At 35.9% G+C, this 72,089-nt stretch overlaps 4 protein-coding genes across 4 annotated transcripts; 3 read left to right on the plus strand and 1 right to left on the minus strand.

The window, feature by feature from the left end:
• The first annotated feature begins 6,509 nt into the window (after positions 1-6,509).
• Positions 6,510-6,962, plus strand: LOC110900883 (cell wall / vacuolar inhibitor of fructosidase 1). The gene has a single exon (XM_022147741.2). The coding sequence runs from the start codon at positions 6,510-6,512 to the stop codon at positions 6,960-6,962; it is 453 nt and encodes a 150-aa protein (XP_022003433.1).
• A 22,934-nt stretch (positions 6,963-29,896) lies between these two features.
• Positions 29,897-30,466, minus strand: LOC110900884 (extensin-like). Its single transcript, XM_022147742.1, has one exon. The coding sequence runs from the start codon at positions 30,464-30,466 to the stop codon at positions 29,897-29,899; it is 570 nt and encodes a 189-aa protein (XP_022003434.1).
• Positions 30,467-30,690: 224 nt separating this feature from the next.
• On the plus strand, positions 30,691-31,143 carry LOC110902704 (cell wall / vacuolar inhibitor of fructosidase 1). The gene has a single exon (XM_022149166.2). The coding sequence runs from the start codon at positions 30,691-30,693 to the stop codon at positions 31,141-31,143; it is 453 nt and encodes a 150-aa protein (XP_022004858.2).
• A 35,748-nt stretch (positions 31,144-66,891) lies between these two features.
• Positions 66,892-67,596, plus strand: LOC110897940 (cell wall / vacuolar inhibitor of fructosidase 1). The gene has a single exon (XM_022144672.2). It carries the CDS (start codon positions 66,895-66,897, stop codon positions 67,453-67,455), a length of 561 nt encoding a protein of 186 aa, XP_022000364.1. The 5' UTR covers positions 66,892-66,894; the 3' UTR covers positions 67,456-67,596.
• Positions 67,597-72,089: the final 4,493 nt, after the last annotated feature.

The raw sequence follows: 72,089 nt of genomic DNA on the forward strand, positions 1-72,089 counted from the left end.
TTGAACTTGGTAATCTAGGATGATTGGTATTATTTAGTGTGGTATTTATTGATAAAACAGGTACATACGAGGCTTAGAGTACTAAACACTAGTACTACTAAAGCCGGAACAGGAAAACCGGAGCTAGAAACCTGTTTTTCAACCTTGCAGACTGTCAACACGGGGTCGTGTCCGGCCGACACGCCCCCGTGGCCACCTCCCAGACCTACTGTTTGTTTACTTTCTGCAGATTTTTGCCAGACACGGAGTCGTGTCTAGCCAACACGCCCCCGTGTCCACCTTCTGTAAGTTTTCGTTACTGGCACCTGAACACAGGGTCGTGTCCATCCGACACGGGGCCGTGTCCAGAGTGCCAGTAACATAAAATTTTGCTTTTAACACCCTTTTACACATTCAATCAAACTAAAAACTTATTTTTGGGGACACATTGAGGACAATGTGCAATTTAAGTGTGGAGGGAGGGGATGCTAAAACTTTGAATCTTGCAAGTCCTAATTAACAAGCCTTACACAAAACTCTATTGGAACCGCTAATCATCCCAAATTTTTTTCAAAAAATTTTTCATTTTTTTTTACTTGTCTAAGTTTAAGTTGGGAATTTCAAGTTCTGACAAGGTTATATTTTTACAAGTTTACAACCGATAGCGTCGTGATAAAAAGAACCAACATAAGAAAATTATGAAACGGCATGACAAGCTTAGTTAAAATTTGATTATATATACTTGATCACATAAAAACCCATTCCCACAAAAGTGAGTTTTGAGCCTTTATTGGGCATACAAATACATATCTTTACACTAAATGCTCATTTTTCGTTTCTTGTGTGAATAGCCGCTTGGTTCGTAAGAATCTAGAACTTGCCACGACAATGCATTCCCGGTCCATACCAACTTAAACCCGAGTAAGTAAATGATGGAGGCATTAGGACTAACCCTTTTTTTTCTACACCATTATTTTTCATTTTTTTTACCACCTACCCAAAAATCTCCCTAGTTAAACCCTTTGAGCCTAAACCTTTTCATGTCTTAACCCAAAACAATCACCCTTTGTACCCACCTAAACCTTTTTATTTTAACCCTTTCTTTTAGTAACAAAACTCGGTTTTTCTTATGACTTTTCAAAAAAAAAAAAAAAAAAGAGAAGTTGATGAAACCAAATAAATAAACAAGTTCATAAAAAATTAACCTTTTTTGAAAAAAAAAATGGTTCATCAAAATAAAAAAAAATTTATTAAAATTGTTAAAAATAAAAAGTCTTTAAAAAACCGATGCTTTTACGCTTTTCGCCCTTTTACTAACCACTAACCCAACCACCCACCTTTAGCCCAAGCCTAACCCTTCACCCAAAAAGTCCTCTTGTTATTTACAAAGGTATATAGTTAAAAAGGAGGAGCATTGATTGCTTGGCAAGCCTATGGTAGGAGTAAGTTCCATGCCGCTCTCGAGTGATTCACTAAAAATACACCTTCGGCCGAGTGTTGAGTAATCTCCCGTGAGGTATGTGAACTTGTATATAAATGGAATTTTAAAAAGGCATGTTATGCCCTAATAAGTAATTTATCTTATGAAACATTATTAATAAATCATGACGAATAGGATTGTAAATAAATAAAAATAAAACTTAAATAAAGAATCTTGGAAATCCCGACACTCTATGACAAGTCCAAAAACCTTCTCTTCTACCTATTCCATTTGGGAGTGAAAAAGCCACATTATAAAGAGTTTTGCTTGAGGACAAGCAAAGATTCAAGTGTGGGGGTATTTGATGTGCATAAAATGCAACATATAAATTACATCAATTGTGGCATAAAACTAACCCTTTTTAAGTACTAATGTTGGAAAAAGTGTGCTTTTGTCTTCCTTTTGTATTTTCAGGATTAAATGAGCTCAAATGAATAAAAGAAGCAAAAAGACAGCTAAATCTAACATAAATACTAGAAAAGGAACAACGTGGCATACCCGACCCCCCGACAGCATCTTCCCAAAGCAAAACAAGAAGGCAGAAGACTGAACACACCCCATGCTCAGTGAGCACGGGGGCGTGCCCAGGTGTCAGCAGAAAAGACAAAGTAATAGAAGCTTCTACTGCCCACCACGGGGTAATACTTTTTATTTTTAATATTTTGCACTTTTTAATTGGTTTTGTATTAATGACTTTAATTACTAGTTTCTTATGTTGAAGGTGATTCTTCCTTATCGTTTGTCCGTGGTGTCTTGGCATTATTTTACTGTCTATATAAAATAAAAGATTTTCACCATTCATATCTCCACGGTCTATATGGAGGTATGTTGGCTACCTGGTCGGGGGTTAAGGGAACGGTTTGGTAAGAGTCTTGCCATTGTTCAGTGTATAGATCCTGCAAAGATCCTGGATCAAATTTAGTAGGACATCCTTCAATACCCAACGGTATTGGATGGCGGGGGTCCAAACTCTTTGATCCCCTCATAAGTTAAACTACTATTAAAACTTTAACCCGGCTACTTAGGATTGTATCCCTGCTGACTCAGACTACTTAGCCGAGGGTAACGTCGCCTTCAAAAGAGGGGCCTACCGCATTATGCATTAATAACTTAATTAATTATCTTTCAATAATCCGACCCTTTAGGATTGTATCCTTGCTGACTCAAACGACTGGGTTGAGAGTAACGTCGCCTTCAAAAGAGGGGCCTACTACAATAACTAAGATAATCTCTTAAACAAGTGCAAAAGTGCGAAAATAATCAAAGGTTATACTAACACACGAGTCGGATCCAAGTGATTCATCTTGTCTATCTGTTTTTACTTTTATTTTCTTTTTCAGCATTTTAGTTAGTTTTATTTTTCTAGTTTAAAAATCTTTTTCTAACATTTTGATTTGATTAGACGTTGAGGATAAACCGATACTAAAAGCTCTTGTGTCCTTGGACGACATCGGTATCTTACCAACACTATACTACGTCGACGATGGGTGCACTTGCCCATATGTGTGTTTAGTGTTAGTGAATATCGTGTTTATAAATTTAAAACTTGGCTAAAAAGTGTAAAAAGGGCTTAAAATATATACCTAAATTATATATACATTGACACGCATCAATACGCATACCTTTTCATTACATATTGTATCATTTATATAGACATAATGTAATACAATAGATCAAAGAAGACATTTCTCTTTTTTTTTTGAACGGCCAACAAACTCGATCCCGAGCACTCTCGGGGCACCCACCGGACAAACGGAGTACTCCGAGAGTAATCCGAGTCCACCACCAATTCCGGGGAAAGCCTGATAACCCACCCGCCCGTAGGCACGACAGTGAAATTACCGGTAAAACCCGTTTGGCTCAAGGATCCAACCCAGGTTTCCCTGGGTTTCCTATCATTGCCCACCAGTGCCTCACTCTGCACCAAGTGGGAGTCGAACCTGCATCTCTCAATAGAAATGCAAGCCCTCCACCACTTGATCTAGAGATCATTGGCAAGACATTTCTCTCTTGATGTATGTTTCGTAATGACAATAAATAAAATTTAAGGACAATTACTATCCAGATTTTGTTTGATTTAAAACTTCAAGGACATGGCTTTTCCTGTCACACCCCAACCGATGGCGGAAACATCGGGATGAGACGAACAAATTGCTCAAAACAACATAACACTATTGTGACAATAAATTATTAAATTCATTTCATAAATTGTAAAGTGGGGTACATAGTTCCAAATAAATAAACATAACATTCAACAATAATCAAAAATGCTAAGTGGGTTTCTAATGTCCATCCTAGCTTGATTCTTGTTTTCTTGATCATTCAACCTGCAATATGTATTAAAATAAAATCAACAAAAACATGTTGGCGAGTATACAAGTTTTCATACATAGCATAGTACGTGTTTAAAATGTTGCTCATATCCAAATGTGAAATACAATATCATATTGACAGTATATACTCGAAACGATGTTACTCTACGTGTCCAAACCAAAGTTTAACGCAATTAACGTGCCTACCCAAAAGAGTATGGGTGGTTTTAACATAGATTAACCTAACAATACCCGTTAATATAACGAGAGGGGCGTTTCTCAACCTATAGCGCTACCATTGTTAGGGGAGGCTTGCAAAGTTAATGAACACATAGTCATGAGTGTTTACAATAGCATAACATGTCTAACATGATTAAAATGTATCACATAGAGTAAGGATAGAGTGTGCATAAAATGTTTAACGTGTTGTGTGATGTTTGATATAGAATACATATTGCACCCAAAAGTGTAAAAGCGAAAATGGGTCATGTATACTCACCTTAGATTGCGTTGCGTTTCTTGGGAGAGAGATTAGAGTAATGATTATCCAAGAAGTTCCAAGTGATTACCCTAATTGATTGAGATATGTTAATATGGTTTGTTTTGGGTTAAGGACCCATAAGGTGATTTAAAGGAATTCAATAAGGTGACGTTGTAGGGAAATTCCAATTAATAAGGAAAATATTATTAATTATCATCACAAATCTTATTAAAATTAATAGTATCAATACCCATAATATTTGTAGTAGTATTAGTATAAAATTGGATAATATTAACAATATTTGTATTAATAAAATATATGAATGGTATTATGATAAAGTCTTGAATAATAAGATTATTTATAAATCCGATTAATATAGATATCAATAATAATAACTTTTAAAATTCTGACTAATATATATGTAGTAATATTATGCTGATTATAAATATAATAACATTATTAAAAATTCTGGTTTATAAATAGGATTATAATAATAGCAATTCTAAAAAAAATGGCCAATAGGCCGGCCCACACTGAGCCCAACAGTAGCCCGAAACAACAACATCAGCACACCAGCTACAGCCCGGGATCGAACCCGGGTCTGTGACTGGAAAATCGGAACGGATCACCACTGGGCTAGGCCCAGTTTGGTGTCTATGGTTTGGTTTCAATTCAGAACCCCTTGTTGTCGTCATAAGTCAACAGTAATTAACTTAATAAGTTTAGTAAATAAATATAGCATTTCTATTGATTAAATAAGTTATTAGAATATTTATCATATTTTGTGAAATAAATAAATATAACATATAATTAATTAGAATATTTATTTACTATTTAAAATAAGTAAATTTTATAATTATTTAATTTAACCTGAATTTTGCCCGGATTAGGGTAATCTCTTGATAATGCTCGATTTAGGAGTTGAGATTAGAACATCTTTCGATTATTTTTACGTGTTCGACATAGTTTGACGTGATTTATCGTGTAATAACACAACATAGTATCAAACAAGTATATGATCAAAATGATGCATTTTTCATTACGATTCAAGTCTCGAAATACAACTGGGATAGAATGAGAGTACAACTGACTGAAAGGAAAGTACAACCCACTATGCTATAAATAGAAAGTTCAAAAAAACGCGAGGCGTTACATTTCCATAACCAAAAGTATAGACGGACTTTAAGTGTTAAGACTGCTCGGTGTGGGGGTTCGTCCAGGCCCGGCCTGGTCTGGCGACGCCCCTCAACACCATTTCCCCTGGAACGGTGGCGTCGAGACCGACATGGCCAAGACATTGAGGATGGGCCAGATGAAGACAAAAAGTAGCCGTTACAATGGCTAGAATTTCTTTTTAAAAATTATTTTTTCTCACTTTATAAATATATACCCTTTACTCCCTCACTTTTAACCCAAATCATTCCAATCTCTCTCACTTTTTTATACACCACCATATTTTTATATAGTTTTAGGCATGTATTCTTCTTCTTCATCGTGATGTTCATCATCTTCGGGTGAGGGCGGTTTATTTTTTGCGAACTTCGTTATGCAGGCATCACAGATGATCATGGAGGAAGAAGAAGAAATGTCGTCACAACCGCAAACTAGGGCAGACGCCTTAAACCAAGACCGAGAAGGTTATCTTTATTTTTCAGGGAGGACACGCCGGATGAAGACTAGTATTTTTTTTATTTTTTTTAAGTTAAGGTTGTTTTTTTAATGTAATGTTGGAATTAATATTTATTTTAGAGTTTAAATTAATTTTACTTATATATAATATATATATATATATATTTGATTTCCAAAATTAAAAAGATAATTAAATAAATAAGTGCGGTAGGCCCATTAACCATTTCCCTTGTTCCATCCTTGGAGGGGCATCCTCTTTGTATGTTAACGTGGCGCTGAGGTGGAGGGGCATCCTCGAATGACTTGTCTCCTTCCACACCGAGTAGCCTAATTGTTGATAAAAGTGATAGTCAACAAAGTAAGACATTTAATGTTGTCTAAAAAGAATATTTTAGAGATTTGTAACTTGTATTGTATTAATAGATTTTTTTAACGGCAAATTAATTTTTAAATATAACATTAATTTATAATTTTTATTAATACATGTATAAAACCATCAACTCAGTCCTAAATAGTAACCAAACACACCAACTTATGGAATCTAGAAACACAAACAAGATGAAGATCTCATCTCCACTCACCATTCTCTTTCTTTTTTTTCCTTCTTCAACAAACCCTACTTTCAGCCATGGCAGATATACAACTCATAAAAAACACATGCAAGGGCACACCTTCCTCTAGTTTATGCCTCAAGATTCTATTAGCAGACCCCAAGAGCCAAAATGCTGATCTAACAGGGTTAGCACTCATCGGAGTTGATGCGGTCAACAACAAAGGTCTCGAAATCTTAAAGCAGATTGTTACTCTTAAAAAGTCTAGGCCAGAGTTGAGACCAACGTTGGATAACTGTGCGGAGGTGTATCATGCGGTGGTTAATGCGGATGTGCCGTCGTCTAGGGATGCGTTGAGAGGTGGCATGGCTAAGTTTGCCGAGGATGGAATGGCAGATAGCGCGGTGGAGGCGCAGGTGTGTGAGAGGAGTTTCGGTGAGCATGGTCACGCGTCTCCGATGACGGGCTCAAATAATGCTATGCATGATGCTGCTAATGTAGTTAGGGCCATTATTCGTATGTTGTTATAAGTGGTGTTATGTGTAAGTGAGATACTTATATATATATATATATATATATATATATATATATATATATATATATATTTGGTTGTCATTTAGGTGCTTTTGATGTATTAATACACAAAATAAATTACAATAAAATTTGAACAATACATGTAATATAACATGATATTTTATGCAAAATTGATTGAATAAAATGTGTACAATACATAGATAAGAGATCGTGTACAAGAGAGATTTATTATACGAAGTGTAGGAGACAAACTCAGTCACTGATCTCTCAAAATCAATACTCAAAACTAGGAGAGGGCATTTCTGTAAATTTCATATTCAAATAATTGAATAAACAAATAGAGAAAGGGTATTTTGTTTCCTTCTCAAACGGCTATATTTTTTATATACATTAATATTTAAAAAAAAAATACACTGTATTAACCAGGATTGAATTCTCTTTAATTCGAGCAGCCTATTGCTATAGTTTTTTTAAATATACATGATTTTGAATACATATTACGTGATTACATAATTTTAAATACCCAACACATGACTACATGATTTTGAATACTCATTATATGATTACATGATTTCATTATAGTATGTGAAACAATACTAAGTGATTACATAATTGCATAACAATGGTTGAGTATGTATTATTACATGAGTGCGTGATATTGAATATTTATTTCGTGACTATGTGACTTCTTTATAGTATATTTTATGTAAAATAGCATAATTGTAACAACATTATTTATAACAAATCATATTGAATGTGTAATGGTTTATGTTGAATGTGTAATCACGTAATGGTTATGTTGAATGTGTAATCACGTAATGGTTATTCAAAATCACGTGGTTATGTGCTGGGCAGAGACGTCTCTGAGAATTCACGTACCATGTGCGAGCTTGAAGAAATGTGTCATTCCGTAATGTTTTGTTATTATTATTTTATATATCAAATTAGTATCGGGCTCAAGAAACCTAATGCCAAGTGGGCTAAATTCTAAACCATAAAATTGTAAACGGGACTATATTGGAATTGTTATACGTGTACTATTTAAAAAAGAGTAAATTACGATTTTGGCCCTTGTTGTTATATCACTTTTACCCTTTTAGCCCAAAAAAATAATTTTTTAACATCTGAGCCCCCAACGTCTTTTTTTTCTAACCCTTTTGGCCCCTAACATCTTTTTTTCTAACCCTTTTGGCCCCTAACATTTAATGGATGGGGTTAGTGTTAGGGGCCAAAAGGGTTAGAAAAAAAGACGTTGAGGGCCCATATGTTAAAAAATTCTTTTTTGGGCTAAAAGGATAAAAGTGATATAACCACAGGTGCTAAAATCGTAATTTACTCTAAAAAAATTAACATATATATATCGGATATTTTTTACAAATCACGTGCCCCTTGAAATTACGGGCCTTGTGCGGAGGTCCTCCCCAGACACCATCAAAGTCGCCATTGGTGCTGGGTATTCAAAATCACGTAATCACATAATGAACTAATGGGTATTCAAAATCGCGTAATTAAAAAAAACTATAGTATTAGGCAACTCGAATTAAAGAGAATGAAATGTTCGTTAATATGGGGTAATTTTTTTTTAAATATTAACGTATGAAAAAGTTATAGCCGTTTGAAAATTAATTGGGGAAGTTGTTTAAGTGAGAAATGACTAAATATATCCTTAACCTTTTTATTTGTTTAAGTCATTATCTTATGCTTAAAAAATATTAACATATTAAAAAGTTATAGCCGTTTAAAAATTAAGGGGGGAAGTTGTTTAAGTGAGAAAGGACTAAATATGTACTTAACCTTTTTATTTGTTTCAGTCATTGTCTTATGCATTTATCAAAAACAATGTTTCTAAGAGGTGGAACAAAAAATTGGTTGTTAACGAAGTCTAAAATTAAGGGGGGAAGTTGTTTAAGTGAGAAAGGACTAAATATATAATTAACCTTTTTATTTGTTTCAGTCATTGTCTTATGCATTTATCAAAAACAATGTTTCTAAGAGGTGGAACAAAAAATTGGTTGTTAACGAAGTCTACTCGAAACAAGTGAAGATCACTAAAGCTGGGAAACATTATATAATTGCGGTCTTGGAGATGGATGGAAGCAAATAATAGATGATATTCCAATAAAATTTGTCTATCTTGTATGTCTATTTAACATTATGAATTGTAACATAATATGTAATTGTGTCCCTCTTTGTATTAACTTATTTATGTCAATTTGGTTTCTAAATGTGTCCATCTTTGGTTTGCATTTACAATATATATATACATACATACATATATATATATATAGGGTGAAGTTCGGCTACAAAGTCCATTTTTCCTAAAAAGTGTACAAAGTCATAAAACACCACAATTTCAGCCATAAAACACACTCAAAACCCACAAATAACATAATGAAGATCACTAAAACACAATATCCAAACCCTAACAATCCTTAAAAACTTCAAACACACCATCGTACAAATATGAATATAAAACACAACATGATAATCAACATAAAACACACTAATATTAGTCATTCGATAATTAAAGCCTTATCATCCAAAACACAACACAAAACCCACAAATATGGTGTTTTAGTAATCTTCACTATGTTATTTGTGGGTTTTTAAGTGTGTTTTATGGTTTACAATATGGTTTTTATGACTTTTTACACTTTGTAGGAAAAATAGACTTTGTAGCCAACTCCAACCCTATATATATATATATATATATATATATATATATATATATAGGTCAGGATTTAGGAAAAACGGTGAAAAGTGTGAGAATAGTGAGAACGCTTATGGATCGTCAAATCAAAACAATCTATGGACAAGATTGGCATGGTGGCGTTTTCGTAAATAACATCAACTTTATTGCTTGGAACGTGCTTCATTAAGGGTAAAAAGGGTAAACATCGTTTCTCCATAAAACGCCATTAAATATAAAATGCCAACTAAATACAAAACGCCAACAAATAAAAAATATTTTTCCTGCGTGGTTTTTTCTGGGGGTATTGGATTTTAATAATCCCAAGTTTCACTAATTGGCTGGTAATAATCCCAACTTTAAAAATTGCCTACAACAGTCCCAACTTGTAAGATTTTGGCCACCAATGATCCTTGTCTAACTGGGTTATAACCCAGTTAGTTTTTTACTGACTGGGCTGCTGATGTGGCACGATCACCACCTCCACCACCTCCTCCTCCTCCACTGCCACCACCATCTCCTCCAACCACCATCATCATCTTCGACCACCACCATCACCCACCACCATCACCTCCGACCACCTCCACCTCCACCTCCACCCACAGTCTTCCAGCACCGGAAAAACACTATCACCTCCGATTCACCATATCCACCGAACACCCCACCCTCCACTTCCACTTTTGAGCAGCGGAGAAGATTACAGGAGGTCGGAGATGATTGGTGATGGTCTCGTTTGGTGGTTTCAGGGGTAAAACGGGTCGTCAGAATAAGTTGCAGGTCACCGGAGTTGGGTAGATGATGGAGGTGGTCGGAGGTGATAGTGGTTTCCGGTGGCAGATGATGGAGGTGGTCGGAGATGATGGTGGTGACTGGAGAAGATGGTGGTGGCAGTGGAGGAGGAGGAGGTGGAGGTGGTGATGGTGCCACGTCAGCAGCCCAACATTTAAGTTTTTAAACACGTCAGCTGCCACGTTACCTGCCACGCCACATTTAACTAACCCAGTTAGACAAGGATCATTGGTGGCCAAAATCTTACAAGTTGGGACTGTTGTAGGCAATTTTTGAAGTTGGGATTATTACCGGCCAATTAGTGAAACTTGGGATTATTAAAATCCAATACCCTTTTTTTTCTATGTTTTAGTTGGTGTATTTTATGATCTTAGCCAATAAAAACGCCACTAAATATAAAACGCCAAAATTGAAAGATGGGACGTGTTACAAACTTAACAGATAAAAGTTGAACAAAACATGAAATACAAACTGTAACTGAAAACGACAGATATTTTATTAATTGCACTTATTAATAATATCCAGCCTAAACTACACGCCAAAAACATCATATAAACAGAAACGTCTGCACCTTCCGTTGATCACACAAAAAAAAAAAAAACAATGGCCATGGTTCCTAAATACCACTCACTGTAAAATGCCAAAAAGTTAAAAAAAGTCAAAGATGGCAAACATCGTTTCTTGGATATTCAATATTGTTCTGCGTGAAGTTTCATAGAACGGATTGTTAGCTGAAGGGGGTAACTCAATAACATTTTGCTGCATGAGATGGACAAATTTTCAAGAAAAAGAGACCGATGACAGACATATGTCATTTTGTGTGCTTTGTTCTTGATGAATATTTGAATGGCATGAAGAGACCGATTACACTGAAGAGTGGGATGAAGATAAAGATGGAGACCAAACAAAAAACACACGTCATTTTGTCTCCAACATCCACAAAAAGCCACTTCAACAACAAAAAACAATAAATCACACCTAAGTAAAAAAAAACGCCATATATTTGTGACAGTTCTTGTAGTTTTAAAAAAGAAAGAGACTTGTGACAGTGAAGATTTGGAAGAGAAATTCGATTAGGATTTTTAATTTATTTTTTTCGCTTCTATTTTTTCTTTCTGTGGCTTGTTTTCTAATTTTCCAATAAAAAATACATTATTTCTCTAAAAAAATGATTGTAATACGCCAAGATGCCACAAACGCTAAACTCTACAATTATAATAAAATGTGTGGCATCTTGGGGTTTTACACGCATTTTTTTAGAACAAAATTTATATAACAATGTGCAAGAGAAACAAAACAATGTGTCATCTTTGTCTAAACGCCACTAAAAATACAAAACGCCAAAATCTAAAAAAGATAGGACGTGTTATAGCAATAAAACAGATGAAGCTGAACGAACAGTAACTACAAACAGTAAACGGAAACGACAGAAACTTTATTACTAACTTGTTAATTAAAACCCACTACATCGGAACTTGAATTTATTTATCTTTTCAAAAACACCATAATTGCATGTCACGTTATAGGACTGCATCCTACATGGCGGCAAAATGAAAAGTCATTACATAAGTAGAACATGTAAACAAAACTTAACACTCCATATATTCTCTAACACGCCAGACCTTGACTAAAACGCCAGAAAAACTTAAAGAAAATGGTTTAAGTTATTGCATGGAGGTTTGATAGGTCGGAGAAACGTTTCGTCCTAAAGTTTTCTGACAGGAGAAGGGTGAAGGTCAAGACAATCAAGGCCATACTTAGTATGGATGAAGTCGTTTAGAGGGATATTCTGGCCCTTGGGGTTCCAATGGCCGACGATTATGAAAGAAATTGAAAGCTAATAAGAAGATTGAAGAGAAAATTTCCAGCAGATGATGATGATGATGACGACGATGATATTGACGATACTTGTCTACCAACAGTTAGCAGTTGGGGTTTGGATTAAAAAACAAGAACGGTTAAAGTGACCTATCAACACGGGGTGGAATATTCATTGCTGATGGAAGAAATGTTGAAAACAGAGAGACTACATCTTCTTGAACAACTCTGTGATTTAGCATATTCGAACGATGCAAGATCCAGGGTTGTTATGATATTTAAGTATAGGTTGCAGCAAAGACGAGACGACATAATGGCGTTATACGCCAATGCACAACATGATGATGATGAATCTGAAGAAAGTGATGAACAAAGCGATAGGTACATCTCTGATGTAATCCCAAACACAGAAGACTATTAGTTTGTTTTGATCTCGTCTTATTGTAATCTTTTGAATTATTAATTTATTATTAAGAACGCCATGAACGCCAAAAATATACCTTTATAATTTATTCAACTGGTAAAATCTACAAAATGCCAAAAAAATGTATAGTTTGAATTATTAAATGTCTATAATGATTTTGGTAACACTATGGACTCCAAGATGTTAGAATTATTAATTAATTTTATTGAATTTGGGAATGCCATAAACGCCAAACTGTTATCTATGTGACACAAAAACGATTAATTGAACGAGACAGATCTGCAAAAGAAAAGTAAAACGCCAGATAGTTATTGAATCTAACTAAACGCCAAACAAATCTTATACGTCAAAAATAAAGCAGTATTGTGACACACGTAAATTGGAAAAAGGGAAGATAAAAAGACAAAAAAAATCCCCTCCGTCCTGATAATATCACGCGCCACGTGTTCGACCAGGATCCGTTCTCACACTTTAGGGCGTTTTCTCCTGATCCGTTTCTATATATATATATATATATATATATATATATATATTTAGGGATTTATCAATTGCATAATTTAATTTATATAGTAAAACGTTTTCATTTGCACCCAAAATAGAAAACATTGCAATAAAAGTTCCATACATTTTCGGAGTGTCCTATAACGGTTTCAATTAGGGGTGTTCAAAAGTATCTGTATCCCAAAATCCGTTCCGAATTATCCGATATCCGAATCTGAAATATCTGGAATTCGGATATCCGATCTGAAATTTCGGATATTCAAATTTTCGTATGCGGATAGTTATTTTAAAATTTTCGGATATTTCGGATAACCGAAATATCCGAAAATATCCGAAGTATCCGAAAATATCCAAAAATATCTGAAAAATATCCGAAAACTTATATTCAGATATCCGAAACTATCCGAAATATCCGGTTCTGAATATAAAAAATAATAAAAATTAAAAATTAAATAAGAAATTGGATATTCGGATATCCGATCGGATATCCGAAATTTCGGATACGGATTCGGATAGTAAAATTTGGTATCCGAAAATTTCGGATGTCCGAAATTCGGATATCTGAATTTTCGGATATCCGGTTTTGAACACCCCTAATTTTGATCTTAGGATTTTATATGGTAAAACGTATTGATTACAAATCCAATTAATTTAGTTTCCGTGTAAAACGATATGTTACATTAAAAATATATATCTATTTTTTACACTTGAAATTCCATGTAAATCTATTTGTTACATTAAAAAAATATATATCTAATTTTTACATTTGAAATTAAATGCTTTTACTCTAAATTATTATGTTTTACATAATTTATATCCTTGTGTTTTATTTTGATGTTTTGAAAATTAATTGAACTAAGATAAGTAAATAATAAAGTATGTTTAAACATAAATTAAAGTTCTACATATTCTAAAAGAGTCGGTCTCGAGTAAGTTAATATATGAGTTTTTTCCTAAACTAGTGATGGTGAAAAAAGTATTTATCAAAATAGTATTCTTTGTAAAATATTTACTAAAATGGTGTTTTAGTCTCTCTCCTCATCTCATTGAACAAAAACTACATTATAAATTCATTATTTATTTCTATTAATACTTCATTATTTTTTAAACCAAACGTCATACGTCTTATTTATTATTATTTTTTTGTTATAATTTTTTTTATTCAGTCAATATAAAATATTTTGTTTTGCTCCAATCAATCTCCATTATAGTTTTTCTTTTTTTACCTTTTACCAATTCTTTATATTTTGTTTACCAACTTCTTATTTTTTTATATATATTAAACAATATGAAATAAGAAATATAAAAAAGTTAGACAAATATCATAACTTTACTCGCTATGGGTTTATAAAAAAATGATGTTTCTTAAAATTTTCAATTATTTAATAAAAAAATTATTTATCACTCTTATCTAGGCTAATATGTTTTTTTCTTTATTTTTAATGAAATAAGTAATATATCATGTATTTTTTTTATCGATTAAACTACTTTAAAGTGTTGTCAATTCATAGAAAACGATCTCCAAATTTTATTTTTATGGCCTACTTTTTTTTTTCTTTTTTGTAATCTTATATTAATATATATTAAACTATTTTAGTTTATGACCTTTTCTATAATCAACTAACTTAACAGTTTTATTATTACAACTAAAAAACAAAATATATGTTAAAGTGAATTTAAATATAATTATAAATTAAGTAAATTATGTGAATCGTATATAAATTATTAGATAAGACAATATTAGGTGATACAATGGGAACCTCAAGTCTTACGTTGAGTTTCAGAAAGAAAATAAAGTGTAAATATAAATAAATAATAAAATTACTAATTTAGTATTATTGGGTTTCAAAATAATAATAATAAATAAAGTGTTAATAGAAATAAATAATAGAGTTAGTAATTTAGTTTTTATTCAACGAGATGAGAAAAGACACAAAAACACCATTTTAGTAAATATTTTTCAAGGAACACCAATTTAGTAAATATTTTTTTCACCAACACTAGTTTGGAAAAAAAAAACTCGTTAATATATGGCTCAGGTGGTTTATAATCCTAGTCATAATTGACAAACAAATTTAAATAGGAAACTGAGAGAACTATATAACCACTTATATTTATCGTTTTAAATGTAATTCAAAAAGTGGAATTAAATCCCATCGATTTCTCTTTCTCAGTGCATGTAATTATGTTATATACACTACAAGCTTATAATTTATATATCATAGTTTATAAATCCATTTATTACACGTGTTGAATAAATAAATTTTATATACTAAATAATAAAGTAATATATCTTTAAAAACCTTCTTTATTGCATGGTTTGAATAAATGTAATCTAATATATTAAATAATAAAAAGTTATATCTATAAGAACCATTACGAGTTGAATAAAAGTAATTTTATATACCAAATAAAAAAAGTTATATCTTTAAAAGCACGTGTATTACATGGGTTGAATAAATGTAATATTTTTTTTACCAAATAATAAAAAAAGTTATATCTTTAAAAACCCTCGTTTATTACACAGGTTGAATAAATATTATTTTATATACCAAATAATAAGAAAATTATATTTAAAAAAACTAATAAATATAATCGGTACGCAATAGATATGGTGATTACGAAGATGATTATTGAAAAGAAGATACAGCAGTCAAACATGTTATTCAAGAAGCAAATAAGCAATTTGAATGATAAAATATAAATTATATTTAAAAAAACCTTAATAAAATCAATATAATATCTTTTAATAATGAAAATAAAAATAAATAAATAATATATTATCACAAAGTTTGGTTTTGGTGATAAACAATTTGGCTATTTAAAACTCTCTTAAATTAATAATTTAAATTTAAGGATAATATTTTATTAGAAAAGTAGAAGTATTTTATTCGACATTTAAAGTAGGATAAGATTTAATATTAAATTTTTTTATTTAGTTAATATAAGATAGAAAAAAAATATATGATTGAATAGTTGGGGTAAAAGAAAACTAAAAAATGTAGCTGTTGTACAACACGTTAGGTAATATAAACAATGAAGATAATATGATATAGAAAATCGAATAAATGATATTATCATGAGAAGTATACATTAAATTTAAGTTAAATAATAAGTATATATAGTTAAGTAGAAGGGATTAAACTAAATAATATTTAGTAGGAGAGTCATCTATAATTAATTAGAAAAGATTAAACTAAATAATAATTATCCATCAGAGATTAAATTAAATAATATTTAGTATGAGGGTTATCTATAATTAATTAGAAGAGATTAAACTAAATAATAATTATCGATAAGAGAGGTGACCTAATATGATGACAAGTGTCCCCAAAATGGTTTCTTTTATTATATAGTACTAGCGGTAAGACCCGTGTTTAGCAAACCATGCATAACACATATTGATAGAACATATAGATACATGTATAGATATTGTACCAAAAAGTGTTATCTATTATAGCTAAAAGACAACTATAAACATAGATTATCGGTTAATATATCAGTTACATACAATTATTTTCATTCTCTTATCCAAAAAAGCTCATATCCACCCATTGACAATTTGACTGTTTACCCAAAAAGACAATATAAACTGTTTATAGACATAGGTACATATAAAAGATGTCTAACAAAACTTAATAGAATTTGAATACAACTTAAGGTTCAACAAAAGTTAACTACAAAAACACAATCACCTGCCTCAACAACTTTCAGCAAAACAAAATCAAGGAATCAGCAGACTTTAGAAATCAGCAAATCTTTATTCTCTCATCAACCTTTCCCGGATTTTCCCTTTGAATTGGAGCTCAAAATCCAAGGAATCAGTATCATCTTCATCCCTATCAAGCTGAAGGTTAAAAAGATCTTGGAGGTCAACTGGATTCAGACCAAGTGCATTCTCCCTTGATATCTTTTCAACACTACCATCAGACTTGATCAAAGTCAATTCATGGGTCTATTTGTCAGACTTCTACTTTAGTATTTTTTGGTCTGATGGTTTTCTTGGGATAAGTTTTACTTGAGAGGAGTTTGGCGATTGAGGCCTGCTTGCCAATTTCTGAAGTGTTTGAGCAACTTGAGCTTGTAATTGCAATGGAGCATCATCTAATCCATATCGTAACTGATTTCTGATAGACTCTTTTCTGTACTCAGCTTATCTCTTTTCATCTTCCTCATCCATCAGTTGTTGTCTTTTTCTTTGGTTCAAGGCAGCGATAGATACATTTGCTGATGAGAACAGCTTTTTAGATATAATGGTCTGCCGACGTCTAACAGTGGTTTCATCTTTGTATACTGGCTTTTTAGGACGGGATGGATCTGTCTTTCTTCGCTCTTCTAGCTTATTATAAGCTCGATCAATATATTACCTAGACCATTTTCCAATTTGTCTAGCAATCCCAAACTTAGCTGCTACAAGTTCTGCCCTATTTCTCTTGTACTTCAACACTTCATCCACTTCAACCTTTTTGTATTGTTTCCAGTTGGGAGCAGATTTTTGCATTTGAGGATCTTTATTCATCTTTTCAATTCTATTAACTTCCTCATTAAGAGCTTCAAGGGGCCAGTCATTGAAATCAGACCTGTAGGCTTCGTAGGGCTTGGTATCCATGATAATGTTCAAGAAATCATTCCTTAATGTCTTTTGTAGCTCAGCATTTGGTGAAAAATTTGACATATTCTTACTCAGGTCTCTAGCAAAATCTTCCAACTTCTTGACTTGACCAAGCCAGTGTTGCATGCGACTTGATAACTTAGTGTCTCCTAGCCCTTTACACTCTTCTTTTGCTATATATTCTGCTTGCTTGCCCTTTAGCTTCAGATATTCATAAATATTCTTTGGAGTTTCGAATCCATGAAGAGATGGGAAGGTTCTTTTGGATGGATCATCCTCTGTGTAAAATTGAGTCATTTCATCTTGAACTGCAAGCAGTTCCAGAGGGAAACTTAGTGCCAATGGGTTGATTTTTTTTATGGAGGTGGGACGAATGGTTTGGGTGAAGTTTGAATGAATGGAGTAGCTGATAACGGAATTGGTGCGGGTATATCTTTTTCTTCCTTCTCTTCTTCATGTACCATGAATTTTCTCTTTCTTGTGTAAACAGATTTTGGAGAAGGAGGAGTTAGGGAAGAAAAACGTGCTATGAGTGTAAGGGTTGATTGTGATGGGAATTGAAATTGGGTAGAATCAGTGGATTGACTAACAACTGGTGTCTCAACCGCTGTTGTCTTAACATGTGTTGAAACATTTGTTGCATCAACAATTGTTTCAGTGGAGGTTGGCAGTGATGATGAGGATTTTGTATTCTGCTTTTTGATAGGTGGTTTTTCTGGGGAGAGTTTTGTTTTAGGTGTATCAGAATCTGGCTTCTTAGGTTCAGCAGTGGTTTTAAGTTTCGCAGCAGTGGTTGGTTTTTCTGGTGGTGATATTGGTTTAGGAAATATGACAATAGGAGATTTGTTGTGTTTGTGTGATTTTCTTCTATTTGAGGTTCCAATGTTAAGCACTTCATCTTCCTCTTTTGTATGCTTCCTCTTCTGCTTTCGTTCAATCATCTTATCTGTCTGTTTGTTAACGGTATCATCAATTCCCTTTTTCTTACCAATATCAGATTTTCCAGGAGATTTTGCAGAAGTTTGCTTGACAGGCTTTGGATTTTGTTTTGGCTGATTCCTTGGTGTTGGTTTGCCAAAGTTTTTCATGGAATCCTTTTCTCTCTTTTCAGCATCATCTTCATCGTCTTTTTCAAACACAGGTGCAGGGGTAGTACCAGTTAACTTTGCAATGCATTCTTTTATGCCCTTGATGTCAGCCTGTGTGTCTTTGTATCTTGCTTCAACCATAACTCTAATTAGCTTCATGTGGGAATTAAGTTGAATCTCAGCCAGTTCCCTTTGAGCTGCAAGAATGGGTTGTACCGAATTCCAAAGCTCTTGGCATAACTGCTGATGAGAAGGTCGACTTTTGCAAGCATCCACCAATTGCTTCAATTGATCTTTCATATCAGCAACAGTTGTTTCCAAGTTAGATATCCTCTCCATCAAATCCTGGTATTTTAATCCATCACCTAACTTAATAGGATCATCTGAATTCCCACCAGAGGTGGTTGTATCTACTTTTGAAAGAGGAGGTATCTCATAATTTTCATTAGCAGATGCCCCTTCTTCTTGGTTTTGGGAACTTCCCTTTGCATCAGTGGTTACCTTAGTGATCTCACCCGTGGTTAACTTGAACTCACCAGTGGATACCTTGATAGACACAGCACTGGTTGCCTTTAAGGGAGTCTGACTAATGAAACTACTGTCCAAATGTAAATCAGTGGATTTGACATTTGTAGTAGCTGCTCAACTTGAAATACCATCAAGAATTTGCTGAAATTCAAGAGGTGTAGCCTCCTCAACTATTTCTGGGTTAGCTAATTGAAAAGGTTCAGACATAGCTATTGTTGAAGTTAAACTCTCAGTAAAGTGTTCATGGGAGGGATTGCTATCAGTCTGAATGTCAATAGCTTGAAGCAGTGTTATAAACTTTGGTGGAATAGAAGATGAAGGGATTGTTGTCGAAAGAGACATTGCCCCGGGAGAAGGGCTTTTAAGTATACTCTCATATGAGGGTATGACATCATATTATGGTGTCCCTGTGAATACAACATGTTCCTTTTTTGAGGAATCATGAGGAGTTTGGTTTATGGGTTGAGTTCTTTCCACATGTTGTGAGGAAGTAGCAACAGTGGTTTGTAGTGACATCTGTGTTGTCACAGGGTTAACCTCTGAGATCTCATCTTCCAGAGGACCCATTTTGCTGGTTTCGGTGGGCTTTTTGGGTTTTGTTTTGGTCTTTTTGATTTTTGTTGGTGGGGGTTTCACAGCAGTGGTTGTAGTGCTGTGATCACCAAGAGCAGTGGGCTCAACAACAGAGGTTTGAGGAGCAGTTGTAGACTCATCTAAAATTTCCTCATTCCCCTCTGCTTCAGTTTTGGAAACATCTGACTCTTTAGCCATAAGGCGAGTAAAAGTTTCAGATGTTAGACTATTCATTTTAATAGCTTTACCTTTTTCAAAAGCTTTTTGAGAAACATGTTTTTGCAGGTAGTAATTTAATAGTCTAGGAAACATAAGAAAACCAGCAATTTTCCCCTTTTAGCAGCAGTTTTCCCCTTTTTAATGTTTTTAAATTTGCAACCAAATCAGCAAACAGTGCCTGGGAGTAGTTAAAATCAGTATTTGTCAAAATTGCATACCCCAATGACTGAATTTTCAAAGGTATTTCATTAAAAGAAGTAGGTTTATTTGAGAGACAGATTAAGAGAGTATGGAACAGGAATTTCATTGGTGGTGGAAAATTACCTTTAAACATAGTTGCCTGATTCAACTGTCTATCATATCCCCTCCCAATCAAGTATGTTTGAATCTCATTTTTCGGGAAAGATATCTTACCTGCCAAGTCGTTTACCTCAAATATTGTTAATATGGTAGTGGGGGTAATAGCAACAGATTCACCTCCGACTTTTGAAGTTATACTTACGGCCACATTGTTTTGTTCTTCAGTATTCGCATTTCGCGGAGCGTCTCTTGGTAAATGGGTCCGTTGGCGGTAAGAATGGCCTTATATTTTGATGATGTAAGAACATAAATCATTGAATGATAGAGAGTATTGTTCTCGGTTTTCTCAAAAATAGCCAGGTAGTTATGCGGATTTTTCATCATCAAAGCCATGATCGGAATTGAAAGTTGTGAGAGGTTGACGAAGAAGTGTTGAAGAAGAAGGTGAAAACCGCTCTGATGAATTTTAAACTCAAGACAAAAGTAAAACCTCTGTTTGGAGATGAAACAGGGGTTTATAAAGTGAAAATGTGAATGCTGACGTGTCAGAAGTTACAAAGATCTGATGGCTAACATCTGTCCACGTCAGAACCTCTGCTCTGATAATGGATGACAGTTGTTTGAAAACCACTGTTGGCCAACAACAGATGTTAGGCAACAATAGTAACTCAGCAGTCCTTAGATTAAACAGAACCTATGAGAACAGACAATACCCTTCAGTAGTGTTTGGAAACCACTGTTGGGTTTAATAGATCTTATGCAACAATAGTAAGTCAGCAGTCCTTAGTCAAACACAAGTTTGAAAACAGTTGTTTTCAACAGACTTTTAATATAAACAAATAAATTGATATTAAATATCAGCAGCCATTTAATGCAAAACAATTAAAAAATAAATTTTTATGAGAAAACTATAAAATTAAATATCAAGAAACTGACATGAAAAATTTTAAACCTCTGCCATAAGAAAATTAAAAAAAAAAACCTCTTCATTTAAACACCAACAATAATCTACATGGCAAACAGAGGCTACTACCACTTCATCGGACACAAATGTTGTAAACAGTGGTAAATCAACAGTCGCTAAGATAAACAACACTTATTAAAACAGACAATACCTTTTAGCAGTGGATGAATTTTTATCCAAAGAGAAGTTGATTCAAAACATTAACAAATACTATGAAAACACTGATAATCAGTTTTAAATTGATTTTATATATTAAGACTTATGATTATGATGCAATAATAACCTCAAAAAAAAATTGTCGGATAGTCTCTCTGCCTGCCACATCAGCTTTTCTTATGTCACCGCAATTTTTTGAGCAAAACAGAAGTTTGCCCAACAATTGTTTTCCACAAACTTTTAAGAGTTTTTTCCAATACTTAAAAAATAGCTATTTTTTAAGAATGGAGTTCATGTTCTGAAGACATTTTACAAAGATCTGTTGGGCAATAACAGATGTTCAGAACTTCTGTTGTGTTAATGGTTGACAATTCTTTGGAAACTGCTGTTGGGAATAACAGATGTTGGCAACAGTAGCAACTCAACAGTCGTTACATAAAATAGAAATTATGAGAACAGACAATACCTTTAAGCAGTGGATGAATCTTTTGCCAAACAGATGTTTTAAAAACAGCTGTTTTCAACAGACTTTTAAAGATTTTTGTCAATTTTTTTTAAAAAATACCTATTTTTTAAGAATGGACTTTTGATGCTCTGAAGACATTATAATGTTTTAATCATCAACAGACGATGATTCCAAATAGTTATTCTCTTTTGGTAAAATTTAATTTTAACAGACCTTTACAATAGCAGGTATCAACTTTAACAACTGTTGATGCTCAATTAGTAATAATAAATTGCTCTACAAAGGTTAATAGAATTAAAATTTATCTATCACATATGATGGTAGATCAAGAATTACATCGAGTACTCAATAACAAAATTTAATAATCTAAAGACACTGATTTCAAGCAGTAGTCAACGAAATTTAAAAATCTAAAAAACTAAGAAATTTTAGCTTCAACTTCATTGAGTACTGAACTTCTCTATGTATATCTGTGAACTTCGCCATGAACTCCAAGTCTCTCGTAAACAGACCAAGATACAGTCCATCAAAACACCTCTTCAGCTCTTGAAGAGTAGCCCTATCCTCATATACTTGATCCTCAGCTTGCTTGATAAAGCGATACTTTAAATCATAAGAACCTACAGCCATGATGACATTTTTAACTTGTATATTTCTTCAAGTCTGATGTAAAAGAAGGATATAATGGAAAGCCTTTCAAAAATAAGTTTTCATAGGAAAACTAAAAAGGTAAATATCAAGAAATAGAAAGAACAAAAAAAAACAAAAAAAAAACAGACTATCATAATTACCATTAACTTCTTCATTTATCATAAAGATGCATTTTAAACACTATAAAAGGCTGATGATTAGGCTGATTGAAGAACTAATATATAAAATCGACATCATCAGTGATAATAAATACAAGAAAACCTAGAACAACATCGGCGCTTCATGAAGTACTCCACTTTCTGCACTTCAGACTTCAAGAACAGGCTTCATGAAGTACTCCACTTTCTGCACTTCAGACTTCAAGAACAGTGCAGAAGAACTTCCCATTGCTCGGTCGGAAAAAACAAAGCTGAAATATATCAACACCTTAAAATAAATATTATCAACATATATCAACAGTTTAAAAGAATCCACAAACCTAAAATAACCCGCAACTGATTATTTGAATTTTAAATAACTCTGATTAGGCTGAAATATAAAGCGAGAATTAGAATAATGTGTAAACAGAGTCAACAAATGTTCGAACAAAGAACTGTAATCGAAGATTAACCGGATTAATCATGAGAGCTATGCATTTGAGTGAGAGAGATATGATCGCAAATATGAGTGAGAGAGATAAATTGAAATTTGAATGTGGAGCCAAATTCATATATGTTATTTATAGAGAGCCAGATTCATATGTAGTTTGAATTTTGAATTTGAAGCCAGGATTTTAAATTTTGAATATGGGCAGAGGTTTGAAGCGTTTCTGTTGAACAGCAGACCTTTTGTATGTGAGTAGATGTTTAAAGTGATTTTACAGATGTGGGCCAGACCTTTGAAAATTAAAGTGATTTTATATATTAAGGATTATGATGCGATAATGACATAAGAAAAGCCTTGTTGGACAGCCTCTATGGCTGCCACCTCAACTTTTCTTATGTCACTTGGTTTTCTCCTTTTATAGAAAGTATAGATAGATATAGATTTGTTTAATAGGAAGTTTATTTGGGTAGGAAGCCTAGGAAGTAATCTTTACCATCTATTTATTTAATCAAGGGCTAAGATTAAATGAGTGAAATTGAAGGAAAAAAAAGGAGGCGCGTGGGTTTATCTAGGGGCATTCTAGTCAATCCAAGGAAATAGTTTCTCTCTCCTCCAATCCCCCCCATTTTTTAAACGTTAATAACTCTTTCATACGACATTATTTTTTATAAAAACTGCACCAAAAAACGAGCGTTTTTTATCTTTAAAACGAGTATACTATTGCTATATTTTCGAAATTTTTTTTCGAAAACCCAGTTGCGTAAAACGCAATGGAAAAAAGACCTAAAAATGACATTTTTCTAAAATGCAATGCACAAAAAACACAAATAAATGTCTTATTTGTAAAACGCAATGGCCAGAAAACACAAAGAAATGTCTTATTTTTAAAACGCAATAACCTAAAAACACAAAAGAAAGTGTACTTTCTAAAACGCAATGGACTGAAAACACATAAAAATGTGTTTTACCTAAAACGCAATGCACCAAAAACACAAAGAAATGTCTTATTTCTAAAATGCAATGGCTAGAAAACACTTAAAAATGTCTGTTTTCTAAAACGCAATGACGAGAAAACACAAAGAATTATCTTATTTCTAAAACGCAATATCCAGATTACACTTAAAAATGCTTTTTATCTAAAACGCAATGGACTGAAAACACATAAAAATGTGTTTTACCTAAAACGCAATAGCCAGATGACACTTAAAAATGTTTTTTTTTTTCTAAAACGCAATGGACTGAAAACACATAAAAATGTGTTTTACCTAAAACGCAACGCACTAAAAGCACTTCAAAAATGTGTTTTTTTTTTTAAAACGCAATGGCCAGAAAACACATAAAATTGTCTTATTTCTAAAACGCAATGGCCTAAAAACAGAAAAAAAAGTGTTCTCTCTAAAACGCAATGGAATGAAAACACATAAAAATGTGTTTTACCTCGACCCCAGCCAGGGGCTCTGCCCCTTGGACCCCGCTAGGGGCTGTCGCCCCTTGGACCCTGTTACCAGGGGCGCTGCCCCGGACCCCCGCCAAGATCGTAAAACGCAATGACTAAATCAAAAACCCAGATCGGAAAAATGAAATTAAAGAATTTCTTACATGGATCGAAGCTGATTTCTTCAACCATTGACGAAATTTGAATGATAGAAACACTTATCAGCGATCGAATCGAACGGATCGAGTGATTATCTTCAAAATCACGGGGAACAAAATGAGATATTGTATGAAATTAAATTAGGTTTCTTCAAAAAAGCTGAAGAACACGTTGATCGGGTGTTTGAATCATTGATTGGTGACGAAAATCGCACTATAATGTAGTGATTATTGAGATAGAAAGTGAAGAAATGGTTGAAGATGTTGGGTTTTGAAAATGGTGGGTTTTGAAGTTAGTGAGGAGAAGAAGGAAAAAGAAAGGATACAAAGGATACGATTGACTAAAATACCCTTACTCTTTATTTTAAATTTTGCCACATGTCATAATCCTATTGTTTTCTATCCTTCCTAACCAAAATAAACTTCCTATTTGATCCTAACCATTGTTATATCTATGAAAAATAGTTTACATTTGTTTTCGCATATTTGCTTTTATTATTGGACATTATAAATTTAATATATTGTGAAATTGTGAATTAAAATAAACCTGTATTCTAAACAGGGCTGTTGTTTTAACCAAAACTCGAAAACCGATCGGAACAAAAACCAACCCGAACCTGATTATTTGTTTAACCCGAATCCAAACAAGATGGAATCCGAAACCTGAAAGCAGTAGTTGGGTTGGTAATTGGGTTGAAAAAATTGTAAATCGCATTGACCCGATTAATGAATTACATAAAAAGTGTCACTTATATTTATACATACAAAATAACTATAAAAGTCTAAATTTCCTCCCATTTGTTTTGTGTTTTTTGTTTTGAACATGATATTATGTTTCGTTGGTTGTTTGAGTGATTAAAAAGATTTGGTTCGGTTGATACGATTTGACGTTTTCTTTTTAGTTTATGTGATTGGTTGATACGGTTTAGCTTTCTGCTTATTGTATTTGATGTTTATTTAATTAATATATATGTTCAATGCATGGATTTAAACGAAGTATCATATTGGGAGTGTTTTTATTTGACATTTTGTGTAATCAAAATCCGTATACTTATTTAACCGACCTGAAACCAATTAACCCAAATCTTATTTGGGTCAGGTTACAGATAGGATTCCTATAACAAAAAACCCGAATAACCTGAAACCCGACTAAAAATCCAGAAGAACAACCCTAGTCCTAAACCTTAGGGTTGGCAATAAAGCGATTGAGCCCTGTGTATAACTTACAATATTGGGACAAATTTTCCAGTATGGGACCAATAGAAATTAAATGAGTATCACTGATGGTTAAATCTGTTTGTGAAGGTGCTTATCGACGAAAATCCGTCAAAATTTTGCTAGTGGGTTGTTTCATTGGCGACAGTTATCCACTGACTTCTGCGAGAGATTAACGACGGTCAAATGCGCGAACGGATAACCAACAACTCTATTTTTTCTAGCAATGTTAACTAGGTGATACACGAACCACACAAAGCTGTTTACCTTAATGATGCCCGAAAACGATTTTTCTTTGTCCTTCTTAATAGACCAATACAGCAATTAGGTTACTTATCCCTAATACGCAACATATAATGACTGGACATACAAGAAGTGTATGAAGCGGAAGATGCGACACAACTAAAATTGCAGTGGGTTTTAAAACGAAAATTGCTAATACCAGCCAGCACTATACCATCAACTAAACTCAAATTATTTATATTACAACCATCATAACAAACTAACAATGTCATTTTTTAATATATTTATTTATATTTATATTATTGGCTTTTGTTTTACTAACTCAATAAATAGCATACTTTTTGTAAAGACTCACCTCCGCTACTTTTAAATTTGTATCACTCGTCTTTAATGAGAATTGAGCTCTCATCATTTGAGCAAAAGACACCGTTACAACACCTTGATGTTATCGAGCTACAATTCTTTTTTTTTTTAAAGTAATTTTTATTCACAAGCATACCCTCAAAACCGAGGGAGGCGAAAACACCCAACAAACAAGGCTAATTACATAAAGTTAAAAGAGCACCAATTACTCCATGAGATACCTCTATTTTTCGATGTATTTTGGTACCATAAGAATCCTACTACCTTAATATCTTGAAAGATATCTAAGACTTCCTTGACATTGTTATTAAACCTTTTCTTATTTTTTGCCTTCCATATGCACCAACATCCCACCATGATAATACCTTGCAAAGCCTCCTTAGCCTTATTTTCCAATCCGGACTACTCGTGAGTTAAGAGAAGATCTCTAAAAGAAAAAGCATAGACAGGGCTAATACGGCACCATCGGCTAATGAGATACCACACACTTGAAGCCACCGAACATGAGCAAAAGATGTGTTCTGCCGATTCCACTCCATCCTCGCACAGGGAGCATAAGTCACTACCATTATAACAATTACGTTTTACAAGAGCGTCGGCCGTAGCTATCCTCCCCATTTCGGCTCTCCAGACCAGAATATTGCATTTTTTAGGAACCCATTTAGATCACTTGAAAACAAAATAATTATTGTAGTCTTCAGCACTTTTAAGAAAATCCTTTACCGCTTTAACCGAAAAGTCGACACTGTCTCCACCCACCTGTCCTAAGAGTCAGATAGCTTCACAAACTCCAACATCGCCGATAACTCGCTCCATTCGGTCGTCTCCGACACTGAACTGGGCGGCCTGATCCAGTCCGAAAAAGCTGAAAAAGACTGAGTAAAAGAGTTAAACCTTTCGCGAACCCAACATCTTTTCTTGCGTTCAGTTCTGAAAAGCAACAGGAACCTATCTTTGAGCGGCAAACCGTATCCTAAGTAGCACGGGAACGGGTACGGGATCGGGGTACGGGGACGATACGGGAACGAGGAACGGCAAAACTCAAAATTTCAAGATACGGGTACGGCAATAAAAAATATAAAAAAATAAAAATATATTAAACAAATTCCAAAAATACTACATCTTCCAAAGGTAATTAATTATCAATAATCAAATCATTTTCAAATTCCGGTTCATCTAGTGAGAGATCGACAATCGATAGAGAATTAGAGATGATGAGACTTGAGAGTTTAGAGATTAGAGAAGCCGAATATCATAGGTCTATTTATTTAATGGCCGGTTGTGGAATTTGAAAGGGTTAAAACCCTAAAATTAAATAGAAACGGGCTGGATACTTCTACCAGATACGTCCCCAACATTGGAAACGTTTAGGAAACGTCCCCGACGAGTACCCACGGTGTTTCCGTCCCCGACAAGTACCCGATACGGGTACGGCCACATAAATGGAGTCCCCGTGCTACATAGACCGTATCTAACGATGAAATCTTGTATTTTTGTTACATGGTGAATACTTAAATCTCATGACAATCTGGCCTCAATTTTGTTGATAAACTAGATTGCTGCTATAGGTCGTGCGTTGCAGTGGCGACGCCTTAGTAGTTTGTAGCTGACAACATGTTATGTAAAACGCGTGTTTAGACGTATCCGATCTAATTCAGTGTAACCTATACAAGCATTGTGGTTACAAAAGAGGAATAGAACCTGGGTTGGTTTGTTTAGTAAGAGTTCCACCTAACAACTACACCTTTGCATCGAGACTTAGCGATGTCAAAATGTACAGTAACTTGAATTTATACGGGTAAATGAAAATGTATTCCATTTGACCCGACCCGTTTCGAACACAATTTACGTCAAAATGTAGACTAACCAAAAACATACGTAAACGTATTATATTTATCTAGACTCGTTTCCGAAAAAAATTACGTCAAAACATGAATTTATATACCAATACATACATTAAAGTAAACATGTAGAAAACTACTGTCTTTTAGTTTACGTCAAAACGTAGACTAACTGAAAACATACATAAAAAATAAGCATGAAAACGCACCATATATTACCCGATTCATTTTCAGAAAAATTTAAGTCAAAACGTTAATTTGTATCGACACATATATAATTATTAATTTTAAAGTAAAGAATGAAAATCATTAAAAGTATGAAAGGAATAGGAGGTGGAATGGAATGGACCATTGAGAGGGAATGAAGAAAATAGTGCTGGGTTGGTCGATGGAATGGAATCACCCATTCCAAAATGCATTCCATTCCCTCAAAATCATTTCATCTCTCCCCCCTGTTTTTTTTTTCAATTCCATTCCCTCTTCACCCTTCATTAACAACACCACAACCCATTACCGTTGCCACTAACCACCACCACTGTCATCCGCCGCCGTCACTCACCTTCGCCGCCACCCGCCACCGTCGTTGTCGCCACCCACCTCCATCACCGCCACCTCCGTCGCCGCCATCCACCATCGTCATTGCCACCTCCAATCACTGCCACCACCCACCTTCGATCATCGCCGCCACCATTGTTGCTGCCACCTCCGATCACCGTTGCTGTCGCCACCCACCTCCGCCATCGCTATCAACCACCACCCACCGCAACCAACGCCACCACCACTACCACCACAGTCGTCACCGCTACCACCTCTGACCACCGTCGCCACCCACCTTCGTCGTCACCCACCACCACCACTACCGCTGTCACCACCGGTCACTATCTCCACTCGCCGCCGTCTCCACCCACCACCATTGACGTCGCTACAACTGCCACCTATCACCACCCACCATCATCGTCCATCATTGAGCACCGCCATCCGATTTTATTCGTTCGTATTTTCTCGCATACCAAACAACAAAAAGTAATGGTTCATTCCATTCTGACATGGTAACCAAACAACACATGGAATGGTAATGATCAATTCCATTACCTCGTCCATTTCATTCCCCCATCCATTTCATTACCCCATACCAAACAGAATGGAATGGGGTAATGGAATGGACGGGGGAATGAAATGGACGAGGTAATGGAATGGATGAGGTAATGGAATTGATCATTACCATTCCATGTCTTGTTTGGTTACCATGTGAGAATGGAATGAACCATTACTTTTTGTTGTTTGGTATGCGAGAAAAGACGAAGGAATAAAATCAGATGGCGGTGGTCAATGATGGGCGGCGATGGTGGGTGGTGATAGGTGACAGTTGTAGTAGCGGCGATTGGAGACGGCGACGGGTGGTGACAGCGTTGGTGGTGGTGGGTGACGGCGAAGGTGGGGGCAGCGGTGATCTGAGGTGGTAGCGGTGGCGACGGTGGTGGCAGGTGGTAGCGGTGGTGGCGGTGGGTGGTGGTGGTTGATAGCGATGGCGGAGGTGGGTGGCGACGGCGACGGTGGTCGGAGGTGGCAGCGGCAATGGTGGCGGCGATGATCGAAGGTGGGTGGTGGCGGTGATCGGAGGTGGTAACGACGATGGTGGATGGAGGCGACAGCGGTGGAGGGGATGGAGGTGGGTGGAGACGACGGTGGCGGGTGATGGCGGTGGCAGGTGGCGGCGAAGGTGGGTGACTGCGGCGGTTGACAGTGGTGGTGGGTGGTGGCAACAGTAGTAGGTTGTGGTGTTGTAATGAAAGGTGAAGAGGGAATGGAATGGAAAAAAACAGGGGGGGGGGATGGAAAGATTTTGAGGGAATGGAATGTATTTTGGAATGGGCGATTCCATTCCATTGACTAACCAAACACTATTTTCTTCATTCCCTCTCAATGGTCCATTCCATTCCACCTCTCATTCCTGCATACCAAACGTTACCTAAGTTTCTTATAAATATCAACTAAACACACCAACTTTCGAAATCAAGAAACACACAATTCTTGAAGATGAAGTTCTCATCTCCTCTCACCATTTTCTTTCTTCTTCTCCTTCTTCAACAAACCCTATTTTCAGCCATGACAGATAGACAATTCATAGAAAACACATGTAAGGGCACACCTTCTCCCGATTTATGCCTCGAGATTCCATTAGCAAACCGTGAGAGCGAGAATGCAAATCTAACAGGGTTAGCACTCATCGGACTTGATGCAGTTCAAGACAGAGGTTTCGAAATCCTACGCCAAGTTGTTGATCTTAAGAACTCTCAACCGGAGTTGACACCTACGTTGGATATCTGTACAGAGGTGTATAATGTGGTGGTTGATTCGGATGTGCAGTCGTCTAGGGAGGCGTTGCGAGGCGGCCTGTGTAAGTTTGCTGAGGATGGAATGGCGGATAGTGCGGTGGAAGCACAGGCGTGTGAGAGGAGTTTTGGTGAGCATGGTCAGTCGTCTCCGATAACGGATTCAAACAATATTATAAATGATGTTGCTAATGTGGTTAGGGCCATAATTCGTATGCTGTTATAAGTGGGATTATGTGTATAAGCCAAATACTCATCTATATTAATATGATGATGCTTGTTATTTGATTATTTTGATCTTTTACGATAAATTAACTCGTTCCTTTAACTAAGACCACATATGTTAACATGTATATAATACATATATAATAGATATTAATATGATTCTAGCTTGTATCTACACATGAAAATATCAAATAAATAAGAACAATTAGCTAGGTCTGAGTGATTTCTCGGGTTGAACATGATTTCCTACATATCAATACAATAGTTGTATTTTCTTTAAATTTGTCACTTATGTGACTTCAATCCGCGAACTCCAAACCTTTGGTGTTGCTATAAGTTTTGCCTCGGTCATTGGGTTGATGGAATAAACTTATGGGTCTGAGATTTTGTGTCCAGTAGTTGTAACTTTTTTAGAATACGAATTTCTTTAACTTTGTCATTTATGAGCCAAGTTGAACCCGTGACCTCTAAACCCTGGGTGTACCTAGAGGTTTTGTCTCTACCATTGGGTTGATGAAATAAACTCATTGGTCCGAGATTTTGTGTCCTTTTCTTTCGTGAAATAGAAATTTTTGTTTGTAAAAATGTCTCAATATGTTTTTGAGTTAATAGTATGTTCCTTTTAGTAGTCATACAGAAAAGTGAAAATGCATAATTAGCCTTCAAGGGTCGGTGTAGTAGTAAGCAATCGATTGACATCTAGTAAAAGTCTCAAGTTTGGTTTTACTTCCACTAGTTTCTTATCATAATCTTTTAAGGTAACATGCCTAGCACATGTTTAGCACATGTTATGGTTTATCTGATCTCGTTGGCTAGCATTGTATTGATTGGTCTCATTCGTTTAATAATAACTAGTTTTTCTTATATCGCGCGTTGCGGCGAAACCGAGCAAATGATAATGTAAAACAAACGTGATTTGAAAATAAAACATGTTGTTTAGAAAGCCAAACCATTAGAACAATTTATTTTAGTTTTTTCCCATAATGGTGTTGGTGGGTAAACTATTTACCAAAATTGTGTTTCTGGAAAAATATTTACCAAAATAGTGTTTTTGATAAATTCTTTTGTTTCACATTCCTAATCTCATTGTATAATTCTAATAATTTGAATAACTATTAATTTAATCATGATATTGTGTCTCTCACTTAATTTATTTGTTTTTTAAATCTTAAAAAAGCCTTTTTTTTATCAAATATATATATATATATATATATATATATAGGAGAGGGTTTAAATGAGAACGCTAAATATCGCGAGAACCGTGAGAACGAATGAAAAAAGCACGAGAACTTGGTCAAAAACAATTCAAATTCAAAATTTCTTTTTACACTTATCATTATTGTTCGAATACAATTTTAGAAATTATATTTACACGTTTAAATTTACGTGAATTCCTAAATAAAGAAAATTTACACATGTGTAAGTTTGTCATTTACGCATGTGTAAATTTGTTATATTTACACATGCGTAAAAAATATAGTAAGAGTGATTTTGAGAGGAGAAATGAATTTTTTGATGTTATAAATTCTTTTTTGATGTTGCATTTTAATTACAATGAGGTTTGTATTAAAAAAAAAATTGGTTTTGATTGGTTTTCTCATTCGTTCTCACGGTTCTCGCAATATTTAGCGTTCTTAAGATAACCCTCCCCTATATATATAAGACACTTTATTTATACACATTTATACTCTCATAAATTATTAAAAAACTAAATGTTATAAAAGAACTCTAGTTGATATGACTTGTATAAAAAACACTTTAAAAATTCATTTTCAAAATATTATTCGTGCTTTTTTTCTTCTATACAACCCAATAATTTTGTTACATTATTTTTTTGTCAAGTTACGACATTATAGGTATCCACATCCATATTAGTGGGATAGTTAACACACCGACTTGAGAAAAAATATTAATTAACTTTTTCATTGTATAAAAATAAAAATAAGGAAAAGCATTTTTATTTACCTTAAACTCTAGCTTTTATTTATCTTATTTTAATTTAATAGATGGAATAAATATTGTGTAACTTAGACCTTAAAACTTGATTTAAAAAAAAAAGTTAACAACAAAATTGAGTGACTAAAAAATCTGAACTTGATTTATAAAAAAATAGGCTTTTTTAAGATTCTTAAAAAAAATAAGTTAGGTGAGAGACATTATACCATGATTAGATTAATAGTTATTCATAGAATTTGAATTATCCAATGAGGTTAGGAGTGATAAAAAATAAATTTTCTAAAACACTATTTTGGTAAATACTTTTGCAACAACACCATTTTGGTAATTATTTTATCCACCAACACTATAATGGGAAAAAACTTCGATTTATTTTATCATCGTACCGTTTTACGATACCAAATAAATACTTTATTTTGAGTATAACCTCGTTTTAACAAAACTTATAACGGAATGTTAGGGAAACAAATCAAGCACAACTAAGTACTTAAGTTTTTAGAAAAAAATTATAAACGTAACTTATTAAAGAAGTATCAAATTAATCGATAAATTAATATATGTTAAAAAAAGAAAAAAACAATTATTTAAAAAAGGTAAAGGAAATAGATGTTAAAAAAGAAAAATATTTTATTAAAAGTAAATATAATAATAAACTATTTTAATATATTAAATAATAAGATAATAAAATAATAACAAAACTATATATTATTATAAAAATAAAGTTATTATTCATTTCATTGTCTCACAAAATCAATATATATAATATAATATAATGGGTTGTTATGGTTATAAAAGAAATCACAAAGGCAAAAGTGGTTGCATTAGTATAGTTTTTTTTTTTTTTTTTTTTTTGTGATCAAAACAGTCTTACAATTAGACATGTTTAGCTTGAACAATCATCTCTTTCATGTTGGGTTTGTGGAGGCCCATTCTTGGGTTTGGCTCGTTTTTAAATAACAACATGAAGACAGTGATTTGGGCTTGATGGAGATTGACTAAAGCATGGCAGGGGATGGCCCAAATTCATTTTATTAATCTCGTTAGATGTAATCTTTTTATAATCAGATCTTGTATACGTAACTAGGCTATCACCCGGGAGCATCCCGGGCTAGGAAAATTTAATTTACAATAAACAAAAGTACATAAATAACACTTTAAACCTCTAAAGTATCCTCTTTCCCTTCTCCACCACAAATGTTTAGTTCGGTTTCATAAATATCACAAATTTGCCTCCATAAGTATTTAAAGTTTTCATGTAAAGCTAATTCCTTTTTAATTTATAATGAGATATCTGTATAAGAATGTTTTCGAAGCCCATACGCCATGGCGGATGAATAGTTAAAGGGGGCCTATTGCCCATAATTTTTTTTGGAAATTTTACTTTATTTTAATCGAACTATGTTAGAGACTTGTTTATAATTGTTTTGAATTGAAAGTTGTAGTCATTAGGGTTGCAAAGAAACTTGTTTTATAATTGTTTTCAATTGAAAGTTGTAGTCATTAGGGTTGCGAGTAGGGTCAGAAACTTTGGGCAAGAATCAGAGGCAGAAACTTGCCTCATTGAATAACCCACGACACAAAAAAAAAACTTTTATTTATTATAACAGATTATTAGAACTTTAATAACTTGTGTCCGTTCTTTATTATAAAACTTAACATGTACCAAAAACTAAAAAACTATCATGGATTCTCCAAGGCTTTAACACCACCACCGTCACCAACCTTTGAAACACACAAACACGATATATTTTGATATGCACAGTCACATTGGATTTCAATATTGGCTTACGAATAATATAAAATATCAACTCCTAGTCTCCTATAAAACAGATAACAAACACGATTTCTTAGGAGAGGTTGGAAGGAAAAGAATCGGATAACATGCAAATTTTATGTTTGTTGTTGAAAGGGCATGTGGTAGAAGGACGACGCAGAGCCGCATAAGATGGATGCGACACAGTGGTGATAACAAAGTTTGCGGTTGTATTTATAGGCAATGCAATGGTTTGAAATGAACATATATGCTTTTCAGATTATTCGAATACATGAATAATTAATATATATTTTTTACTTCGTAAACTTATTAAAATAATTAAATTATAAAAAAGTTAGAAATATGGTCGAGAGTAGATTGGTTATTTTATCTCTAAAATGCAGGACAATCTATAGCATACACCAAATCATATAAAGCTCAAGGGTAGTAAACACCAAGCAAAAAAACAATTTGTGCCATAAAAAAGACACAAGATTGGGTTATGTTAACCTGGGTATCGATATGGTTCCTAAGAAAAGAGACGAGTCACTAACAACAAAGATCAAGAGTCGGGTGGGTCTTGACCATTCACGCATGTTTTAGTCTTTTAAGTGGAGTCGAGCACATAATGATGCAGACAACAAAGTGATGCAAAAATGGTATAACCCATACCCGCATATCCTTTAATTGCTACCATTGTTGTCAAGCACATAATGATGCGGACAACAAAGTGATGCAAAAATGGTATTGCCCATGCCCGAATATCCTTTAATTGCTACTATCCTTTAATTGCTACTATTGTTGTAGATCAACATAACTTTAACAAAACAACTATCAAACATTATACTTGCCTAAAAACTAAAAAACTAAAATATTAACATATTTTAAGATTCCGTACTCTATATCAGAAAGTGGCTACCAAGTGGGCTAGCCCATCATTGGCGATAAAAATGATTTGATGTCCTATTGAAATTCAGACCAGCCAACTTTTTAAACAAAATATTGCAGATGCAACCCGGGATTGGTAGCTATTGGGATCAACTTGTCATCTTGCTTCTCTTTTGTAGTTGCAATTGCAGCCTTGTAGGCTTCTTGTGCCTCTTTCATTTCCTTTATTTCCAGCTCATCCATGTAGGCTTCTTATGCCTTTTCCATTTTCTTTATTTCCAGCTCATCCATGTTATCATGCCATTGTAGGAAGACGCAAGGCCTGCACATTTATTATCAAAAAAATTCATCGATGGATAGAAAATAAAGAATTCGAGCTAAATTTTGTATACCATTAACAATGGCGATCAACACCATTCCAAAAGCCTAAATCACAAACAACCCAAACGTAACGAAACCCATCCCTCTACCCGCGGGTACGTAACGTATCAAACAAAGTTATCACCAAATCAATGAATCACAATAAGATCATTAAAGATATAACTCTTAACATGAGAAAGGTCTTAGTAATAGCAGATGGCTCCATGCTGGATTGTTGTATTTTCGATTCCCAACACCTATCATTTGATTCTTGTAATCTAGGAAAAAAATGAGTAAATTGCGGTTTTAGTTATTGTGGTTTATACCAATCATTGTTTTTTACAAATATGAAACCTACTGCATAAAATACACTAAGGTTTTCATTCATTGCAATTTAGTCCATATAAGTAAAGAGCCTTGTTAACTCAATGTCACATGCCAAATTGTGTGTGGCAAAAGTGACATTCCATATCAATTTACACAAACAAAAGAAACCTTTTACCAGATCTTCAACCACGCCGTTTTCCCGTACTCTTCAATTAGGATTACACTATTAGTTGATCAATGCTTTGTTAAAAAAAAAGTGGGAAATTAGCCTATAATAATCCCAGCTAGACCTTATTGGCCATTAATAATCCCACCTCGGAATATTCCCCCCACCAGTCCCACCTTTCACCTATTTTTCCTACAATGGTCCCCCGTTAAAAAAACTTAACGGAGTTAAGTTTTTTTCTAAATTACAAACTGATTTTTTAGGGCTTTTGATCAGAACGATGATACGAGTCCATTGATGTAAAACTTACTTCGAAATGGTGCTCCAAGTAACTTGATTTTGGTTAATTGGAAATTTAAATACCCGAATTGAAGCACCGTTTTCATCGTTTGGAGCACCATTTCAAGGAAGTTTTACATCAATGGACTCGTATCGTCGTTCTAATCAAAAGCCCTAAAAATCTGTTTGTAATTTGGAAAAAAGCTTAACTTCGTTAAGTTTTTTTAACGGGGGACCATTGTAGGAAAAATAGGTGAAAGGTGGGACTGGTGGGGGGAATATTTTGAGGTGGGATTATTAATGACCAATAAGGTCTAGGTGGGATTATTACAGGCCAATTCCCCAAAAAAAGTTGATTAATGCTGATAATTTTGACCCAGTATAATCAAAATACTGCAATTATTAAATCTATTCAACCTTTACCTGATTATTACAAATTCAAACGCATTACAACCATGATTTCAATTAAAATGAGTGAAATAATAGACGAATGTGATTTTGACAAAGACTTTCGTATCAACATGATGAACATAGTAAATATCAATGTAATCAACATCAAGCCGCTTCAAGCTAGCTTCAAAAAAGCCCTAACGTACTATAGTTCACCATGAATTTCCACCTCTCCCATACTCTCCCCATATTTTATCCCAAATTTTGTAGCCAGTTGAACATCTCTCCTCTCACCCCCTTCAATGCCTGTACCAGTCATGCATTCACACACACAAAATCAGTCAAATATCACACAAGGGGCAGCAACTCTGGACATTCTTGACAGTGCCCGAACATGATAATGATAGATTTTGGGTCGCCTAAAGCTACTCGTTCACGTCAGAAGTATCGAGTTGAGTGACGTCGGAGTTAACGGCGAAATGGATGAGTTGGAATCACGTCTTGTTCAGGTTTTGCAAGGCCGTATCCCCCAGGCATGCCCGTACATCCAAATCCAATGGCGGATACCGCTAGCCCCTTTGATCCCACCTTAAATTTCTTCATATCCCACGTATGTTTTTAGTCTGGGTTTTTTTTTGGAATTTCTTTGTCATCATTGTATATCAATTATTTTTTCGTGTTAAAATCCTAGAAGATATATAGCTTTATTAATTTTAGGGAAAGTGAAGATGATCCGAATAATGAAATGGTGGTCAATTAGAATATTGTAAGCAAGATAATTGAGTGATTGGCATGTCAACGGTTGTCGTTGAACAGCAGAATAAAATATTCTTCAATATATGCAGCTGCCGACGACACTTATCGGTGTTACCAATATATGCGGCTGACACATACTTACCATACAAATCACCGAGTAAGAATGGCTCATTGCGAGCTCGAAACTCCCACGTGAGCAGACGATTCTGCTCTGACATTCGACACCAGCAGTGAAATTGAAGAGCCTGATTCATTGTTAGGAAAAAGACCTGGTTGAAAACCTGGTAAAAGGTTTCTTTTGTTTATATAAGTTGATATGGAAAGACGCTTTTGCCCCTCACACAATTTAGCATGTGACATTGATTTAACAACAAAGTAGATGGTTGTTAGTAATATGGACTAAAATTGCAATGAATGAAAACCTTAGTGTATTTTATGCAATAGGCTTCATATTTGTAAAAAAATAACAATTTGGTATAAACCACAAGGACTAAAACCGCAATTTACTCAAAAATAAAACATGATGACATTATAGAAAGTGTCAAGCTAATAGAATAAACAAATGATCATAGGAGAGTCAAACAAATGAAGATCAAAATTTAAGCAATGTATACAGTCCAGTTGCATCAGTAAGTAGTGTTATACAAGATTACAAATGCCCTACTTTGATTTTTATAGGTCACCATGGTACTTGCTTAAAAAACTGGTTTTGCACAATACCGAATTTCTAAAAAGCAACGGCAGTGTAAGTTAGGGTCGCATTTGCCTCATAATTTGAGTCTTACTCTTAGGTTTGAGCTGGTCAATTAGTTTACATATCGACTCTCTGAACAGGTCCCACTTAACCAATCCTACAGCAAGTTAGTTATTAAACTTGTGTTATAGACAATACCAACATACACACATTTTGAGCTGGTGTTCACAGATAGTATGAAGTCTCACATGTTTATCAGTTTATGTTCCGCCCCCCCCCCCCCCTCATAATTATATACTTTTGACACTATTATATGTCCAAATTAAACAAAATAGAGTAATACAAGAGCATCAGCAACACAGTCATATAAGGAATTAATGAGACCGTGTACCTTTGTATGCCTTGTAAGCCTAATTCCTTAATCTTTTCCGCCAGTGGCGTAACAGGTTCAGTCACGATATAAACCACAACCTTTGTGGTTGACCCATCAGATATCTCGTTGTCAGTACCATGGAGAAATGACAATATATTTGGATACCTGACCTGAAATACAAAAAAAAGTTTTACAGGTTTGCTTAGACTAACAAAAAACAATTACAAGAGTAGCGATGAAAGTATTATCTATGGATATGTTAGGTTAAGAAGACACTGGATTGATAAGTTTTGATAATACTCTTATGTGGTGTGACATGTGCCCACAAGATCCACCTTACAACTTTCACTTTTCCACTAAACTCCTAAATAATCAACAAATATCACAAAATTATATATACTCAAAAGAAACGAAAAGTTAAATTTTGCACATTTCCTTGACTATATATACTTAAAAGATTCATCATCACACAAGCGTACCCGGATCGTTTTCGTACGCGAATTGGATCGGACGAACCAAAACGAAAATCGTGCCATGACCAGCGAATTATGTGACTATGGTCTGTATTGCTACCTTGAAAAAATCCACCAGCAGTTTTAGGATTATTGAAACTCTGTTCTTGTGGCCTTTCTGTCCTTCATTGCTGCATAGAAACACTTATCACATCAACATTTATAAATTAAAAAAAAAAAACAGAAGCCAACAACAGCTATAAATCACTATTATCAATATAAGTAACGGATTTTAATTTAATAAAGCAATTTAGACGGTTATAAACACTTGAGCACACATTGGGGAGCTTTTTATGATTTTATCCCTTCGATCTGTTTTACCCGTTTCTTTTTGGCCAAGTATTTTTTACTTACCCACCCAAACCTAATCAAGGATGACCATTTGGTACCGGGTATCGGTGCCGTACGGAGCAATTTTCGGTACCAATTCAGTAGTCGATACCCATTTTTTGCGCTTTTTTGGATCGGTACAAGTTCAGTACGATACGGTACTTTGGGTTGATTTACCTTCCAATACCGGTACCGTACCGGCCACTTTCGGTACCGATACCCATTATTTGTATTTTCGGATACGGTACCGAGCTCATGCCTAACCCAAATTGATCCATTTTTATTGAATATGGGCTGAAAGTGCCCCCTAAGAAATCAAAAAGCAAACGGTATAATGCCTTAAAAACCGTTCAATGATAATGATAAAAAGTAAGGAAATCTTTTGAACCAACACCAGCCTCATAAAAAATTGTAAAGATGATAAAAAGAAAACAAACAAATACAACATACTAATACTAAATTGAAGTTATTGCATTTTATTAGAATACAGGGACTACTAAAAGCAATCATAAAGCAAAAGAAGCAACTAACCTCAGGGTTCAAATCATTAACTTTTTGAATTACGTCTTCAACGTTCCCCGACTGTACAACTTTCATAACAGCCATACGGTCTGTAATGGTTGCAAGGTGTATATCTGCTAATTACCTATAAGGAACTTCAAAGAACATGGAAAATGTACATAAATCAACATTATAAACAACTTATTTAAAACATAAAAAGGATACGCTCGGTGCCAGATTCCATTCAGAACTTTTCTGCTGCATCAACATATCCTTCAGTGAAAAGAAAAAAAAACCACTTTTGACTTTTGTTTTCCCTACAAACTCGTTAAACTACACATGAAGCCAAGCATATTATACAAGTAATAAGTTTTGTTTTTCTTTTTCACTTTAACAATCATGAAATTCCAAGTGACCCTTAAAAACACAGGATCAAATATGTTAAATTGTAACATTTTCAAGAAGATTTGATCTCTTCGAGTCGGTATCTCGCATTCTTATAACCCACAACAGTATTGCATAACGGGCTAAATCTCAATACGAACGATTTTCATCCAATAAACTTCGAAAATTATAGGGGTCTAATAATTAGATGATGTTCATGATAACCATTAAAAATGAATAAATATAATCTAATCTAATTATGCATACAAATAGAGCATTTCTAAACTTCAAATAATCCGAATTTTTGAAGTAAACCTGCTAAAGATACGATGAAACTTCACACATATTACTTGTTACCTTAAGTAGCTGTCGTTTGTCATCATTCATCAACACTCTATGTGATAGCAATCAGTTCGGTAACGGCTATGAAATTAAAACTCTAAATAAAACAGATAGATCTAACGGTCTCTTGTGATACAGACACACCACACAAGAAATCGATTAGGGCAAACTAAACGAGAATCAAGATACAGATACACCACTTGATTCTAATCTAGGCTCCAAGAACACCATTCAAGTTGCCACACTTGAACTAGCATGGAAGAATTAATTACTCTCAAAATCCATTGAGAAAATTAACACACAAATTTCAAACTCATAAAAAACTGCCTCCATTTCATTTAACTTGCGATACATATAGATGCAAAAGAAACCCACCCACGTTTCCTTACATATAGGAAATTGAATAACTTACTTGAAAACAAAATAAAATAAAACAAAACTAACAAATAAATAAAAATAACATTGGATGAAAATAAAAGTTAACTACTGATTGAAAACGTGGGGTGCATGGTCATGCATGGAATCAATTCATGTTGAAGACGTATTAGGGTCGACCCGGATATAATTGAACCAGCCCTGGCCCGACTTTGCCTGACTCGTGAAGTTCCGTTCTTGGTCTGATTGTATTAACGATTAACCGGTCGCAATTCCTATCACTATGCTTTTTCATCCTCTTACTAATAATCAATGGAATTTTACCAGCTTTAACTTCTGTACTCACAAAATAAGTATCACGAACCGTCACCAAAACTTTTCGGCCCCTCGAACGTTATTTACGTTAGTACTGGAACGTTTCTTTTATTAAAAGAAGCCCTCCGTAGATCGCCTCTTCCCTCTTGCCACTTTAAATCGAGTTGTCGCCCACCATCACATGTCCCAAACCTATTGTCATTTAATAGATATGCAGAACATCAGTTACGATTAAAATAGCAACTTAAATCTAGATTTCAATTAACTTGAATGTATGTGTTGAACGATTGAACTAATTACCCATTTGAACTGCAATACAATGTTACGTGAAAAATAAGAGTTTAGGGGTATTTTACTAATTATTAGTAGTTTAGGGAGTCTAATTTAATTGTTTGGGTTATTTACTTATTTATGTAAGTAATATGAAGGAAGGAAATCAGATTTGAAGTTTGAAATTCTCCTATCTTCTCCAAATATTCTCCTAGTTCTTCTCTTTTAGGGTTTAACCCTATCAAGGGTATCAGAGCCGTTCCGATCTCCGGTCGGAATTACTTTCGATTACCATGACTAGCACTCGCAATCAAGAAATTGACAGCACTCTCAAGGAACATGGCAAGGCAATCTCAAATCTCCAAGAAACCCTAGCCGCCATGTTGAAACAACAAGAACAGTCGATGAAACAACAAGAAGAGATCTTACGAGCACTCAAGGAGCATTCAAGCGGTGGCAGTTTTAGCGGTGGCGGAGGCGGCTTCAGCGGCGACGGAGGCGGCCCTGATAAAGGGCTGTTTAGCGATGATTCGCGGACGGGTACTCGGAAGACAGAAGACATAATTGTTGTTGATGAAAATATTAACAATGATAATTCCATTGTTGCACTACATGAGACAGTGAAAAAGCTCCAGCCCTTCAATGAAGACACCATTCTTCATAAAGGAAGAAAACATTGAGACACACTTTGCATAATCCTTGCTAATGGTGCTTGCGAAGAACCCAAAACTAGACTATACAATGTTGTTAAGGTTGGCCTACTGGTTCCGAACAGTGATGCGGTTCCTGTTCGTCAAGGTCTTCATGTCAAATATGGTAGGATGTTTGATACCCTTCCAGATGATGATATAATTGACGTTGTTAACAACAATATTTTTGGTTCCTGTTTAAAGGCAAAGGCGAGTTCCGTAAATGATTGGCGCCCACAATGGCGCATCGCTAGGATTTCTCTGATTGCAATCGGAAGGACCGAATGGCGTCCACCCTGGAATGAGTCGACCCAAAAGAACTCATGGATGCTGCATTTTTTTCTCTATTTTGTGATTCTTGAGGTCAAGAATCTTTTAAGGGGGAAGTATTGTTACGTGAAGAATAATAGTTTAGGGGTATTTTACTAATTATTAGTAGTTTAGGAAGTCTAATTTAATTGTTTGGGTTATTTACTTATTTATGTACGTAATATGAAGGAAGGAAATCAGATTTGAAGTTTGAAATTCTCCTATCTTCTCCAAATATTCTCCTAGTTCTTCTCTTTTAGGGTTTAACCCTATCATACAAACAATAAGTCTGATCAGTTTGCGTGTGCCAGCTTACATTATAGTTTTGACTTTGCAGCAGTGTTTTTGTGGAGTTGCTACTTCCAATAATCTCTGAATGATGAAGTGAAGCTTATCTAAAATCAAATTCCAAAAGAATAGGAAATAATATAAATCACTATTAACACACAACAATGACTATTACGGAATTAAGTGGTAAACTATAAAATGGTATCTCTACATTAGTGCCCTAATCTCAATGTAGAGTAAAGCGAATATATACACATATGTATATCTACAAATTCACAGACACAAAATATACTTAAATCAAGATTGGAAGGTAAATTTGGCTAGATTACACAAATATCCCCTAGTAATTGTGATGCTTCTACATGGGTCAAAGATTGCTCGATTCAATCTGAGTATTTCAAAAACCCAAACCTACCATACGGGTGCAAACACAAAAAGGAACCGAACATATAATGGTTTACAGGGAGAAGAATACCTTGTCCGCTGGTCGTCTCTTTATGAAAAAGGCATATAAATCTGAAAACCGATGTGTGATCAATTACCCAAACCTGACCCGACCAGTTTTGACCCATTACCCAACTCGCCCCCAGCTCGCACGCTTTGCACCCTATACCTGTAAAACCCGTTTAGGATCCTTCAATGATATCAATCTTAACTTGTGAAGGTGCGGAATACAATCACAAGTTGTTTCAAGAACAAATAACTAAACAATAATATGATTAAAACACAAACCAGAGATCTTGCATTCAAAGCTAAACGATGACTGATACAAGACTCTTAACTGGATTCGGCTCCCTTGTGTCGCAACCAACAAACCAACGAACAACCTCAACCAAGAGGTTGAGGTTTGTTTAAATACAAAACAACTGGGCTAAACCCTAGGCCCATTGCGACATATAGTAAACTAACCCAACCCTTACAAAATCGGCCCAATCATCTAAACTAAACAAATACGTAAACAACCCTGAAACTATGTAAACCTACATGTATAAACCTTCAGGTTCCAACAATCTCCCCCTAGGTTTATGCATGCAGGTTCTTGATGCTTCAACTATCACGATCACCACCCAAACGATCTTTGAGACCACCGAAGCCCTTTTTGCGAATATGAATGGCTGAAGCAACAACTGCAGTCCATCCCTTGGCAATTTCTTCATACTTCTCAGTAGCTCTAATCTGATTTTGTGCCAACACTTCCAAATCCTCAAGAGCAAGATTGAGCACATCCACTTGATCCACTAAGCGAAAGCTTACATCACCATCACAAACAAACACCGCCTGGCCAAGACGCTCATCATAAGCCCAGAAATGTAGAGACTTCAAAGCACCTTTTGGAATCTTTTTAACCAACGGAATCATCTTTTCCTTGTCAGTCACAGGCCAGTGCACTATCTTCATTCGCTTCTTTGTAAATGGATCCCTAACTCCTTTAACTGGTTTAACAAAGGATTCTGCAGTACGCATCGATGGAAAGTTATGCAGAACTTCCCTCTTCAATCTCTCAAAAAACACATGTCCAGGACCTCCAGGTTTGTCATCTACATATGGTGCCTTGGACAACTCTGTCAGATCAACCTTTGTAAAGGACTGAAACTGACCTGGGTGTTTGTACCATTCAACAGGACCCACTTTCCTCTTAATCCACCATCTCTTTCGATCATGGTCAAAACCCCAGCTAACCACTCCAGAACGATTACCAACTTGATCGTAGAGAGTTTCACCAACATCCATCAAATGGTGAGTTGCATGAGCATCATCATCATCTGGATTCAGATTCTTGTTCTTCAAAATCACCAACTCTCTTTTCTTCTTGATTCTTTCAGCCTTTTCTCTGTCTGCCACTGGATCAGTAACTCTTTTGAAGTATTGTTCCATAGCAGCATTTTTCTTAGCATTATCCTTTTCGAAAGCTTTCCTTCTGTTTTCAACATCAGTCGGATCAGAAAATTCTTGCCCGAATTTCTTCTCCAGCTTTCCACGTAAATCATAGACCATAGTAAACAGCAAACTGACATCTCCTTGAAGTTGTTCAATTTGTTGATTCTTTTGCACTATGATATCTTCAAGTTGGATAATCTTGGCTTCTTTATGAATCGAATCTTGCTCAACCACAATTAGTCTTTTCTTCATCTCTCTCATACTAACAAACTCGTCATCATCACTTGAGTCATCATCAAAGGGCATCCTCACTGGTTCTTCAGGCCTCTTACTACTTGAACTGCTAGGTATGTCATGAACAACGTTAGATGGACCTGCAGATTCAGAGACACCAAGTGACATAACATCAACAGGCTCAGTAACAACACTTGTAACTTGAACATCAACAGTGGTGGTATCCATTTCAGTTCTTTGAGTATCAGCATCAAACTCAAAGATGTCTGCAGTAGCGGTGGTGGTATCAGTGACATTCTTCTCAAAATCAAAGTCATAAAGACCTTCATCATCTTCATCGGTAATCACAGGTTGATCTTTGCTTTGCTCTATATACATTCCGAGCCGAGGATCCCTCCTTTTCCGCTTCAAGGGTAGGGAATCAGGATCCTTTGGGTTCTCACTGGACTCTTCATTAGAAACTGAAAGATCAGAAGGAGGATTTCCCATCTTTTCAGTTACAGATTTTAATAACAGAGCCAAACTATCAGCAGAAATCACAGGTGGAGCAGTAGTAATAGCAGTAACAACTTCAGCTTCAGGTGGAAGCTCTTCATCTTCACCAGAATCACACATAATTTCAATGCCTTCATCGTCAGAGTCAATTGTCAAAAACTCAGTCTCAGGCTCATCTTCAACACCTCTCTGAATATCATGTTCTTCAGCAACAATAGCATTTGCAGGCCCAACATTTTCTTGAACAGGTTGTGCTATCACAGGATCAGCAGCAACATCTTCAGTCTCTGAAAATTGACCAAACTTCTCCAACGGAATTAATCCTTCAAACTTCTTTTCAGTACTCTTCTTTGGAGTGAGAGCACCAAAACAAGCAGGACCCATAGGCTTCAACTCCAATGTATTTCCAGATTTCTCCAACTATGGATAACGCGCATTAAAAATCATTTGTAAAAACCTTGGATACATGAGAAATTTGTCTTTCCTGACTCCTAGCACATTCCTTTTCATAGCTTCCAAAACATACTTCGAATAGTTGAACGGTTCATTAGTTATCACACAGACTAGAGCAACAGCCTGTGTACTGTTCAGCTGATTTGTGCCCCCTCTGTTCTCGGATATACACAAGAGAAACATGTGCAGCAGAAGTCGCCAATAAGGATGCACAAATTTCTTAACCAGAGGTGGATATCTTCCTTCATAACTCAGTCTAGGCAATATTGCTTCAACTGTGCCAGCTGGAAGCTCTATCAAATCTGATTCTTGATCATTGAATTGCAAAACTTCTCGAATCATCTGCTCTGACACAGTAACAGTCTTCTTTTGAACTTCAGAGACAATAACCCCCTTTCCTTCAACAATTTCAATTTTCGCATTTTTCCAGAACTCTTGAATAAGACTTTCATAGATAACTGGATTGTCTCGTAATGCGTGAACGATGCGGCAGCTGTTGATACCTTTTATCAATGAGGTATACAATCTTCTGTGCTTCTCTGGAGGAGGTGCTAAGTATCCAGCCTGATTGTGTGTTGCAATGAACTTTAAATCCATAGTCTGCACAAAACAGAAGTGCATTACAAACATTGACAGTAATATTTTCACAAAAATTTAGATTTCAAAGTCAACACTTTTGACTACATCAACTCAGAATTTTCTAATCTTGACTCGAGACCAGTTACTGTTGACTCGAAACCATGAGTTCTCGAGTCGCAATCAGGAATCACCAAGTCGAGACCATGAGTCGAGATTCTGAGATCTCGAGTCGAGACCTTGAGTCGAGACCTAAAGATCTCGAGTCACAATCATGAGGTTGCGACTCGCAATCACTGGTCTCGAGTCCTGATGAAATCTGAGTCGAGACTTCCACAAACAACTTTATCCTTTCACTATTTCCTTGTCAGTCACAGGCCAGTGCACTATCTTCATTCGCTTCTTTGTAAATGGATCCCTAACTCCTTTAACTGGTTTAACAAAGGATTCTGCAGTACGCATCGATGGAAAGTTATGCAGAACTTCCCTCTTCAATCTCTCAAAAAACACATGTCCAGGACCTCCAGGTTTGTCATCTACATATGGTGCCTTGGACAACTCTGTCAGATCAACCTTTGTAAAGGACTGAAACTGACCTGGGTGTTTGTACCATTCAACAGGACCCACTTTCCTCTTAATCCACCATCTCTTTCGATCATGGTCAAAACCCCAGCTAACCACTCCAGAACGATTACCAACTTGATCGTAGAGAGTTTCACCAACATCCATCAAATGGTGAGTTGCATGAGCATCATCATCATCATCATCTGGATTCAGATTCTTGTTCTTCAAAATCACCAACTCTCTTTTCTTCTTGATTCTTTCAGCCTTTTCTCTGTCTGCCACTGGATCAGTAACTCTTTTGAAGTATTGTTCCATAGCAGCATTTTTCTCAGCATCATCCTTTTCGAAAGCTTTCCTTCTGTTTTCAACATCAGTCGGATCAGAAAATTCTTGCCCGAATTTCTTCTCCAGCTTTCCACGTAAATCATAGACCATAGTAAATAGCAAACTGACATCTCCTTGAAGTTGTTCAATTTGTTGATTCTTTTGCACTATGATATCTTCAAGTTGGATAATCTTGGCTTCTTTATGAATCGAATCTTGCTCAACCACAATTAGTCTTTTCTTCATCTCTCTCATACTAACAAACTCATCATCATCACTTGAGTCATCATCAAAGGGCATCCTCACTGGTTCTTCAGGCCTCTTACCACTTGAACTGCTAGGTATGTCATGAACAACGTTAGATGGATCTGCAGATTCAGAGACACCAAGTGACATAACATCAACAGGCTCAGTAACAACACTTGTAACTTGAACATCAACAGTGGTGGTATCCATTTCAGTTCTTTGAGTATCAGCATCAAACTCAAAGATGTCTGCAGTAGCGGTGGTGGTATCAGTGACATTCTTCTCAAAATCAAAGTCATAAAGACCTTCATCATCTTCATCGGTAATCACAGGTTGATCTTTGCTTTGCTCAATATACATTCCGAGCCGAGGATCCCTCCTTTTCCGCTTCAAGGGTAGGGAATCAGGATCCTTTGGGTTCTCACTGGACTCTTCATTAGAAACTGAAAGATCAGAAGGAGGATTTCCCATCTTTTCAGTTACAGATTTTAATAACAGAGCCAAACTATCAGCAGAAATCACAGGTGGAGCAGTAGTAACAGCAGTAACAACTTCAGCTTCAGGTGGAAGCTCTTCATCTTCACCAGAATCACACATAATTTCAATGCCTTCATCGTCAGAGTCAATTGTCAAAAACTCAGTCTCAGGCTCATCTTCAACACCTCTCTGAATATCATGTTCTTCAGCAACAATAGCATTTGCTGGCCCAACATTTTCTTGAACAGGTTGTGCTATCACAGGATCAGCAGCAACATCTTCAGTCTCTGAAAATTGACCAAACTTCTCCAACGGAATTAATCCTTCAAACTTCTTTTCAGTACTCTTCTTTGGAGTGAGAGCACCAAAACAAGCAGGACCCATAGGCTTCAACTCCAATGTATTTCCAGATTTCTCCAACTATGGATAACGCGCATTAAAAATCATTTGTAAAAACCTTGGATACATGAGAAATTTGTCTTTCCTGACTCCTAGCACATTCCTTTTCATAGCTTCCAAAACATACTTCGAATAGTTGAACGGTTCATTAGTTATCACACAGACTAGAGCAGCAGCCTGTGTACTGTTAAGCTGATTTGTGCCCCCTCTGTTCTCGGATATACACAAGAGAAACATGTGCAGCCGAAGTCGCCAATAAGGATGCACAAATTTCTTAACCAGAGGTGGATATCTTCCTTCATAACTCAGTCTAGGCAATATTGCTTCAACTGTGCCAGCTGGAAGCTCTATCAAATCTGATTCTTGATCATTGAATTGCAAAACTTCTCGAATCATCTGCTCTGACACAGTAACAATCTTCTTTTGAACTTCAGAGACAATAACCCCCTTTCCTTCAACAATTTCAATTTTCGCATTCTTCCAGAACTCTTGAACAAGACTTTCATAGATAACTGGATTGTCTCGTAATGCGTGAACGATGCGGCAGCTGTTGAGACCTTTTATCAATGAGGTATACAATCTTCTGTGCTTCTCTGGAGGAGGTGCTAAGTATCCAGCCTGATTGTGTGTTGCAATGAACTTTAAATCCATAGTCTGCACAAAACAGAAGTGCATTACAAACATTGACAGTAATATTTTCACAAAAATTTAGATTTCAAAGTCAACACTTTTGACTACATCAACTCAGAATTTTCTAATCTTGACTCGAGACCAGTTACTGTTGACTCGAAACCATGAGTTCTCGAGTCGCAATCAGGAATCACCAAGTCGAGACCATGAGTCGAGATTCTGAGATCTCGAGTCGAGACCTTGAGTCGAGACCTAAAGATCTCGAGTCACAATCATGAGGTTGCGACTCGCAATCGCTGGTCTCGAGTCCAGATGAAATCTGAGTCGAGACTTCCACAAACTACTTTATCCTTTCACTATTTGGATCAAAATCCCAAAACATCCTCTGATCCGTTTGAAGACCAAAATAATATGAAGTTAGGGTTCTTGGCCATCTTCAAAACATCATCCGATAATCATCAAATCTGCAAATTATCTGCAAAACTTCAAGCAAAACATCATCATACCTTAATAAACAATGAATCGAGACCGGAAACACCAAGTATGATGACTCGAAACCGGAGATTTACATCGGAATCAAATCGGAAATACAAAGAACACAGATTTTCGCCGGAACTTTGAGAGAGAATTGCTGAAGGTCTCGAGTGAGAAATGAGGTCTCGACTCGAGACCTTTAACTTATACCTTAACCCGATTAAATGGGCCTGGGCCGGAACAACTGTTTGGGCTTATAAAGACGGATTATCTTTGAAAAGATTTTTTATAGTAAATCAAATTTAATCAAATCCATTATGCAGTTAACACTTATAACCCATTAAACTTTCTGAGCATGATTTGCAAAAACCTAAAAAAACAAAAATAAATAATAATAATAAAAAAAATTATTATTTACAAAATAAAATAGGAAAATAACGGAGATTACTCAGGGATCAAATAACAGGGTTTCGGGCTTGACTTCACTTATCAACACTGATCTACTACCGAATGATCTAGACGATTGCCAGTATATTTGTCCACCTAAACTCATCTCCCCAGACCTATTCCATATAACTGCCTGTAACGTATTTTATCATGTTTTAATTTCTTAACAATGAACACCCAAGCAAATACTAATCAAATCCCGGAAATATAAACAACACACTCTATCATGTATGTAGCTTCCCTACCACATATTTCACAAGTCCAATCTAGATCTCTGAAAGCTTAACTGGGAATAGGTTGAAAAAGAGAACAGAATAGATCTTTTGCAGAGATGATATAATATACAAATCAAATGAGTTTTTCTCAATTTGATATAGGTTTCTTGGGGTTTCTTTTGGGCACTAGAGGGCCTCTTTCGGGTGTATTAGATCTACAGCACGACAACATACAGCTAGGTCAGCATGTATCTGGATGCAGCAGAAGCTGTCGTTGCCTAGCACCTCCAGGTCAGCATGTATCTGGATGCAGCAGAGGAGGTACACGACTTTTTCAGAGAAGATTTCAGAGTCGGATCAAAATTGTGTGTATCGGGACAGCATACAGACATTCAAATAGACATGAGCTAAATCCAAGTGATTTTCGTTCCTGGGGTCATGTACTATTTTAGTTCTTAACAGGAACAGCTAATGTATTCAGTCTAAAGAGTAAAGCCTACCAACACATCAATACTAGAGCCAAACTGTTTCGATACTGGTCTTACATGAGTCAGCCCTTGACGATAATGTGAAAATTCATTTCATTTCCCAGTCATGCAACACCTCTTTTTGTATTTTTCAAATTTTTTATTGTTTTTATATTTTTCAAATTTTTTATTGTTTTTGTATTTTTCTCCCCCTAAATTTGTGCATAAATAAAAACTACCTAAGAATAGAAAACTTTATGAACAAATTTACCTACGAAACACAAACATGCTCAGTCAGTGAAACGGATCATTTTCAGAAAATCCACAAGCACTTTGAATTTTGAGCTCCTGACAGGTTTGGTGAAGAAATCGGCAGCATTTGCATCTGTGTCGATTTGTTCAAGGGTAATAAGACCTCTGTCGAAGCAGTCTCGAATGAAATGAACTTTTATGTCAATGTGCTTGGTTTTGGAGTGAAAAACAGGATTTCGAACAATTTGAATTGCAGCATCATTATCGCAGTAAATAGTAGTGTTGAGATAAGTCAAACCATAGTCCTGCAATTGATGTTGCATCCACACCACTTGAGAGCAAGATGCAGAAGCAGCAACGTACTCAGCTTCAGCTGTAGATATCGCCACTGTTTGTTGTTTCTTGCATTGCCAAGAAATGAGCCTGTCGCCCAAAAATTGACATCCCGCAGATGTAGATTTCATGTCACTGTCAGTACCTCCAAAGTTGCTGTCAGAGAATGCAAACAAGTCAAAATTGGAATCCCTCGGATACCACAGACCAAACCGGGGTCGGCCTTTAAGGTACCGAAAGATTCTTTTAACAGCAATAAGATGAGAAGTTTTACGATTAGCCTGATATCTTGCACAGTTGCAGACAGCAAACATGATATCCGGACGGCTAGCTGTCAGATACATCAACGACCCGATCATAGACCTATACTGACGTTGATCCACAGGAGATCCTTCTTCATCTTCAGTCAATAACGGTCTCTCTGCCATTGGTGTTTCAGCAGGCTTTGCGTCTGTAAACTTGAATTTTGCTAGCACGTCATCCACATACTTCCCTTGATGGATAAGAATCCCTTGTGAATTCTGCTTGACTTGTAGACCCAAAAACAGTGTCATTTCCCCGAGAGCACTCATTTCAAATTTCTTCTTCATAACTCTCTCAAACTCCTTGCAAAGATCCTCACTTGTAGACCCGAAAATAATATCATCGACATAGATCTGAACTAAGATTTGATCCTTGCCCACTTTCTTGATAAACAGAGTCTGGTCTATCGTGCCACGTGTGTACCCATGAGCCAAAAGATGTTCAGTTAATGTGGCATACCAAGCCCGTGGTGCTTGGTGTAATCCATACAATGCCTTGTCTAGCTTGTAGGCATATTCTGGATGGTCTGGATGCACGAAACCTGGTGGCTGCTCAACAAAGATTTCTTCCTTCACATCTCCATATAGAAACGTTGTCTTGACATCCATCTGATATACAGTGAACCCCATATACGACGCGTAAGCTAAGAAGATCCTGATGGCTTCAAGTCGGGCAACCGGAGCATATACTTCATCATAATCCAGACCTTCAATTTGTCGAAATCCCTGAACCACCAGCCTTGCTTTATTTCAAACAATAACCCCTGCAGAATCTTGCTTGTTTCGAAACACCCATCTAGTTCCAAGTTTACGCTTTCCCTTTGGCAACTTGACAAGTTTCCATACGCCAAGCTTCTCAAACTGGTTTAGCTCTTCGTGCATATCATCTACCCAGCCTGGTTCCTGCAAAGCTATATCAACAGTTTTAGGTTCGATTTGAGAAATGTAGCAAGAATATAAGCAAGTATTGATGGTTCCTGATTGACTCCTGGTCAAAATTCCTGCATTTACTGGACCAATCACATTCTCTATGGGGTGATTTCGTTGAACACTTGTAGGTATTGCCAGGTCAGGTACGGTCTCGTCCTCAGTGGTGGTGTTACTAGTCTCCCCCTCATTAGGTGCTGCAATACTATGAACGAATGGAGTGGTGACAATGCAATCTTCAGGTATAGATTCAGGAAATAGTGCAGATCCAGAACCACTTGATGCAGAACCACCAGTTGAAGCACCTTCAGGAGATTGATGGGACATTTGTGGAGGCGTAGGATGCTGTGTAAACATCATTCCCGGCGGATCAATGGTATGATGTCTTATGCTTCCTTCTATCTGTTCTTCGTCTTCAGTGTCCTCAAAAGACAACGGTTGTTTTGGAATAGACACACCTGCATCTGAAAAATCACTTGACAAAATGTTAAATGACTTAAACAATTCAGAATAGTCGTATAACCAATCTGGACCGACTCTAGCATCCGTAGCGTTCTCTTCAAGCCACTCAATGTTGCACGACTCGACGACCTTTTTAGTTACTTTGTTGTATACCCTATAGGCAGAGCCTTTAGCATATCCAACAAAGAAACATTCGTCCCCTTTGACCTCAAACTTTCCATTAGAGTCCATGAGTAATAATACACATGGACAACCAAAGATACGAAAGTGTGAAACCGAAGGTTTACGTCCTTCCAGAATCTCATAAGGAGTTTTCATATGACGTTTATTTACTAAAGCATGATTCTGGATGTAACAAGCCGTGCTAACAGCTTCGGCCCAAAAGAAACTAGGAAGCTTCGAGTCAGCCAGCATAGTTCGTGCAGCCTCAATAAGAGTACGATTCCTTCTTTCAGCTACTCCATTTTGCTGAGGAGTTCGTGGTGCACTGTACTGACGATCAATTCCCTTTTCTGTGCAGAATGTGTCCAAAGTAACGTTCTTGAATTCTGTCCCATTATCAGATCGAATAACCTTCACCTTAGCACTCGCTTGATTTTCAGCCAGAGTGATGAATTGTTTCACCAAGACTGCAGTTTCATTTTTATGACTGAGAAAATATACCCAGGTGTAGCGAGAATAATCATCGACGATTACAAGACAATAAGCTTTCTTGCCAATACTCAGCAGTCAGCACATTCACTGGACCAAAAAGATCCATGTGAAGTAGCTCAAGCACGGCCTTCGTCGAGGGTGCTGGTTTAGCCTTATGAGGTTTTCGATGAGCTTTTCCTTTTGCACAAGCAACACACTTTTCAACCAACATGAAATCTTTTATTGGAAGATCATGTACTAGTTGACCTTTAGCCAGACGGTTCAAATTCTTCATGTTCACATGCCCAAGGCGACGATGCCACAGTAGACCATCATGTTCTGAAATCTTTGAGAATAGGCAAGTGATATCTTCACACGGTTTCTTGTTCATATCAGTTACATATGCGTTTCCTCGTCTCTCTGCTGTCATTAAGAACCAATCTTCTGGAATGACAATCCCAGGTTTAAGAACATGACATCCTTTCTTTGTAAAATGAACTGAATTCCCTTAATCACAAATCTGAGAAATGCTCAACAGATTGTGTTTCAGTTCTGGAACATAATTGACATTTTCGAAGCTTAAGACGCCGTTTCGAACTGTTCCTTTCAACGTGATTCTGCCTGATTCTCCTCCCGCAAATGAGACGTATCCTCCATTAAATTCTTTGACATTTACCAGTTGGGATAAGTCTCCTGTCATGTGCCTGGAACAGCCACTATCCATGTACCAGAGGCGCACGGTAGTCCTCCACAGCTGTTCCTGCATGATTAGCGGGATTAGTTAGATTTAGGAACCCAGCCCATAGTGGATCTGGGTTTTCCTTGTGCATCAATATAAGTCACTCTCTGCCACACTAAATTGTCTTTATTTAAAAACTTCGAAGTATTTCTAATGGCAGAATTTTGATAACATGAATGAGACGGATTGGAGTGCATGACCTTAGCTTTAGGTTTCCAATGCTTGTTTGACCAATTAGAATTATAATTACCAAAAGCATTATGTTGATATCTTCGAAAATCATTTTGTTGATTTTGATTTTTGTGTTTGGCTGCATTCCAATCCTGATCAGAAGGTTTAGTCTTGCGATAGTTGTTTTTCATTGTCTTAGTCTTTTCAGTCGCCATTGACTCTGAACAACGATATCGGTTAGACATGGCCTTCTGATTTTGCACTGACTTTTTCTTGTACGATGCCCTTGGGAGTTGAACACAATTTCTGGCAATGTGACCAGCGATGCCACAGTTAAAACATGTTTGACGCTTCAATTTGTGAGTATTTTGAAAGTTTTTGCACGATTTGCTTGATTTTGAATGATTTGACGTTTTGGTTTTCTAAACATGTTTTGCTTGTGGTTGTTCTGAGCATTTTGGTGGTTTTTCTTCTAATGACTTCTCACTTATATCAGTTCCCTTTTCTTCGTTACTTAATTTCGGTTCAGTATTTGAACATGGAGAAGTTTCATCAATATGCGTTTTCTCAATGCATTTGTCATGTGAAAGTAATTCAGGTTCATTATCTGAACGTGTAGAAGTCTCATCAATATGCATTTCCTCAACGCATTTATCATGTGAAACTGATTCAGGTTCAATTTCAACTACAGTTTCCAATGGGGTCCCACTAGATTCAACATTAGGGACACCCACTAAGACAGATTCAGAAGAAGAATCAGGATACACTTGATTTTCTTCAGAAGTCGTTTCAGTGGTTTCACTGAATGCGTCCTGAGGGACCTCACTTGTAACACTTTCATGAACTGAAACGTTAGAAACTTTAGGATCACACACATTAGCTGAAAAACAATCATCACCACACGTATTGTTCAAATTATCAACACAAACGTCATCAGTTTTGCCCAAAACAACAGGCTCACAAGACGAAACATAAGCAGAAAACGACACAAATAAAGAACGACTAAAAGCAATGTCAGATTCAGTTGGTTCAGAATAAGGTTCAAAATAAGGTTCAGAAATATTTGAAATAACGACTGGTTCACTCCCATGAACATCTCCACACTTTACTTCAGAGATATCATCTGCACATGAAGACGAAACGTTAGGATCAATTGAGCCTTTGGAAACAAAATTTAATGGAGTAGACTTCTGTTTCTCAACTTGTCTGTCATGAGAAGACGACTTGTTGTTTTTGGAACCATAAGTCATTTTACTCTCATTCATCATCTCCTCCTCAGTCATTGGCAGATAAGTGTAATTGTCATTATATGGAGGAGGAGTCTGATTATAACCCAAACCGCGCCCTTTCTTTTCTTTGTACGCAAGCTGTTGATCGCACATGTTTTTAACTAGTTTGCTGGAAGAATCAAATTTCTTGATATTAAGTTCATTAATTTGATATCTGTCTCTAATATCTTCCAGTTCCTTAGTTAAAATACATACTTTTTCCTGAGCTTCTAAGAAATGGGCTGTTTTTACACTCACATCCTCCTTAAGTTTGATGATGTCTTTTCGCTGAGCCTCAATCTTTTCTTTATAAAGTTTCTCGTTTTTTGATAAGGTAAAATTTTTATTTTTTATGTCTTGATAATCTTGAATGAGCTCAGCGTTGTGTATTCTATAAGCTTCAATCCTTTCCCTACACTCAGGAGTACAGAAAACAGAAAGTATCTCTTCTTTGGTGAGACCTTTAGCAGGAGCTGAAAGAATTTGAGTCATGAAAGCAAAGTTTTCAGTTGTAGTCTCTTCTTCGGGCTTAGAGTTTTGATCACTTGAGGTCATGAAAGCAATGTTATTTGAAGCAGCTTGATTTTCTGGAGCTGAGATGTTCAGACGCTCAATTTCAGAAGTCCAATCAAAGTTGATGTTGGGCTGAACCACCAGGGCTTGCGCTAATCCTTGCGGTGGAGGGCTTCCAGTAGCAGCAACATCTGTTATACTAGCAGTGGTCACAAGAGCTCTTTCTCGATTGGGTGTTACGGGCTGTGCAGGAGTTTGTTCTCTATTCATCAGTGGTTTTGTGCAATTTCGAGCATAATGCCCTTCCTCATGACAGTTGTAACAGCGCAGGTTAAAAGGCACCTTAGCAGCTCCATTCTAAGCAGTGCCCCACCTGTTTTTACCTGTTCTTTTAATAAACTTTTGTGCCCTGAAAGCAGCCATTGCCATCTGCCAGGTGATGTCCATTTCTTCAATGTCATCAGGATGGATCTGAGATAGGTCATCGCCACACCATTTTGGAGGATCAATTTTTCCTGCAACGAAGGCGTTCAAACAATTGATAACGGAGGCTGCGATATCTAAATTTTCTTTTGACTGTTTAGTAAAGAAAGCTATCATCTCATTTTTCGTAGTGGAGGCGGAAGCAGCAGTGGAGACATTTCCAGCATTTGTAGTGGAAGTGGGAGCAACTGGAGGAGCAGCTTGATTAGAGGACCCTGAGCAGTAAACATTTGCTGAAGTGGGAGCAGTCTTAGTAGATGTGGCATTGCGAAACATTTGAAAACCTCCTTGAGACAACAGAGCTGTGTTATTGTTGTTTGATGAAGTGGGAGCAACGGAAAAACCTGCGGCTAACATGTTGTTTTTGTAGTTGGTTTCTCTTTGTTTATCATCTAGTTCACAAGCTTTGATATGAGAGATCATCTCTGACAGGCTGCATCTCGCGAGGTCTTCAGTTTTCTTGATCATAGCGACATGATGATCCCAACTCTTTGGCAATGCATTAAGAAGCTGTCTATTGGTAGATGCATTTGATGTATGAATTTCTTCCATTTGCATTTGTGTCACTAACTTCACAAACCTCTAAATTTGATTGTCTACAGTTTCACCATAAATATGGTTGAAGTTGTTGAAATTTTGTCGCAGCAGATTTCTTCGACTCTCCTTCATATCTTCATTTCCTTCATAGACGTCGATCAATGATTCCCACAGTTCTTTGGCAGATTTGCAGGTGCGAAATCCAATAGCAATGTCAGGACCCAAACCCATGGTTAAGTATGAAAGTGCTCGGTCATCTTCTTCAACTATAAGCAGATCATCTTCGGTATATTGATCTCTAGGTTTCTTTACCTTAACACCTGGTTCAGTGGAACTTTCCATCATAATCTCCCTTGGACCCCTTAAGATGCTTCGCCACAGTTTATAATCTTTGACCTTCAAGTGCTGTTCAAAGCGCCACTTCCACTCGGGAAAATCATTTGCATCAGTCAACCTTGGAATGCGTGTTGTGGTTCCAAGCTTTGAATCCAGTTCTTGTTGGTTGTTAAGGGCAGCCAATTCAACGTTATTTGTTGTCATAATTAATTAATCAATTAATTATTAAAAAAGGTCCAAAAGTGTTAACAGTTCAAGTCCAGGTCCAAGTAATGTTGCAAAGTGACGTTGCGAGTCGAGACCACAATTGCGAGTCGAGACTAAGAATCAGACAACTCGAGAACGAAGTTAGTTACGAGTCGAGACTAAATCCACACAAGCCGAGACAGCGATGGTTGCGAGTCGAGACTGGAACAGAACAAATCGAGACTGTTGATGGTTGCGAGTCGAGACTGGAGCAGTACAAGTCGAGACAGTTAACGGTTGCGAGTCGAGACTGGAACAGTACAAGCCGAGACTGCTAATGGTTGCGAGTCGAAACCTGCAAAACAGATATGAGATAAACACTGTTGACTCGTAATCCCTGATTTTCAGCACTTTTCAAAAATTCAAAGATATCGTAATCTTTGAATTTTCTTTGATCACCAACTCCCGAGAAATCAGCTAACAATATTCTGAAATCACACAAACTAAAATCAGTGATATCTTTCAATGATTTACACGGAGAACAGTTTGAATGTTTGATAATTTTCACTGCAAAACAAACACCAAAACCGGATTAGTAGCAACTGATGTTCTTGAATCCGATTGATATCAAAACCGAACCAAGAATGGTTTCTTGGCTCTGATACCAATTGTAAAACCCGTTTAGGATCCTTCAATGATATCAATCTTAACTTGTGAAGGTGCGGAATACAATCACAAGTTGATTCAAGAACAAATAACTAAACAATAATATGATTAAAACACAAACCAGAGATCTTGCATTCAAAGCTAAACGATGACTGATACAAGACTCTTAACTGGATTCGGCTCCCTTGTGTCGCAACCAACAAACCAACGAACAACCTCAACCAAGAGGTTGAGGTTTGTTTAAATACAAAACAACTGGGCTAAACCCTAGGCCCATTGCGACATATAGTAAACTAACCCAACCCTTACAAAATCGGCCCAATCAAGTAAACTAAACAAATACGTAAACAACCCTGAAACTATGTAAACCTACATGTATAAACCTTCAGGTTCCAACAATACCAAAACCGATGTGTGATCAATTTTCTGATCGCCATATTTAGATTTTTACTGCAAATAAATCAATGCTCTTGGAAAACTGTTAGGTATGACAGTTTTCATGCATTTACAATTCCGTAATTTATTCAAAAATTGTATTTTAAAGTAAAGGTGTCATATACTATTATTATACCTAGTTCCCGGGTTATATACTTCAAATGAAATGTTGGAAATTGGATAATTTCCAGTAGGGATTTTGGTGATACACGTTTGACGCTCCCCATCCTCGAGGAATGACATTTTGGTGCTAAAATTGCAGCATTAACAGGTTGTGCATCATAAACTGTAAACTTGGTCCCAATAAAATTGTATCTGTCATAACAAAACATATGATTTTTCAATAAAAGATTACTGCTAAAACAAACTAATTCATTCAGTCATTTATAACTAACTTGCCTCAACTTTCCTACGTAACCACTATTGCCTTTTGATATATCATCAGCATTTAGGGAAATTATATAATCTGTGCAGATAATGCCCCAAAACCTCTTTGCAGCAAAAAGGAATTTCCCATCACCATTTGAAGCTGCCAAATGGGCATATTGCTAACTGTTAAGTAATTTTACCATATGAACAAAAAGATCTCAACTTGTTGCTTAAAAACAATAACAATCATCATTTTAAAATGGTTACCTTCGGTCAAATTGAGGTAGAGGTTATACGTTTGAGCGTTGCGATTCCTCTTTATAAAACATTGTGTTAGTGATCCCACTGAACCAGGCTGTAAACGTAAGCAAGTTTGACAAATAAATAAGTCATAAATATTTAAACTATTCCATAAATGATGGTTTAAAATCCATTATTGCCGGCTCAATATAAGGAAAACAATAAAAGCGAAATGCAGATGTTTGCTTTTTAAATACTACCAAATTCGTAAATTACAGAAAACAAACTATCAAGCATCAGCTATACACATACCGATCAAGTCAAATTGGTAAGTTTACCAAATACCCTAACCTAATAATTAAGACGATTAATCGTTTCGCTTCACAACTGAAAACACCACATTAACAGTCTTTACCAATCTTCCCATTCATGAAGATTTACCAAAAATACAATATATGAAGAATCATCGTATCTGAATGAAATGAGATTCAGAAACGGGTTTCCCAAGATTAGATTAACCAAAGCAACAGCAGATCTGAAGATGAAATGCTCTTAGTTAGGGTTTTTAACTTGAAACGGGTTATTAAATATGCGAATTTGGTGATGGAAGGGAAAATTTAGTGTTTGGAAGATGAACAAACTTTGAATCACAAAAACCATCGATTTGTCATATTTGATTACCATTTAAGATAGAATGAAGCCAATGGTGGAGAATGTAGATGAGATCTATGTGAAACAATAAAAAAGACTAAAATGACTAAAACACTGTGAATCGTAACTATAATCATACTGATAACAATCAGACATGGATTACATTATAGATCGAAAAAACTTACCAAAACCACAAACCCTAGCTTCTCAAACCCCTAAACTTCCTTAAATCTCCACTGTTTCATGTTATAAAACCAGAAAACAATCAGAATCAAACGCTCAATCTCGTAAACATGTTCATCGAACATATTACACGAACAGATTTTTCGAATTAAGACGTTGATGATGGAAGTCTGATGATGAATCAGGGACGAACGACATTGAAATTGATTAGGGTTGAGAGACTACGGAAGAAAAGAATGACAAGTTTCACACATTAGGGTTTTTTAGTTCCTTATATACCCGGGTCAATCCATGTGGGTTTGGATACAATACACGGATCCCGTGTAGCAACATCACATTTCTCTAATTTTCCCGCCAAAAAGTTTGTGAGGTTGCACAATGTAGTGACACGTGTCCCACACTTTGTTTGTTTATTATATATATAGATTTTGTGTGCAAATTAAAAGATAAAATGCCAGTTACAGCCCGTGGACGTAAGTCTCACATCGAGACCGAACCACATAAAATCCCTTTATGTATCCCTAATATTTAGGGTTTGAATTCCACTTTATGTATCCCTAATATTTTTGGTTCTTCATAATTCACTTCTTGCATTTACCTCAAAACAATTCTGCATGAACAATTAATTCTACATTACACCATTCGGCTTTGGGTTTTTAACCATCCTACTTTCATCGTTGGACCATCCAAATGTGTATATGAATTGAATAAAAATAATAATTGTGTGTGATCAAAGTAGTGAATTGAATCAAGCATTCATGTGAGAGATCAAAGTGATAAAATTCCCTAATATGAGCTAATGAGATATGTGCACGTACCATTTGTTGTGGTAGCTTAAATTTATTCATTTACTAGGCTGAAGAAGTCGTTAGAAGCTATTAGACCGGTCAGACGTTAGAAGCTATCAGGTGGGTCAGACGGGGAGTACTCAGACTTGGTAAATTATAAGGATTTTTTTTTTTGAAAATTTTATACATGTTAAAATATCACAAATTTACTAATATTTATAACAAAATACGTAAATATCCAAGTATTCAACTTTCAGTTTCCACACATCTTAACTCATTGCATGATACTCGTTAACAAGAATACAAACTCACAAGTTATTTATTATAAATCTCATTGGTGGCGGATCCAATATTTTTGTCCAGTAAATTTACAGGTTTTAGATGCTCTAATTTTATAAAACCATGCATAAAAATTTTCAGGTCGGTTCGACAAGTCAGGTCAGGTCGGGAAATTGTTTAATTCCATTTCAACAAAATAACATCACTAATTCAAGTTTCAACAAATTAACATCACTAATTATCTAATTCAAGTTCACATAATCATGTTTTGATGAATTATTGAGTTATAAAAGAATAGGAGATATATAGACAACTACCTAGGACTGCAAATGAACAAAACGTTCGGCGAATAGTTCGTGAACCGTTCGGTGGGAAGTTTGTTTGTGTTTGTTCGTTCATTAAATAAACGAACACGAAACAAGAATTTTTTTTTGTTTAGTTAAATAAACGAACATGAACAGAGCCCGCGTTCGTTCATTTATATTCGTGAACATTCGGTCACGTGTTGGTTTGTGTTTGATAGTTGATTAGTGTATTTAGTTTCTATATTCTATTTAAATACTTCAAAATTATATATTTTGTTTATGAACGTTTGTTTGTGTTCTTTTGTTTCCATTTGTGTTTATGAACATTAGTTTGTGTAACAACTCTCGATAAAGCCATAACAACTCGAAACCGAAACTCCAAGAATGCACGACGAGAATCAGCACGAAAAACGAAAGAGCCCTGCCTTCAACCATGTCGCGCTACGCGACGGTGTTAACTATTCTTGGTCGTGTGACGCGACACTCCAGTAACCTCCTAAGGACACCTAGCACCACGTGGCGTGCGTACCTGATAACTCATGAAGCCTAAGCCTAGCCCAATCTCGTCGGGCTACGCGAAGCGGAGTGAAGAAATTGGTCGCGCGACGCGACCTGGTGGATCTCCGGCTATAAAAGGACGTATATTCAGCATTCTGAACTGCTCAACTTACATTTTCTTTCTTTCTCTCTCGCTCTGGACTGCTCTGATACTACTCCGAAACCCTGAAACTCTGCCCATTATCAGAGTAATAACTCGAATCACTGGTACGGTACTTTGTCCGATCGATTGAAATCGAGCCAACGGATATTTAAGTGCTGCCTGAATAAGGATATACTTTGTCATTCGTTGTGGGTTTTGATCTCGTGATTATTGTTAAGCTGAATTGAGTTAATACACTAATACGTGTGCGTTGTGTGTTTAATTAGGAATACAAGCATTAAACCAGAAGGCTAGTACCAAACCCTAAATCTGCAAGTGAGTCATTCTCTTTTTATTAAATGCTTTCAAAACCCTAAATGTTTTCCAATTGATACTTATATTACAGTGATTAAGTCTTTGTATTCTTACTGGGAAACTACTATTAGTATGTGGGGTTTTGTATACATTACTTGGTAATCTTCACTATTGGACAATGGGTTAGCCAATGAGTGATATGACCATAGTCACAGGAACTGTCACCGAGCGACAAATATTGTTTTAAAATAGTTTCTTTACTATTGGACAATGAGTTAGCCAATAGTAGTTTGGTAAGATAAACAAATGTAAAAACTCTAAATGTTGTAATTATAAGAATATGCTTTGTACAAATGAATGAACTCATCAGTATTTCCTGCTGATCAAATGTTTTTAAACATGTTTCAGGTAACTTACTATGAAAGTAAAAGAACATGTATGAAGCACTGAAAGCTTAAATAAAGTGGCTATGTCACCAGATTAAAGAAAGGAAATTATGTTTTGTCAAAATAGGATCTATCCCTATAAAAACATTTGTTTGGAATATGAGTTTTATCCCAGTTGTTTAATAATAAGACTTCGGTGTTTTATAAACTCTGTGAATTTAATAAATATTGGTACCACCAGACTTTTCACGACTCCCGCCCAGGGTGGGGTTGGGGCTTGTGACAGAAGTGGTATGAGAGCCGCTGGTTTAAGCTATTTAGCTGTTATTTCTGTGAATGTAAATTTAATATATATATATATCACATAATCAAGAAATTCATGCTAATAATAAAAATCCTTTCGATAAAAGTGCCATAGAAAATATAATAGCTCAGGGAATAGCACAATGCTGAGAAATATATAACACAACGTCGAGAAAAAAAATACAAAATGAGTCGCAAATAAATAAAAGACATAATGTTAAATAAAAAGGCACAAGAGTACTCAAGACACAATTATCTAAACAAAAATTCTAAAATCTACAAGCTAAAAAACTAAAAGCGAAAACCTAAAATCTCATATCGTAGAGTTTGATGAGTTGAATTCATCGTCGCTTGAATGAATTCAATCGGAGATTATTTAATACCCTTCCTATGACTTTCTAATAGTGAGAGATTGTGTATTTAAACTTTAGCCCAACTGGGGCACTCCACGGGTAGGCGTCTTCGGCTTTGAACCCGGGCCAGCACACTGTCGCCAACCCCGCGGTTAGGCTTAGCGGGTTCAGCTAGCTAGCACGGGTACCCGCATGAGGATTGTGTGGTTCGATGCTTTTCTGACCATTGGACCCATATTTGACCGTTTACGCCTATTAAAAAAAATAATTCAAATTTAAATAATTTATTAACTTTCTCTATTTAACCAACTTATTCACAAAACTCTCTTAATTTTATATTTCCATATACCAAAACCTCTCTAATTTATATTCCAATCTTCAAAAATCTCATCTGAAAATGGCAAGGATCCCATGGACCAAAGAGGAAGACATCACGTTGACAATGTCTTATGTCACAATCCATCATGAACACTCATTCCCTAGTGGAAGGGCTACTTTTTGTAATCAGGTGTTCCACCAATTTTGTATCCACGTTGGTGAGACCACTCAAACTGTGGATCAAGTAGACTCACGTTTCACATTTGTCAGTTTCAAGTGTTCAAGATTCCATAGAAGGTTCTTGAATGTGGAAAATCCCCACAACGACCTCTCGGAAGCGGAAATCATTTAAGTGACCCTTGTGAACTACAAACACCCTACAGCGAGTACTTTGAGCATGTTTCGTCGTGACAAATTGTTAAGAACTATGTTTAAGTTTTATGTTTTAATTTTATGTAATATTTTAGGTTTTATGTCATGTAATGTTTTAAGTATTTTGTTTTATTTTAATGTAAGGTTTTCAGTTTTCGGTTTTATTTTTATGTAATGTTAAGTTTTAATATTAATGAAATTTAATTTTGAGACTTTATGTAAATTAAAAAAACAACTAAAAAATAAAGTTTATGACATGGATAGGCGTCGCAAGTACTTACTAATTAATGGGTACTTTGAGCTAAATTTGACGTGACGGGTGATGGTTAGTTGAGGTTAAGGTACTTACCAGGGGTGCTAAACGGGTCGTGTTCACGGGTTGGCGGGTTCAACCCGACCCGAACCCGAAAATTTTAGACGAACCCGAACCCGAAAATCGTTTCACACATATGAACCCGAACCTGACCCGAATATTCACAGGTTGACCCGAACCCGACCTGTTCAACCCGATTTTTTTTATTTTCTTTTTCATCATATTAATATATTAAAATTAACATCTATTACAACAAAAAAACACAAATTAGATAATAATATTACATTAAAATCATAAAATCTTATATCAATTTCTATTTTTAAGTTATAAGTATAGCATAAATTCATAAAATACACAGCAAATTAATTTGTTAACATAAAACGTATTGTAAAAAATATAATATTATAAAAATGGGTTAAACGGGTCAACCCATCAACCCGACCGGGTTAACCCGAACCTGACCCGTTTAGCTAAACGGGTTGGCAGGTTCAACCTGAAACTGAACCGAACCCGGTTAGACTAAACCCAAACCTGCAAATTTCATGTTAAGGGTGAAGGGGGTGCTCACCTAATAGGTGAGTCCCCTCTCTTACGCCCAACCAATCCCCGTGTGCCACGTCAAGTCCCCTCTTAAACTCCCCTAACACCCCAATTTGATGGCGCCACTCCCCTCTTAGGTGAATTGGTTTTTTTTTTTTTTTTTTAAAAAAAAAAAAAAAAGGAAATCATTGATTGGACAAGCCCCTTCTCTCTCCTCCCTCTCTCTTCGGTGAGCCACCACCGTTCCTCTCTCCTCTCTCTACTCACCGCGTCGATGGCAGCCCCCCCTAATCGGTGAAGGGGGTCCCCGAATTCACTCACCGACTGCACCCCGTGCAGCCTAAGTTCACATCGTGTTTTCAGGTCGTGTCAAAAATTCATACCCCTAGTACTTACCCATTAATGCTCTTTTCTCCCTACTGGGTGAAATTTGACAATAATAGATTTGTTTTGTAAAGTAATAATTATCCACCTAAGGAAATGCGTGACGGATATATGTCTATGTCAAATTCTGGAAATAAGATAAAATATACATAGCGTTATGATATTTCGGGTCTTTAGAAGTTATTTTTTCCTATTTATCATTATACATTTAGGCACAATTTTTTTTAAAGATATGATATAATTAATTACTGTTATTATGAAACTGATTTTTGATTTAAAAAAAGACACTGTAACAAATTTCATTAACTTCCTCACGTTTATTAAAAGTTTGTGTTTGTTTCATTTATATTTATTGCAAAAGGAAAATAATCACACCTATTATAAAAGTAGGAAGCAATAATCTGAAATATTACTAAATTACCACTATCTCAAAATATTTAAAATTCCTTGAAAATCATGTCACTCAACTTTATTTATAATAATATTCTGTTCAAACTAAAATTTAAAATCCAGAACACTAGCCAACATCAAACGTGTACAATATACATTACAACTAGTACATTATTCTCACACATGTCAATTTCAACTCTAAGAAAGTAACTAGTTGGTTTTATAAATAGACCATTGACATTACATGTATGAAAGAAATCAAATTTCATCTTTGATCAAACACTTCTTCACTATGAAGGTCCATCTCCTCTTATTTCTCTCACTTCATCTCCTTCAAACTCCATTCATAGCCATGGGAGATAGAAGGTTGATTGAAACCACATGCAAAGCCACACCCTCATACAATTTATGCATGTCAACTCTCTTGACAAACCCTAAGAGCTCAAATGGTGATATTAGTGACTTGGGGCTCATCATGGTTGGTGCAACCAAGGCTAAGGCGACTCGAGCCATACAACAAATCAAGTCTATTTATAAGTCTCGTCCAGAGCTGAGACATGCTCTGAACGAGTGCGCTCAGATGTATGTCGCTGTGGTGAGGGCAGATGTGCCCTCAGCCATACAAGCGTTGGATGGTGGTCAACCAAAGTTTGCGGAGGACGGGATGGCTGACACCGCGGTTGAGGCTCAAGCTTGTGAACGGAGCTTTAGCGACCGCGGTCAGAAGTCACCCTTAACAAAAATGAATAAGGATATTGAAAATGTTGCTAACGTTGCTAGAGCTATTATTAGGATGTTATTATGAGTTTTGGGTGTGTTTATGTATCCCGTTAAATTTAGTATGTGTTTTAACGGCATGATTAGTATGTGTTATAATGAAACTTGTACTTAGCATAAATTAGTTTTTTTTTTAAATAAATAAAAAAAGTAGAGCATACAAGTATAATGTATGAACAAAAACGGCCCACAATATTTTTTGTCCTCTGTGACCCTTTTTCGTTGATGATAAAAAACTTTGAGAAAAGATGCATGCTGTACACTCCATTCAATTATATGTGTATGCTTTTAAAAGTAATATTTATCTGTAATAAAATATATAATATATATGTATATAGGGAGGGTTAGGGTAAAATGAAAACTTATACGAGTGGTGAGAATTTAAAGAACTCGACCTAAGAACTCGATCTTTCGAAAGGGTTTTTTTCAAAATAGTATTTTTACCAAAAATCTTTAAAAAATCAACTTATCGAAAAAACAAAACTTATTTTTTTTTTCATTTACGGTAGTCGTAAATGCTGTAAAAAGTAATATGATGCTTATGTCATCGGCTTTTTACAACTGTTGTAAGGGGTCGAAAAAACACCACTTCGAATTTTTATTTTTTTACGGCGGTACTTTTAAACATTTCAATCTAGGGGTGTGAAAAAATGGGGGCAAAACTCGCACGTAAAGGTCGAGTTCTCTAAATTCTCACAACTCTAGTGAGTTTTCCCTCGATCTTGATCCTATGTATATATATAATATATATAATTAGATGTTATAACAATAATTTCTCATATATCTATATTGCGCAACACTATCAATGTTTGTCAACTTTGGATCATCGGTGATCTCGCTCAAATTTTAATGTTGATGATAATTCTTTACCCACGCCATGTCTAAGAATCTATTAGGCCGGAGGGTATGGAGGCGTCACCAGAATCACCTCATCACCTATAGCGCCACCCGGCGCCATCGTCTCACACCCTGCGATTCAAGAAAGGGCGCTATAGGGGGGCTCCATGGTGGTAACGAGCAGCAATCGCGAAAAAAGAGGAAGGATTGGTTAAAGAGGGGGGGGGGGGGGGGGCTATAGCTTAAAGGGGCTTCATCCCACACTCTTCAAGTTAAGGAGAGAGGCATTAAAGCTTTTGTTTGACGTAGCGTTAATAAAACCCCTCCCACACCCTACAGCCTTATCAATTACATACTACCCATGATACCTACTTTCCTCGACTGTTAGTTCAGACGTCAAAAAAAAGTTCTAGAGTTATAATGAGGTAAATAAGCTAGATCAAAATCGAGTAATAATTGTTTTTTTAAAGAATGTATTTAAATTGTTTTAGTTAAAAATATACTGTACCTTCTAATAATGTATAACTTTATTTAATACGGTATTTATCTATAAAGTTTTAAAAATAGAAACAATATATAATTAGCAATTTAGTGTGAGATTAAATATATAAATGTAATATTTAATCTTGTAGCCTATATAATCATTTATATTATATTAGATCAAAATATATTTATTAACCTATTAATAATTAGTTGGTAATTGTTGATGGACCATATTACCCTTATTAACTAATTGGGTTTCCTCTTGGGTGTATAAATAAGGGGCTTATTAGAGAGTTAAAGGGTTACACACATTACACAATCACAACCCTCATAACATCAAAGAATTCGTCTCTCTCCCCATAACCGATTCTCACCCTAGTTTCGGTTTCATCACCATCATAACTTACACCCTAAGGAGGAACCAGATCATCCTAACAATCATGACTAACTCGATGGCTGCATCCCTGACTGGATTCTCTGCTGGGTTATCTGCTGTAACAGGTATTATTCATGTTTTCCATTATGTTTAAACAGAACTGATCCAACATGTGGTATCAGAGCATATGTTGATTAATCAGTTCTGGTTTTGTATCCATTATTCTGGGATCAAAAATCTGGAAAACTGTTTTTTGAAAGTTCATAAAAAATCAAAACTGTTTCGAGTCCTGTTACCGAAATCCCTGTTTTCGGAAATCAATTGAATGATAAATTGACTCGAAATCTTAATGGGTAACCTAGTATCCGAAATCTGTTAACAAAATCTTAAAAATCTAGATTTCGGAACCCAGAATTATGTTTATTTTTTTTTTAGGGTTCATCATAAGGTTCTAAGAAAACTCGAAAATTCCCTAAGATTTGGAATATAATTTAGATTAGTGGGTGTTTTTCCTGTTTTTGATCTTTATTTTATCTATTGAAATTTCGAAAACTGTTAAAAGATAATCAGTTATTATTACGAAATCTTTTGATAAGTTTAGATCAGCATTAAAACAGGAAACATTATCCCACAATCCCTTAAATTTCGAGTCTTTAGTTATTATCACAAAACAGCTGTTAACGAGGTTGCTACTCGCAACCATGAGGTTGCTACTCGCAACCATGAGGTTGCTACTCGAGACCATGAGGTTGCGACTCGCAACCATAACGTGATTGATCGAAACCATGAGGTTGCGACTCGCAACCATAACGTGATTGATCGAAACCATGAGGTTGCGACTCGCAACCATAACGTGATTAGTCGAGACTAAGGTTGCGACTCGAAACCATAGCAGCATAACTCGAGACTAAGGTTGCGACTCGAAACCATAACAGCACAACTCGAGACTAAGGTTGCGACTCGAGACCATGACTCGATCCGCGCTAACAGGTGGTTTGCTATTAAATACTTGGTTTTGTTAATACTTAATTCATTAATCAGAATCAGAATACAAAACCAAAATAGCTTAACTTGGATGAGCTTCTGATGTATTAATTCTGGCCAAAGCTGATTTAATACATCTATTTATTGTTCAAGTATTATAAAAGGCTATGTTAAGCATGCATTAAAAACGTGAAATGTCTTAATTCTGGCCAAAGCTGATTTAATTCATTTATGTTTAGCATGCTTGACAAGTGCATAACTAAAGTGATTATCTCATTTCTGGCCAAAGCTGATTTGTCATGATTGCTTTGCACACATACTTAAATGATTACACTTCTGGCCAAAGCTGATTTGTCTTCGTTTAAGTAGAATTTTACTAAGTCTATTATTTTGATGTTAGTAATGGACATTATCACAGCTTCATAATTATAATGGTCATTATTTATGCCTGCCTTAGTGTAACAAGCCCATTAGATCACATTAGGATTTCTTCTTTTGTATCATAACTTGCTCATCTTATTTCCACTACCAGCACCCAATTGCGGGATTCCACCTTTGACTGGTGATAACTTTGCTGAATGGAAGGATGCCCTCATGCTTACTCTAGGATTGCTAGACTTTGATTATGCTCTAAGATAGAATAAGCCAGCGGACCTTACCGCTACAAGTACTGCTGCTGAGCAGATAGTCCATGATAAATGGACTAGGTGTAACCGCATGTCTCTCATGTTCATGAAGCAATCCATTCATAACTCAATCAGAGGGGCCATTCCTGATTCTGAAAATGCTAAAACCTATCTGGCTTCTGTGGAGGATCAATTCAAGGGAACATCAAAAGCACACGCTAGCACTCTTATCCTCAAGCTGGTGACAACTAAGTATGATGGGAGGAGCGGCATTCGCGAACACATCATGATGATGCATGATATGGCCAATAAGCTGAAGGGCCTAGAGATGGAAATCAGTGATGGTTTTCTCGTTCACTTCATCATCACTTCGCTTCCTTCGTCCTATGAAGCTTTCAAGATCAATTACAACACTCAGAAGGACAAATGGACGATGAGTGAGCTGATCGCTATGTGCGTGCAGGAGGAAGAGCGTATGAAGATGGATCGCACTACTGATGTTGCTAACTTCACCACTTCCAGCTCAAAGAAGAGGAAGAACTCTTATCAAAGAAAGGATGCTTCTAAGGTTCAAAAGCCAAATCCAAATCCTAATACAAGTGCACCTTCCAGCTCTAAGAACTCCTTAGGCAAACCCTATTGCAAGTTCTGTAAGAAAACAGGACATAAGCAAAAGGAATGCCCTGACTTTAAGGAGTGGCTGGCTAAGAAAGGTAACGATTTTTTCATGATACTTGAGTCCTTTAATTTAAATGTTCCTGCTAATTCTTGGTGGTTTGATTCTGGTTCTATGGTTCATGTAACCAATTCACTTCAGGGATTCCTTACAATCCGGAAGCTGGGAAGAAACCAAAGAACACTTAAAGTTGGGGATGATCGGGAATTAGAAGTGAAGGCCATAGGAACATTACAATTATTTTTGAAAACTGGTTTATGTATTAAACTTTATGATACCTTATATGTTCCTGAGGTAACTCGGAACCTTGTATCAGGACCAAAGTTAGACATGGACGGTTTTGTCGTTTCTCATGGTCATCGCAAACTCTCTATTCTCTATGATTCCGTTGTTTATGGTACTGGCATTCTGGATGGTGGTCTCTATAGATTAGAACTAGATGATAATTTTTCCAAATCTTTGTTGTCATATAATATTAATGAATCACTCACAAAGATGGAAAAGAAACAAATTCGAGACTTAGAGACTTCATCTATGTTGTGGCATCAACGTTTAGGCCACATCTCAAGAGAACGATTAAATCGTCTCGTAAAGGATGAAGTCTTACCTCCTCTCGATTTCACTGATTTTGGAACATGTGTCAAATGTCTTAAAGGCAAAATGACATCAGCGAATAAGAA

Source organism: Helianthus annuus, chromosome 13 (genome assembly GCF_002127325.2).
Source record: "Helianthus annuus cultivar XRQ/B chromosome 13, HanXRQr2.0-SUNRISE, whole genome shotgun sequence".
Taxonomy (NCBI): Eukaryota; Viridiplantae; Streptophyta; class Magnoliopsida; order Asterales; family Asteraceae; genus Helianthus; species Helianthus annuus.

Bases quoted from the DNA above. Each gene is read 5' to 3' on its own strand.
- LOC110900883 (XM_022147741.2), top strand. From the start codon at position 6,510: ATGGCAGATATACAACTCATAAAAAACACATGCAAGGGCACACCTTCC.
- LOC110900884 (XM_022147742.1), bottom strand. From the start codon at position 30,466: ATGGAATCGCCCATTCCAAAATACATTCCATTCCCTCAAAATCTTTCC.
- LOC110902704 (XM_022149166.2), top strand. From the start codon at position 30,691: ATGACAGATAGACAATTCATAGAAAACACATGTAAGGGCACACCTTCT.
- LOC110897940 (XM_022144672.2), top strand. From the start codon at position 66,895: ATGTATGAAAGAAATCAAATTTCATCTTTGATCAAACACTTCTTCACT.